This window comes from Lycium barbarum, chromosome 2 (genome assembly GCF_019175385.1).
Source record: "Lycium barbarum isolate Lr01 chromosome 2, ASM1917538v2, whole genome shotgun sequence".
NCBI classification, from domain to species: Eukaryota; Viridiplantae; Streptophyta; class Magnoliopsida; order Solanales; family Solanaceae; genus Lycium; species Lycium barbarum.
The window spans coordinates 4,494,930-4,567,018 of NC_083338.1; the positions used below are offsets into that span (position 1 = coordinate 4,494,930).

The 72,089-nt window shown below is 37.1% G+C and overlaps 9 protein-coding genes across 32 annotated transcripts in view; 2 read left to right on the forward strand and 7 right to left on the reverse strand.

The window, feature by feature from the left end:
- LOC132625927 (calcineurin B-like protein 1) overlaps positions 1–2,111 on the reverse strand; it is a 3,532-nt gene extending 1,421 nt beyond the window's left edge. For 2 of the 24 annotated variants that reach the window (XR_009577032.1, XR_009577033.1), the window contains exons 1-2: positions 1,863–2,109; positions 1–1,700 (exon numbers count right to left, since the gene is read on the reverse strand). The exon at positions 1–1,700 is cut by the window's left edge. Coding sequence is in view for 1 of the 24 variants with exons in the window: in XM_060340580.1 (XP_060196563.1) it covers positions 1,653–1,700; positions 1,863–1,922 (108 nt within the window). In the remaining 23 variants the exon portion in view is untranslated. Of the gene's footprint in view, positions 1,701–1,862 lie in introns of all 24 variants that reach the window. The other 22 variants (XR_009577041.1, XR_009577040.1, XR_009577044.1 and 19 more) reach the window with 22 other exon arrangements.
- A 12,456-nt stretch (positions 2,112–14,567) lies between these two features.
- On the forward strand, positions 14,568–15,149 carry LOC132624669 (uncharacterized). The gene has a single exon (XM_060339415.1). It carries the CDS (start codon positions 14,568–14,570, stop codon positions 15,147–15,149), a length of 582 nt encoding a protein of 193 aa, XP_060195398.1.
- Positions 15,150–20,700: 5,551 nt separating this feature from the next.
- Positions 20,701–22,355, reverse strand: LOC132629236 (E3 ubiquitin-protein ligase PUB23-like). The gene has a single exon (XM_060344947.1). The coding sequence runs from the start codon at positions 22,200–22,202 to the stop codon at positions 20,982–20,984; it is 1,221 nt and encodes a 406-aa protein (XP_060200930.1). The 5' UTR covers positions 22,203–22,355; the 3' UTR covers positions 20,701–20,981.
- Positions 22,356–27,327: 4,972 nt separating this feature from the next.
- LOC132624680 (uncharacterized) lies at positions 27,328–30,076 on the reverse strand. The gene is made up of 3 exons (XM_060339425.1): positions 29,283–30,076; positions 28,283–29,113; positions 27,328–27,919 (listed from the first exon to the last, which is right to left on the reverse strand). The coding sequence occupies exons 1-3, from the start codon at positions 30,074–30,076 to the stop codon at positions 27,328–27,330; spliced, it is 2,217 nt and encodes a 738-aa protein (XP_060195408.1).
- A 3,427-nt stretch (positions 30,077–33,503) lies between these two features.
- LOC132624689 (dof zinc finger protein DOF3.5-like) lies at positions 33,504–34,100 on the reverse strand. The gene has a single exon (XM_060339432.1). The coding sequence runs from the start codon at positions 34,098–34,100 to the stop codon at positions 33,504–33,506; it is 597 nt and encodes a 198-aa protein (XP_060195415.1).
- A 199-nt stretch (positions 34,101–34,299) lies between these two features.
- LOC132624699 (E3 ubiquitin-protein ligase PUB22-like) lies at positions 34,300–35,380 on the forward strand (the record flags this gene model as incomplete). The annotated part of the gene is made up of 1 exon (XM_060339442.1): positions 34,300–35,380. A coding segment is annotated over one exon (1,053 nt), but the record flags the coding sequence as incomplete, so codon positions are not given.
- A 7,883-nt stretch (positions 35,381–43,263) lies between these two features.
- LOC132624707 (uncharacterized) lies at positions 43,264–44,046 on the reverse strand. Its single transcript, XM_060339446.1, has one exon. It carries the CDS (start codon positions 44,044–44,046, stop codon positions 43,264–43,266), a length of 783 nt encoding a protein of 260 aa, XP_060195429.1.
- Positions 44,047–44,880: 834 nt separating this feature from the next.
- LOC132625929 (E3 ubiquitin-protein ligase PUB22-like) lies at positions 44,881–46,424 on the reverse strand. The gene has a single exon (XM_060340582.1). The coding sequence runs from the start codon at positions 46,248–46,250 to the stop codon at positions 45,030–45,032; it is 1,221 nt and encodes a 406-aa protein (XP_060196565.1). The 5' UTR covers positions 46,251–46,424; the 3' UTR covers positions 44,881–45,029.
- Positions 46,425–61,468: 15,044 nt separating this feature from the next.
- On the reverse strand, positions 61,469–62,029 carry LOC132624722 (uncharacterized). The gene has a single exon (XM_060339457.1). The coding sequence runs from the start codon at positions 62,027–62,029 to the stop codon at positions 61,469–61,471; it is 561 nt and encodes a 186-aa protein (XP_060195440.1).
- Positions 62,030–72,089: the final 10,060 nt, after the last annotated feature.

A 72,089-nucleotide genomic window follows, 5' to 3' on the forward strand; every position in this document is an offset into this window, starting at 1 on the left:
TCTTCGACAAATTGTGAAACACTTGACACCACATATTTTGGTAGTTTTAATAGGCCTGCAAAATATGGTCTGTAGAAGCTCCATATAGAAAAAAGGATAGAAATAGGAAAAGGAAGAGTAGATAAGGTGAACATCAATAGATTTATGTAGCTAACTATAGTTTATCCTACAAATTTGAATATGATAACTCAAATTGTATAAGAAACAATTAACAAGATACAAATGATTTTTTTAGCCAATGCATCTTCTGTTGTTCATTCTTTTCATTAGATAATTTGAACCCTCTGAAACTATTATTAAAGTGCCTTATATAGGTATGATAACCCTCTGAAACTATTGCTATATTTTCTTATACAGTAAGAAAGTCTCACCCCATACCCGTGCCAGCTTCTTCCATGTTAATATATACTTATATATGTCCATAGGAAACTAAAGCTTGTGAGTTTCAACTAATAAACACTTAATAGCTATCCCAACCATCTTATGTCTATTCTTAGAGAATACTTTTCAATAGCTGGTGTGACCTTTCCAGTAAAATGCTCCATAGTGGGAAAAAAGAAGAAGATGTTTTGCCATTTCTTTGGTAATCAGTCAATTGTTAGTGCAGCCACCCCCCTCCCCCCACCCCTCCCCCTTTTCCTTTTTACTAATTAAAAGAATAACTCATAGAATTCATGAATGAAATCATATGAAGATGATCTGATAATTTTCATGTATTTCAAACATACCACAGAAAGCACACAAACTTTATGGTAAAAAACTTGTTAATAAAACATATTTACATGTACAAAAATGTAAAGAGTTGTTGTAAGGACTCAAATAACGTGGCTTTTCAAAGAAGGTGAGAAAATACCATGGCAATTCCTCGTGTCAGCAACTTGCAGTATTTTCATTATTTATCCACTCGAAAATAAAAATATAAACTCGATTAAGTTTTCTTTCTAAAGAAGATATGCTAATAACATGGTAAATTCACAGTTTCACATGTCCACTCCAAAATCTTCATCCATCTTCCCCCCATAACCTTCACTTTCTACTATTATTCTCCACACAAAAGAAGAAAAAATGAAAATTAGTAAAGAGGCCAACCATCTAATCTTGAGCAGGTACAACAAGATACAAAAGAAAATTTAAATCTAAGGAATAAAAGCATGTAAACCCCCTATACATTGCAAGCAACAAAGTCAAAGTTACGATTTGTCTTTGAGTTAGCACGCCAAGGACAACATTCACTGTCTTTGACCAATAAATTTGGAAGTGAAAGGTAAAACAAATCAAGTACGGTCCATATCTAACACAGATACCTTTTCCATAATTAGCTAAAACCAAGCTGGTGATAGATGGAATCAATAATCTCTTTCATTTAATTAAAAAAAAAAATACTGTCCATACAGTCTATACTATGAAGAACACCCTATCCATACAGTTGGAAAACAAAATTCCTAATTACATCTCCATTCTAGTTTAGAGCCCTGATAAACTCATCCCAATTATATAACCCATTTTAAACAGCATTCTGAAACATCAATAGCATAACAAACTCTCAAGAATCCAAGTAAAACAAGAAAGAAAAAAATGATAAAAAAGATTGATGAAACATATAACCTTTTTCTTAAAAAATTCTCAGAAAGAAAAGGAAACAATTAAAATACCCCAACATTATTGTGCTCCCAGAGCTTATGAACCACATAATCCACTGCCTGCAATTAATAAAAACGAAATCCATCTCATAATAATTTACATCACATCGATTCAGATCCAGTTTTAAACATACCCAAATAATGATCCCAAACATAAACACACATAGGAATAATAATAAAGATAATTTTCTGATCTACAAAATTAATGGATAGAAGACAGACCCGTTCACCAAGTAAAGCGCCAGCGATAACGAAGGTGACATAGACCGAGTTGCGGCGCATAAGCACTTTGTAAATCCCTTCAAATAGACGAAAACAGTGGCTGCTGGTCGGGAAAGGAGGTGGCTGCGAGTTAAGCGTCGACGGGTGGTGGGGCAGTCGGGTGGGGGAGGCTTAGAGAGAGGAGAGGGAGAGAGGAAAGAGAGAGAAAGAGAAGGAGCAAAAATAAAACGAAAAGAGACCCAATGTGGACTAAAAAAAATCTGTTCAAATTTTCGATCACATGCGGTCGAAATTAGTTTTTTATTTTTATTTTTTAATTAATTGTTTTATATTTATATAATTTAATTATGTATAAAATATTTTTTTTTCCATTTATTATTTGTACAAAAATTAATTTCGATCACACGTGGTCGAAATTTACTTTTCCAGTTAAAAAATCGATCCAGTGTGGTCGAAATCCTATAAAAAGTTTAATAAAAATTAAATTCTGCAAATTTCGACCACTTGTGGTCATTTTTTTCCGACCAAAATTGTGGTCGAAATCTTTTGGTCGAAAATGGCCCTTTTTTTAGTAGTGAGCAGCCTCATTCCTTGCATCACATGCTTTGGTAGTCGAAGAGCTTAAATTTATCTCCGTATTGAAAACTACTCCCAAAATTGCCAAAATGGTCTAAGTTGAAATGAACACCGAGTATATGTCCAAGTCAAATTATCGAATAATGATGGCTTCAATAGATTAGATATGTCAACTAAGTTCACACAAATATAAATTATTTTTCGAAAGTAGTCTGGAGAATTCAGGATTATCAAATTAGTGACTTAGATTGACCAATTAATTACATTCAAAACCACTTGATTTTCAGTGGACTTGTTGTACTCATATCTGTCCACAAATCTTAAGACCAGGTTGTAATTGTTTTTTCATGTTGCACTTGGAAGTTAAGACCAGGTTGTAATTGAAATGTTCTTTGGACTACTCAGAATTTAATTTGAATGAATTTTTCAAACGGTTATTTTTCCTTTTTCATATTGTAACTGGCAGTTAAGGACAGCTTTTAAATTGTAATTGAAGTATTCTACATGATGTATTAGCTTAGGGGTTAATAAGATCATCTTACTTAATTAGCTGGACGAATTTACCGTCAACACCATGTGTGCATTTTCACTTTTTAAAACTGAACGACTTGAAGTGTTCTTCTTTTTTATTTCATTTAAAAAAAATATAATTATCTTACCAATTCTCTTGCTTGGTTTCTTTGGTCTTCTTTTGAGATAATTTCAGATCTTCTCTCAAGTTTAACTTCGTTATATAACTTTTTTAGGTTTATGATATTATATATAGCTATCTTCTCTTTTTTAAAAAAAATAATTATTTGTAATCTTAATAATAATTCTTTTAACCTATATATTTTTTAATGTAAAAATTTTTGATAGATCCAGATGTCTGAATCTTAATACATATATATTTAAATATTTAAATATGTAAGCAGATTCAGACGTCTTAATCTTAATAAAAACAAACAGGACGTAAGTTTATCCTTTAACAAACTCTTGAGGATAAAATAAGCATGAGAGGTGGCAGATATCTCATGAAATTAGTCGAGGTGAACGCAAGCTGGTACGAACACCATGGTCATTTTTTTTTTTTAAAGTTATGATAATAATAAGCATGGTGGTGTTCGACAGAAAGCCATCTTTTCTTTTGTTTTAATCCAATTTCTGACCTTCTCTTATTTATGTTGTGAAATTGTTGTTGTGTACAATAGACCCTTGTGGTTTGGCCCTTCCTCGAACCCCGCACATAGCCGGAGCTTAGTATTATAAACCTGTATCCGAAAATATACTTAAACCAGAAATTGAAATTTTAGAAGAACAGTATCTGAAAATGTATAAGAATTAAATTGAGCCCACTGAATACACAGTGTGTATTCCCCTCAATGTACCCGAGGTTGTGGAATATATCCTTCCCAGGATAGAATGATTTACTCACCATTATAGCGGTACTGCAAACTCCGGCGACAGCGAACTCACTCGAAGGCTGTAGATCACACGAAAATTTAATGTGCAAGAAAAAGAAGAGAGGAGAAGATTAGAAAATTCGCTAAGGAATATTCTGACATTAGGATATATATAGCCATGAAAGCGTTGGTTCAGAAAGGCCCAACTCAAAGGTTGCACTCTTTCAGATGAGAAACGGATCCGGAAAGCCGAGCCATAATTCGGATTTTTAATTAATAATTAAAAAATTAAAATTAATTAAATTTGGTCCAAAAAGACTATCAATCAATCAGATCATTTGACCAAATCCAAATCCGAAGCCGAGCGACGACGACGGCGCGAGGGGAGGTCCTCTTCTCAACTATTTTTGAGCTAGAAGATGTACTTCTACATATAAGCATAAGAACTTTCCTTTCCACAACCAATGTGGGAGAAATGCTTCATCTAAAAGCAACAAAGGAACAATTCAAAATTTTCAATTTTCCCTCCATTTTTAATTCATCTAACACTTAAAACTCAACAACCCCCCACATGAATGGGAAATGGCTACAAGATAAAGGAATGCACGGACAAGTGTGTGATTTACATGTAAAGATTAATTGCATATGGATAAGTAGGTTTCCCTTTAAACTTTCCGTAGTGAGCTTATATCGGATGTACTCGGTCAATCGGTAGATATGATATCTTGAATCGTCGACCTCTGTTAAGGGTGTCAAGTGGGCCGGGCTAGCCCGGACCCGGCCTGGTAAACCCGGCCCACCACCGGCCCGGCCCAAGCCCACTAAGAGGTGTAAGGGGCTGGGCTAGGTGGGTTTTATTAGGGGGCTGGGTCGGACAAGGTGGACAGCCCACCATCCCGGCCCACCAGCAGCCCGGGTGATGGCCCACCGGGGCACTGGCCCGGCCCGGCCCGACCCACTTCAAATTAAAAAAAAAAGATAAGTACTACATTTATTACTAATAATAAGTATTTTAAAAACATTGTATCCCAATAAAATAGCTGTAGCTATAATTGTGGGATTCTTAAAATTTTGGAAGCAAATATATGAAATATTTATTAATTATTCAAACCATAGTTAGAATCTTACTTTAGTTAATTAAAACTTAACCATTAATTTTAACTCATGTAATGTGTCTCTTATTCAAGTAAGAACTTGGGGAAAATGGAGACAATGAAAATGGAGAGGAGTCGGATCCATTAATATTTAATTGCTACTAAATGAAAACTAATTAGCTCTCCTTTTTAAAAAAAAAAAATTAGTGGTCACTGGTCAGCTGAGCCCCACAAAATTAATAAAGTGGGCAGTGACCTTTTCCAACGTTTGAAAACTAGTTAGCTCTTCCTTTGTTTTTTTTTTCAATTAATAATGGGCAGGTGGGCCCCAAAGAATTAACAAAGTGGCCAAGTGACCGTTGTCAACGGAAAGATTGGCAATTCAACCGTTGGCCCAAAAAAGGACCCCTCAACACCTTAAAACTATTTTTGACCTTTAAGTTTAAAAAATTACAGTTTAACCCATTTTTCACCTATAAATACCTCATACATTTCATCATTTTTTACTACAATCCTCTCATTTTATCTCACTTTCCCTCTTAATTTTCAGCAATTTCTATAATTTTAGTAGTCTACTTTAATTGTTTTTGCAAACTTGCAATTAACAAGATCAAGTGGAAGGCTTCAAGTATTCAATTCATCAATTTACGATCACGTTGTTATTTCGTTATCTCCGAGAATTTGGTACCTTCGTTCCATCTCTTACTTTTATTCAGTACTTTAATTCTTGCATTTTAATTTTAATTTACGTTATTTTAATTTGCATAATGGAACCACTAAAAAGAATCGGTAAAGCTTTATGTCCCGGTGGTAGTAGTAGCGGTAAGAAAAAATCCGGTAGTGGTAGTGGTAGGGGTAGTACTAGCGCTAGAAATTATACTCGTGTTCCGCAAGCACCACCTACTGAAATAGGCGACATAGGTGTGGGTGCACATGATATGAATTATATAGAATTACAAGAAACGTACGGTATAGAAGATGAGAATGAAGTTGAGATACAAGTAGACGATGATGATAATGATAATAATACACCCACTAGTCCCGCTAATGATATTGCTCAGTCTCGAACTGAGGCTCAGGGTCGTCCTCCACTGCCTGAAGGAGCCCGAAAAAAAAACTAGAGCCTGGAAAAAAACTAGCTTAGTGTGGAATTATTTTGCCCGATTAGAAAATAATCCGGATTATGTTGCATGTAAAATTTGTGAGATACCTTATAAGCATAGCACCGGGGGTAGTAAAGGGGGACGGGTCAATTGACTAGACATTTGGATAACAATCACCCAAATTAGAAAGAAGAGATAGCAGAAGCTCAGGGTGCCACCGGGGGATTAACCCAAACAAGACTGAACCTAAAGACCCGTAAATTAAGTGGATCATATAATAAAATGAAGGATCGTGAAGAATTAGCAAAAATGATAGTTGTGGGTTGTTTGCCTTTCACCTTTGCTTCTTCTGATGCTTTTATTCATTATATACAAAAAATTTATAATCCTATGTTTAGCGGTATTCCTAGAACTACTTGTAGATCTGATATTTTTAGACTTCATGGACAATATCTGTTTTATCTACATTATTTATTGACATATCTCCCTTGTAGAGTTTCTCTCACCTCGGATCTTGGTCGTGCTGTTAATAGAAATGATTATTTAACAGTTACTTGTCATTGGATAGATGATAATTTTAATATGCAAAAACGTATTTTAGCGTTTCAATATGACGAAGACCGTAGACATATTGCACAATTCATATCTGATACTGTCACTGTCATTGCAAAATATTATGGTCTTACAAGCAAAGTTATGTATGACCTTTGATAATGCTTCTAACAACACATCTGCTATCGACAGTTTAAAATCTGAGTTGTCTCCACCTTTACCTGAAATATTTCATGTCCGGTGTGCTTGTCATATTTACAATTTAATTGTTTAAGATGGTCTTTCTTTTTTTGAGCTTGTGATTGAGAAAATTAGACACGCAGTTGGTTTTATTCAAGGAAATAATAATAGGAAGCGACTTGCTGAATTTAAAAATAAATGCAGGCAACATAATCTTAGACCAAGTTTTATGCCTGAAGAAATAGACACTAGGTGGAATTCTACTTATGATTTCTTAAAAACTTGTGTTGAATATAAATTTCCTATAATTGCAACTTTTAACCAATTTGCTACTGGATATCCCGAGTTAATGTTAAGTGATTTTGATTGGATCAAAATTAAGGATGTTGTAGATTTTTTAGAAATTTTTTATTTCGCTACTCTGGAATTTTCTGGTGCTTATTATCTTACTGTTTGTAACATTTTAGCTTATCTAGCTGATATCTCTTATTTGCTTAAAGAATATAAGTTTAAAGAAGGTTACACAGATGTTGTTACTGCAATGATAATTAAATTCAAAAAGTATTTCTTTCCTATTCCTCCTATTTACTTAGTTGGTGCTATATTAAATCCGTGTATTAAATATATTAATATGTCAGAATTGACTCGTATTATATATACTTCTTTAGATATTAAAACTACTGAGAAACCATCCCTTCTTAAGGCTATGTGTGATGCAAATGATTACGCACAACAGTTATATAACCATTATTCTACATTACTTGATAATGCTACACCGACTTCTATTCCATGTGGTCCTTCTAACGAAACTTCATCTTCTAAAAGACAGGCACAAAGTGTGCCTATCATGGGTGTTCCTAGATTATCTATTTGGTCTCAAATAGCACCGCAACAAAGTAATACAAACTTTGATGAGCTTCAATTTTTTTTGAGACAGCCATTGGAGCCTTTCGAAGATGGAGTTAATGCACTGGATTGGTGGAGGAACAATAGAAGACAATTTCCCGTTCTTTCAACAATGGCTAGAGATGTGCTAAATGTTCCAATGTCAATTGTTGCATCAGAAAGTGCATTTAGCCAAGGAAGGCAGCAGCTCGGAGACAACCGACACTCATTGAGCAGCAACGCAATGAATGTTCTAGTATGTTTCAGAGATTGGATTAGATCAGAGCGAAGAAATCAAGGAAGAGAACAAGATTCAAGAGAAGACCAGCAACTTCAAGATATAATGTCACTTGGAGATCCATCGGTACAAACATCTCCAATGTATGGAGATGTCGATTATGAAAATTTTGAGCCAATTCCTCCTAATGTTAATATGGAAGAATTGAATAAAATGGTGGAAAATATGTAGATTTAAATTTGAAGAGTTGTCAAATTGAATTTTCTTTTTCTAGTTTAAGTTTACGAAATCAAAGAAAAGTAAATGTAAGTTTGTAAGCTTTAAAGTTTAAATTCGACTTTGCAATTATCGATTAATAAAACTAAAGGCTCACTGAGCCTTTGAATTTCTTTTCAACTTTGTGTTATAATTTTATTTATAATTTTATTTACAAGAATAATAATTTGTACGCAGTCAAAATAGAAATATAAATGTAATTGTGTAAAACTAATCCTACACAAGCAGCAACTCCAAGATAAATTTCTGCAAGGAGGGATAAACATTGATCAGTGCCCAAAAGCAACAAGACATTATAAGAGGCTAACAAAATCAGTGAAATGACAAGCCTCTGAAATTGCTGATGCGTGAAATAAATCAAATACCCCTTTTAAGTTACTATCTTGCTGTTGGCTTACACAAGTTCAAAAATATTTCAATAGGTTATACAGTATATAATAATATAAAATATTAGTTATATATATATATATATATATATATTAATAAAATCTTATTAGTTTCAAATATTTTATATATAATAATAATTAAATATTTTTTAGCGTATTGAAATGTCTCTGCCGATGATGGAGGTGTGACAATCTGCACATGACATTAGGACTTAGGATCAGATGAGATAATTAAATTAAGAACTTTAGTTTAGTATCAAAACTCATGTGCATTGTTCCCATTTAGTTCCCATTTAGATGAGTAGGAAATTAAGAGAAAGAGGAGAGTAGGGAATTGTGAGATAATATGGAGAGGAATGAATGGTATTTATAGATTGAAAATACGGCCAAAGTATAATTTAATGAACTTGATGGTTAAAATAAAGTTGACAACAACTAGATTTTAAAGTATCAAACTTAATAAATTTTAGTATTAGAATTTTTTTTAAAATAATTAAAATCCGGCTCGGCCCACTAACTAAAACCCGGCCCAACCCACTAACTAAAACTCGGCCCGGCCCACTAACGGGCCCGGTTAGCCCGAGGTGTAGCCCCTATCCGAGGTGGGCTAGGTCGGACACCCTTTCCCTCTCCAAGCCTGGCCCCCAACCCGGCCCCTTAACTTACGGCCCGGACCGGCCCCTTGTGGCCCACGTTAAAATGGCCTGGCCCGGCCCACTTGACACACATACCTCTGTTCTATATCTAAAAAACATAAGTCACACAATTAAACCTTAACCGTCTATGATTCTCACGGTTGTGTTCGTTTCAGCTATGAACACCGCCTGGTTTCATGATTGCATTGAGAATGGGCCTTCACTATCATTCTCCTTGACATGGCTTACACTTCACACTCACATAGGTGATTTCTAAACATGTATAGATACACTATTTGGTCATATCTTGCCAAACTTAGAAACCATTAAAAAAACTTTAATGCTTTATTAACTCATTAAAAAGCCTTAGCATTTTATCCTTGTTTCTGAACATTGTTTTCATCATGAGAATGGGTTGAGTTATTTGACAATGTTGAACTTTATTTGATCTCTTTGAACCTAGCTCTTGCGATCTCCAGCCTACTAGGTAGAGTTACCGCCATGATGACGTGTCCTAGGCCTTTACCCCATTCTCCTCGATGATCTTTCAACTGCCTTTGTAGTTAGGCCTTTTATAAGCGTATCTGACACGTTATCTCTCGATTTTACGTAGTGAATAGTGATAACACTACTAGAGAGTAATTGCCTAACAGTATTATGTCTCCGCCGTATGTGACGAGATTTTCCGTTATACATAACGCTCCCTGCCCTACCTAGTGCCGCTTGGCGATTGCAATGTATGCATATAGGTGCCAAAGGTTTGGGCTAAAATGAAATATCTTCCAAAATTCGGAGCCATTCTGCTTCTCACTAGCCTTGTCTAAAGCTACAAATCCAGATTCCATTGTAGAGCGAGCGATGCATGTTTGTTTGGATGATTTCCAAGACACTGCTCCTCCACTAATGGTAAAAACATATCCACTTGTTGAATTAACTTCAGACCGGTGATCCAATGTGCATCACTATGTCTCTCAATTACTGCGAGATATTCATTATAGTGCAAAGCATAGTTTTGGGTGTGTTTTAAATACCTCAAATCGTTTCATTGCCATCCAATGGATTTGACTGGGATTACTTGTGAACCAACTCAGCTTACTGATAGCACATGCTATATCTGGTCGCGTACAATTCATGATATATAATAAACTTCTCAATACTCGTGCACATTCCAATTGTGAATCACTTTCACCTTCATTATTTTGAAGTGCAAGACTTACATCAATTGGAGTCTTTGCAACATTAAAATTCAAATACTTGAACTTATCAAGTATCCTTTCAATATAATGAGATTGTGATAATGCTAGACCTTGTGGAGTTTTATGGATCCTAATTCCTAAGATCAAATCAGCAACTCCTAAGTCTTTTATGCTAAATTTGCTAACAAGCATACGCTTAATAGCATTTATGTCGGTAATATCTCTACTTATTATCAACATGTCATCACATATAAACAAACAATGACTTCATGAACCAAACAAAAAGGACATCTTTAATAGCCAAAAAAGACTCTCTTGACCTGCTCGTGCTCTCGGCGTACGCTTAGCGTGACCTGCTAATCTACGCCACTAGCCGGAGATGGGACGAGGACGGCCACGAAAAGACAAAACGAAGGTGGATACAACTAGCATTGAACTGGCGATTGGAAACCCATCACCAATAGGACCAAATCAAGGGAGCAGGGACAAGCAACCATCACCAAATTTTGGGGCTGCTAGGGCTGATGGAATTGGGGGAACAGATGGGCCAACTCCTGTGGTATAGCAGATAGTCCCTGAACCAAAGGTACAAAGCCCTCTTATACAAAGCCCTACTGGTATCCGAACGCCAATTATGCAGGGGACACGTAATGGAGCAGTTCTGGAAGCTCAGGTGGGAAGTTCTCATCAACCGGTGGCGGCTATTCCGGCTCAAAAAAGGCAAAAAAACTGGAGAAATCTCTTCAATGGAAATCGCCTTGCTGCTAAAGGGATGACCCTAGAATTAGTAGCTCTTGTATTAAAGAACGGGGTAAAAGTTGTACAGCTATGCAAGGAGGATATTCAGGAAGAGAATGCTAAGTGGGAGAGGGCTATTATTATGTATGTGATTGGGCATTCCCCCACCATTGGTGCTGTTGAGAGGTTCATAGCCTCCAACTGGAATTTTTCCTCTAAGCCCAAAGTATTTTATCATAATGATGGATACTTTGTTGTGCTTTTTGATAGTATTGATGACAAGAATGAAGTAATGTACTCTGGATAGCATACTATGATGAGTAAGCCCATTATCCTGAAACCTTGGTCTGCAAAATTTAATTTCCACGATGAAGTGTTAAGAACTATACCTTTGTGGGTTAACTTCTTATCTTGCCATTGAACTGTTGGAGCAAGAGTGCACTTGGTAAAATTGCTAGTAGCTTAGGGTGTCCCATTTATGCAGATGAATGTACGACGCAAGTGGACAGAATCTCTTATGGTCGGGTTCTAATTGAAATGGATATTACACAACCCTTACCTAGAAGTATCATAGTTCAAGATACAGATGGCGAAAGTTTCGAGCAAGTAGTGGCTTACGACTGGATCCCTGAATATTGTGCGGAATGCTTATAGGTTGGGCACAAATGTGCGAGCAAAGGGAAGAAGCCTGCTCAAGAAGCAAAAAAATAAGAGTTTCCGAAAAAAGGGCAGAAAATGGTTAAGTCATAGGAACAGAGGCCACCTGGGATCCAAATACAATCCGTCAAAGAAGTGACCACCACTAGCACTGATGCACCCGATACAACGCAGGTGAACCATACCCAAGACTGGACGAAGGTGCGAGGTAAAACTGCAGCTAAGAACCCAACAGCAAAGCCTCCCGAGGTTGTAATTACCACAACTAATGGATGTGGTGTATTGGTTGAAAGGCAACACGGGATGACTGGTGATGTGCCTGTTAATGACGAAGGGAAAAGTAGTGTGGGAAATAGTGGGGAAACTGTCCTACCCAACCCAACACCTCCATGAAGTTGGTGACATGGAATGTTAGGGGACTCAATAAGGTGTATAAACACAAGGAACTTAAAGTGTTTATTACCAAGAATAATGTTGGACTAATAGCTATAGTAGAACATAAAGTTGAAGATAAGAAAATTGGGAAAATAGTAAAGAAAGTAACAAACAACTGGTCGTGGTGTGCAAACTTTGTGGTAGGGGAGAGATGACGGATTTGGATTATGTGGAACCCAAACATTATTCATTTTAGGTCTCTAAAGCTACATAACCAACTCCTACATGGTACTGTTGAAAATTTGCATACTAGTACTATATTCCACTTCACTTCTATATATGGAATGCACACTGTGAAAGATAGAGCATGTCTATGGCTTAAGTTGATGAGTCTTGCAAACAACATACAGAGCGCGTGGGTGTGATGGGGGACTACAATGCTGTTTTGGACCTGGATGATAGACCTATTGGATCTCCTATTCAGGCTGTGGAGACCAGAGACTTCAGATGTTTCTTAGAGGACACTAATATGACAGAGTTGAAATCTGTGGGAAGGAACTTCACTTGGTCTAATGGACATGTCCTTAGTAAAATTGACAGAGCAATTGTCAATGCGGAGTGGATGTGTGCTTTCCCTCACTTAGAGGCTAGTATCATGGACCCTGGATTCTCTGATCATTCACCCATTGCAATCAACTTTAAAGTTGCCTCAGATAATAGAAGCAGGCCATTTCGGTTCCTTAATTGTTTAGCTGACCATGCCAAGTTTCAACAAACTGTGAAGTCCTCTTGGGAGTCATATGCACCGGGACATGGCATGTACAAAGTCTGGAAGAAACTAAAAACTATGAAAGGAGCAATAAAGGAACTTAATAGAAAATAATTTTCTGGTGTTGAATGCAGAGATCAGAACCTGAGGGATAAGCTCGCAGAGCTGCAGGACACCATGAGAGCTCCACTACATGCTCAAAATTGTTTGAGGAGGAAAGGACAGTCAAGATGGAGTTGGAAAAGTGGAGTTTGATTGAGGAAAGCATCCTTAAGCAAAAGTCTAGGATGCACTGGCTCCAAATTGGGGATTCTAACTCAAAGTATTTCTATGCAAGCATGAAAAACAGGCAGAACCAAAACCAAATCAGATCCCTACTAGCTTCAGATGGTAGACTACTGCACAATGATTCTGATATTGAGCATGAAGTGATTCAATTTTATAAAGAGCTTCTTGGAACCTCAGCACCACTCCTCCCTGCTGTTGACCCTAGAGTATTGCATCTAGGGAACTGTCTTAGTCGGGCTGCTTTTGTACCCGGGAGGCTTATTAATGATAACATCATACTTAGCCACGAGCTAGTAAAAGGATATGGAAGGACTGGTATCTCTCCTAGGTGCATGCTTAAGGTGGATATGCAAAAAGCTTACGATTCTGTAGAGTGGCCATTTCTGGAGCAAGTATTGGCTAGTCTGAATTTTCCAAGTGCATTTGTGCAATGGATCATGTCTTGTCTCAGAACTGTTTCTTACTCTGTTGTGATCAATGGGAAACCTTCTCCTCCATTTGCAGCAAAGAAGGGATTAAGGCAAGGGAATCCACTGTCTCCGTATCTATTTGTTTTGGTTATGGAATACCTTAGCAGTTTACTGAAGACACTAGATCGTGATACAAGCTTCCACTATCACCCTAGGTGTGCCAAGTTGAAGATCATTCAACTTGGATTCGCTGATGATTTTCTTCTATTTTGCAGGGGTGATTTAAAGTCTGTAACTAAACTCTTCAAATGTTTTAAGGTGTTCTTCGAGGCTTCTGGGATGAATGCAAATATGTCTAAAAGTTCGATATATTTTGGTGGTGTCAAGGATAATGTGCAACAAAGAATTCTGGACATGTTGGGGTTCTCTAAAGGTATCCTTCCTTTCAAGTATCTTAGAGTGCCTTTGAGTACTAAGAGGTTGTCGATTATGCAATGCCAACCTCTTATACAGAAGATGATGGCTAGAATCTCCACCTGGACAACCAAGTTACTCTCTTATGCAGGGAGAACACAACTTATCAAGAGTGTGCTATTTTCAGTCCAAACCTATTGGTCTCAGTTGTTCTTACTCCCAAGAAGGTTGTTAAGGTGATTGAGGCAATATGTAGGAACTTCTTGTGGTCTAGGAGTGCTGATATATTTAAAAAAGCACTAGTTGCGTGGGATAAGCTATGCAGCCCAAGAACTACTGGTGGTTTGAACATTCTTAAGATCACAACATGGAATTGGGCAGCTATCGTCAAACTATTATGAAATCTTGCTCAAAAGAAGGATAAATTCTGGGTGAGGTGGGTGCATAATTATTACATAAAAGATAAAGTGATTTGGGAAGTAGAGGCTAAACAAGCCTCCTGGATCATCCGGAAAGTACTCAGAGCGAAGAAGTTTATTGGTGACACAGGAATGGATCTTGAACAATTCCAAGCGATGAATGGATGCTCTATAAAGGCAATTTACTTAAATTTGCTTGGCACATTCCAAAAAGTTCCCTGGAGGAAGTTGTTTTGTAATAACTATGGGGCTGAAAAATGGATATTCATAGTAAGGCTAGCTGCTCTTGAAAGGTTGTATACTAAAAATAGGCTAGTTGGCTGGGGTATGGGTATTAGTTTGGGTTGTGTTTTATGCATTAGTGGTTGTGAATCTCTCCCACACTTGTTCTTTGAGTGTCCCTTCTCGGCTGAATTGTGGCATAGCTTGTTAAGGTGGCTAGGGATAACCAGAAAAGTCCTACCATGGAGAGAGGAGTTGGCATGGATCAATAGCAACGTTAAAGGCAAAGGAGCAGCTGTGATTATATTCCGAATGGCTACGGCATGTTGTATCTATCATTTATGGCAAGAAAAGAATTGGTGGATATTTCAACACAAGAGTAAGAGTGTCCAGGCCATATGCAGAATCATTGTCCAAGAGATATTCTTTAGAGGTCAAAAATTGTCCAAAGTAGCATCTAAGTTGCAGGCCCTCAATTTTTATCCAATGTAATACTGATTAGGCAGGGCCAGTTGTAGTAGTTGCTATTCTTTGATTGGTTTTCTTGTGAAGTGGAGGTTGCTGTTTTGTGGCTTCCTCGAGCTGTAAACGAGCACTTTGGTTAAATAAAATCCTTATTTACCAAAAAAAAAAATGACTTCATGATTTAGAGTATTTTTAATGTAAACACATTTGTCACACTCATTAATCTTAAATCCCTTTGCCAACATTGTTTGGTCAAATTTTGCATGCCATTTTTTAGGTGCTTGTTTTAGTCCATAAAGCGACTTAACAAGTTTGCACACTTTCCTTTCTTTTCCAGGAACCACGAAACCCTCAGGTTGTTCCATGTTAATTTCTTCCTCCAACTCTCCATTTAAGAAAGTTGTCTTAACATCTATTTGATGGATTTCAATACCATACATGGCTGCCAGTGATACTAACACTCGAATAGATGTTATCCTTGTTACTGGCGAGTATGTGTTAAAATAATCAAGGTTTTTTTTTCTATAGCCTTTAACAACAAGTCTTGCCCTATATTTTGTTAATAGTGCCATCAGCTTTCATTTTCCTTTTAAAGATCCATTTCGAACCTAAGGGTTTATTTCCGGGAGGAAGATCAACCAATTTCCATCACTACTGGAAAACAAGGAATTAGCAACGGACAAAGTTTCTTAGCTAACAACAAAAATCTCATGCTAAGAAAATCTAATTAGCGAGGAGTTATTTAGCAACGGATAGCTAGGGATTACCGACAAATCTCATAGCTAATTCCATGTTCTCTTGTAGTGCATGTATGATTGTTCAAGATTAATTCAATTTCACTATTGACTGCCACTTTCCAAAATGGTGAATCTGAAGAGGACATGGCTTCTTTAAATGTTTGAGGCTCATTTTCAAGCAAAAATGTCACAAAATCTGGTCCAAAGGAAGTAGATTTTCTTTGACGTTTGCTACGCCTTGGATCCTCTTTACCTGGTGTATTTTCCTTTGGTTCTTCCCGTGGTCATTGAGATCTTTCGCTAGACGTATTACATTCATTTTTATACGGATAAATATTTTCAAGGAATTCAACATTATCTTATTCAATTACCGTATTAACATGGATGTCGGAATGCTAAGATTTGTGAACCAAAAACTGACATCCTTTACTGTTGGTAGCATATCTAATGAAAACACAATCCGCAATTTTTGGTCCTATTTTTACCCTTTTGGGTATAGGAACTTGTACTTTAGCTAAACACCCCTACACTTCGAAATATTTCAAGTTGATTTTTGTTCCTTTACATTTTTCATATGGAATAAATTGTATTTTATTATGAATAAATTGTGTTTTATTGTGGGGGCACTCTGTTGAGTATTCGGTTAACTGTAGGATAGCTTCCCCCCACAAGCTCTTGGACAGATCAAAACTTATTAATAAAGCATTCGTCATTTCCTTTAATGTTTGATTTTCCTTTCCGCAATTTCATTGGATTGTGGTGTGTAAGGGGTTGTAGTTTGATGAATAATTCCATATTCTAAACATATCTCTACAAAAGGAGATTTATACTCTCCACCCCTATCACTTCTTATCATTTTTATCTTTTTATTCAATTGATTTTCAACTTCATTTTTGTGTTGCTTAAATGCTTCAATTGCTTCATCTTTAATATTAGGCAAACAAACATAGCAATATCGACTGCAATCGTCACTAAAAGTTATGAAATACTTTTTCCCACCACGAGATGGTATTGACTTCATATCACAAATCTATGTATGAATTAAGTCTAAAGGATTGGAATTCCACCCAATAGACTTATTAAGGATGTTTAACAAACTTAGATTCAACACATATTTGACCTTTTAATTTATTACACTCGAATTTAGGCAATACTTTTAAGTTAATCAATTTTCGCAAGGTTTTGTACTTGACGTGTCCTAAATGAACATGCCATAAATCATGTGACTCCAATAAATAAGATAAAGCTAGAATTTTATTAATACTGTCAACAACCATTATATTAAATTTGAAAAGGCCTCTGTGAGGTAACCATTTCCAACAGACATATCATTTTTGCTAACAACAACCTTATCAGAAACAAAAACACATTTGAATCCATTCTTGACTAGTAGTGAAGTTGAGACTAAGTTCTTCCTCATTGTAGGAACATGAAGAACGTTGTTTAGCGTCAACACCTTGCCGAAAGTCATCTTCAGGACCATATACTTCAACCTTGGTTGTTGTAGTATTTCTCAAGGAATGCTCTTCTTCGGGTCCTGCGAAAGCATACGTAGCAAATGTTTCTTTGACAGCACAAACATGTCGAGTGGCTCCAGAGTCAATCCACCACTCCTTTGGATTTTCAACTAAATTGCATTCCGTGACCCTAGAACATAGATCATCAATTTCATCATTCTTTCCCACCATGTTTTCTTGAACTTTTTTCTTATTTTTTTTTGGGCCCGACAATCTAGAGCCTTATGTCCAACTTTCCCACAATTATAACAATTGTCTTTGAATTTTTTCTTGTTCTGCTCCTCCCTTTTCCCAGAGGGCTTCTTCATTTTTTTTTTTTAATTATTTGGAGCAGCTTCCTCAATGATGTTTGCTCCCATAATCATTGAGTTTCCATGTGATTTCTTTTCTGTGGCTTTGTTATCCTCCTCGATCTTCAGACGAATCACAAGATCTTCCTGTGTCATTTCTTTGCGTTTGTGTTTTAGGTAGTTCTTGAAATATCTCCATGAAGGAAGCAACTTTTCAATCACCACAACCACTTGAAACGCCACATTAACTAGCATACCTTCAACAATTAGGTCATGGATAACGATTTGGAGCTCTTAACTTGGGTTCCAACAGTTTTACTATCCATCATTTTACAGTCTAGAAACTTGGCAAGCAAAAATTTTTTCAAGTATGCGTCTTCAGTTTTATACTTCTTTTCAAGTGCAGTCCACAATTCTTTTGAAGTCTTCAGAGTACTGTAGATGTTGTATGGGTCATCCTCTAAAGCACTAAGGATGTAACCCTTGCACAAGAAATCCGAATGCTTCTAAGCCTCAATAACCATGAAGCGCTGATTTTCTGGCATTCCTTCTTCAGGAACAGGAGGATCTTCGTTTGCGAACTTTTGCATACCAAGAGTGGTCAACCAAAAGAGCATTCTTTGCTGCCATCCTTTGAAGTTAATTCCAGAAAATTTCGCTGGTTTCTTTACCGGTGCCATTGCATGTGCAACAGTTGAATGGCTTGATGATGCAACTGTCGTCACCACAAAAGTCTCCGTTTCAGTAGAAATATTGACATCCTTTTCTATTGCTATTTTTTCACATTGTCAATAGTTAACAAATAATTTTATCAATGGCAAACAAAAACAGAACAGTAAACAGTGAAGGTTTATATGTTCAAACTGTTTCACAAGTTAACGATGAAGTTTTTATATTCTTCAAATCGTTTCACAATTATGAACTTTAATAATCCGACGAAGTTTTTATGTTCTTCAAATTGAATAGAAATATTCAAACGGAGTAGAAAACCATAAAGGTTTTAATCTCCAGAAACATAATACAGATTATAAAAAAAAAATTATAAAAGTAATTTCCTTAAGATTATTATAAACCTGTATCCGAAAATATACTTAAACCAGAAACTTAAATTTTTAGAAGAACAGTATTTGAAAATGCTAAGAATTAAATCGAGCCCACTGAATACACAGTGTGTCCTTAAGGAAATTATTCCCCTCAATGTACCCGAGATTGTGGAATATATCCTCTCAGGATAGAACAATTTACTCACCGTTGTAGCCGTACTGCAAACTCTGGCGACAATGAACTCACTCGAAGACTCTAAATCACACAAAAATTTAATGTGCAAGAAAAAGAAGAGAGGAGAAGATTAAAAAATTCGTAAGGAATATTCTGAAGATCATCAGGATATATATAGCCATGGAAACGTTAGTTCAGAAAGGTGCAACTCAAACGTTGCACCCTTTTAGATGAGAAACGGATCCGAATTCTCAATTCTTTATGAGCTAGAAGATGTGCTTTTATATATAAGCACAAGAACTTTCCTTTCCACAATCAATGTGGGAGAAATGCTTCATCCAAAAAGCAACAAAGGAACAATTCATAAATTTCATTTTTCCCTCCATTTCCCATTCATCTAACTCTTAAACCCAACACTTAGTGCACTCGACTCCCTTTTTTCACTTTAGAGTTATCGACTAAAAGGAGCAAAAACAAAAGATAAGTATAATAGTCCTCTTTCTTCCCCTAATTTTTTCCCTTTTGGTTTAAAGGCTTAGATTTATCTCTGTATTGAGATTAGTCCAAATTTTGCCAGAATGGTCCAAGTAAAAATGAGCACATTGTATATATGATATATCCAAGTCAAATTATACCATAATGATGGCTTCAATTAATTAGAAAAGTCAAGTAAGTTCACACAAATATAGATTATTTTCGAAAGTCGTCCTAGAGAATTAATTCAGGATCATCAAATGAGTGGCCTAGATTTAAAGTCAACTTAATTACATTCAAAACCACTTGATGTACTCATATCTATCTCAAAGAAAAGTTCAAGCAATAAAGGCTGATTCACTTTAAGTACATTGGATTAATTTTCTTGTTTGGGAAAGTTCATGTAGTTCTCATCACGAATTTTCTGCCTAATTATCATGCTTTCAAATTCAGTGCTCTGTGCCCAGAGTTCTAGTTATACAATATTGACTATGTATATCCCGTCCTAAAATGGAAATCGAATGTTCGAAATAATTAGCAAGACTAATCCAAATTTATGTTGTGTATATCCCGTCTTAAAATGGAAATTGATTGCTCGAAATAATTAGCAAGACTAATCCAAATTTATGTTTCACTATCTATTTACGGGAAAACTGAATTTCTTCATTCCCGATGCTTTACTATTGCATTTTTATACTAATGTGCCTTTGAACATTTTAACAAATTTAATACAAGGTTCATGAAATGTGCTCAATGTACGTTCCTCGATAAAAACGTGACGGGGAACATTATGAGTTAGACTTCACTACCAACCTTATAAAACAAAGTCATAATTAACTTTTTCTAAAGAACTTTGATTGACGAACAATTTGGAACATTGAAAAAACTAGACGTCATGAGGTGCAATTTTCATGATTAAACCGTATTAATCAAATTCCTTCTATATCACAAAAAAAAAAAAAAAAAAAAAAGAGTGAACAAAAATAGAAAATTGTATAGAATATTATAACCGTAGAGCACGAGAAATAGTGTCTAATAAGGGATGCTAGGGACGTCAGAAGACTGTCTACTAAATAATGGAAGATCACTTTCCGTGTGAAAATATGTATATGTAGGTGGTTAGTTAGGAATTTTAATACGTGAATAAATGTATTCATGCAAATTACCTACTTTACCAAAAAATAAAAGGGTGGGGTGGGGTGGGGTGGGGAAACTCTATAGAACATAAAATAAAATAAAATACTAGTAGGTTATTATTTTCTTTTTATGTTTTTGAGTATTTTTTATTTCTTATATCTCCCTATTTTGCCTTTCCATAATAGTGCTATGAAGAAAAATAATCAACAGGTAAGGATAAAAAGATCCTTTAAAAAAAATATACAAAAAACACGTTCTACTGTCTTCCTACATCTTCTCGTACTCTTTCCCTTTCAAGATGAATATGAATGAATCACAATATTGAAGATGGATATGGACGATATAATTAAATTTCGTGGACTAATATGTCCCTTTTTCTTTTTCTATTTTCTGAAAAGAATAAATTATGTACACAAAAATAATCCACTGTTATTGTTCTTTAAAAACAACTATTTCTACCTAAGCAATTTGCTCTCTTCCTAATTCCTAAAACGGATACGAAGATTTTAAATTCATAGGTACACAAGGAGAACTCCTCCACGCCTTAGCATGCAATTTGAGAATTTCTCTAGCTCTATCCTTAGCCTTACTTCCACAATCAACTTGAAGCACCAAACAAAGCTTTGCCACCACACCCAAACTCAACATCTCTTGAACAACACTTGGTGTTGCTGAAAACTTTGAGATTGAATGCAAAATCTTGATAGCCCTTTCACTCCCCGCTTTAGAAACCCTAAGTATTTTCTTGGAAACAATGGCTAATCCTCCGGCATGCTTCAATAGCTCAGCTCTCCCTTCTGCACTCTGACAAATTTGATCCAACAAAATTAGCATCAATTCACAAGCCCTCTTCTCCGATGAATCGAGCAAAAGATCCACTAAAACCCTAATTGCTCCTGCCTCTGCTGCTTTCACTCTGTTCCTCCCCCATGGACATGCCTGCACGAGCACTTGCAACGATGCTTTTGTCGCCTTTTGAGAGATCTCATCCCTTAAGACTTGAACCACTTGGGTGAAGAATTCTTGCTTCAAACCCAAAATTGGAGTTGGTGTGGATGCTTCGAACATGTCTTTCATTAACATCATCGCGTAAGCCCTAGACTCGTAGCTTCCGCATTGCATGACACGTGTCAATGACTCGATGAATTCCTTGTTTCCACTCGCGATGAGTGACCTCAATCCATGTTCAGATAATTTGAGTTGGTAGAGGAGGCTTAGCGCTTCTTCTTTAGTACTTGTGAAACCCTCTTCGTCTGAAACTTCATTCGAAATATTTATAATAGAAGCTAAGAACCCTGGTGCCCCCGCGGATTCCATGCAGCGTTTGTTAGCGTCGCTCTCAGAAGCGATGGATCTTAGGGTTTTGAGAGATTTCATTTGCATTTCAGGCGATTTTGCTTCTTTGAGGAGCTTTATGATCTGGGGTTTGTTGACTAGAGGCTTCGGGGTAGGGAACCTTTCGATGCCATAGGACGCGTTGAGAGTACACCACGATTGTATTAATCGCCGAAGAGTGATGTTTGGTGTCAATTCTATGCTTGTAAGGAACAGCTTTGTAACCGGACAAGTGTTATTCTTGGAGGAGAATATCCATTTCTCGATGTTTTCTCGATCATATGTTATACCGGTTGAGATTGTGACGGGGTCTTTCATCATCTCTAGAGAAATCGGGCAAATGAAATAAGGAGGTACTTCAATTTCATCCATTTGTATTTTTGGAATTCAAAATTCACCGATGAGAATCTAAGAAAGTTTCAATATGAGCAAAAACAGGACGACTCTTTTGAGTAGATGAAGAAATTGAAGCTTTATTGAGAATTGAGAGAAAAGATGAGTAGTGAATTTGGTTTGAAAAATGAGAGGGTTTGGTTCTAGTTATATACAGAGTGGGAGGATAGGAAGAAATTTTCAAAGTCAAAACACGGAAATAGGAATATTTTAAATAAAAAAAAAAGGATTAAATAACTTTGCCCAGTCTAATATGTGTATTTTCGGTGGCCCAGGTGTGTGTACGTAGGAAAAAAAACAGCACACTTTTGACTTTCTCTCTTGTCAATTTCCATCTCTTTCTAACTCGTGTTTTAATTACAAAAATATATATTTCCAATAATAGGACAACCACTACGTAGAGGGGGATTGATTTTTTTAGGATTTCTCTCTTTTGGCTGTTCAACTTGCTCTTGACTAAGCTAATTCTTTTACCTGGCCTTGTAAAGTACTGAGAACTTAGAATGATCGATTTGAAGTTATATACATTAATAGTCTAATGGACTTTTTATATATTATCAAGCCATTTAAATAATATTTTCTTATATATAAGGTTCCTTAAAATGAGCATGTGTAATGTTAAAATTAAATAATTTATCTATTACTATAGGTAAAGATGAAAAATGCTACCTAATCTTTAATCCAATTTTATGTCAATACAGGTAATGAGCTAGATTGGATATCCTATGCTTAGACACATGCAGGGAACAGAACAGGGGTAGCGGACACATTGGAGACATAGTTCACCTGGAAGTTCCTCGTCTTTGTTTGCTTTTGATGTTTTTACAGCAAACAAATTAGGAACTACTTTTATCAGAAATAATTAGGTTTGTAATAGTAAGGATCTACTTGACTCTAGAATCTTGACTCATTTGGTCCAATGTGACCCTCAATTGCTTTTATGACGCATAATATATAATATATGATAAGTAAGTCTTTTATCGCCGCCGGGAAAAAAAAGGAAAAAAAGACCCAGACGACACTGTAATTTTAGCTAAATGATGTTTAGCTTAGGGCGTTAGATTATCTACCTTAGCTAGATGAGTTCAAACTGTTCAATTGGTGCTCCTACGTGCACAAAGAAGTTTTAATTAGGTAATTACTATCTTATTATATTATGGGGATGAGTTTGACCCGCCATCCTCTTAAATGCACATTATTTTAAACTCAAAACAATTAGAAGGATCTATATACATCAATTAATCCATAATCATTGTCTATTGTTAACCTTACGTTCTAGTCAAACCTATTTCTAATGAAACCCAAATTTAAAACTGTTTGCATGTGGGAATATAGTTGAACCATTAATATTATGATCTCAATAGCATTGACCTTTCACATCCTCACAACACCACCAAGGCTGCCAGTGCATCACCGTCATGAACAGTGGGTTGGTATGCCAAATCGGACTTGTGCCAAATTAAGTTGAACTAAATTTAAAATTCAAATTAAGTCAATTCGAGCTTGCTCGATCTGTTCAACTAAGACCTTATAATGCAATCGCAGTATCTAGTCCAATTGCTAGCTGTTTTTTCTTTGTATATTTCATTATCCGCAAGTCGTCCTAGCAGTAAGAGTCCTTCCGATGATGAATGGTCTGTTCAACTCGTTTTGTTCTTGTGTAGAAAAGAAGTAACCCATGGGAATCTGTTGTTGATTAACAAACTGGGAATCAAAACTCGCTCTTCCTTTGCTTTGGATTTTTGGAAACTGGAGCATCCACTCTAATGGGGCTCCGAATAGTTTGAATTTGCATAAGGTCTGTCAGACGGGAAAACACACACCAAGATTTTTTCCATACTCTGAGCTCAAACCAAAAACTTCTGATCAAGGTGGAGTGATTTTATTCATCACACCACAATCCTTACTAGTCATTATTGTAGCATTAAGTTGAGTAAATAATCATTTTAATTTCCTTTTTTTTTAAAAAAATTATTCTCCTTTCAAGTATAGTTTTATAAGAATTTGTCATATAATTAATTTTGAGCAAAACTCGAAAAATCCATCCGTCATTTGACCAATCTATTTCCTTTTTTCCTCTTTTTCATTTTGTCTTTCAAGTGATTTAGGAATTAGCCATGCATGATACAATTAATTTAGTTAAAGTTTAAAGGAGATCAATTTTGTGAGTTGACAAGTCTGTGTCCTAGGTTTATTTCCTCAAGAAATTTATTACTAGAATTTGTGACGTGATTAATTTTGATGAAATTGTACTTGCAAAAAACTCCATTGTCCTAGCGATTTGGCAAGAATATGATTGCTGTCAGGAGAGTTTTCTTGGATCATGGAGTCTTTCTTGGATCATGTGTTGTCACTGGCATCGATGTTAGCCTTTCAATCCTCACATTTAAATATATCTGCATTAATTACTTTGAATATGAATTTAATCAAGTAAATTTTTTAAACTTTAAGTTAGTTGTTAAAACCTTGGCTTAGTAATTTCCTACTCCCTCATCCGTTCACTTTTAATTGTTTATTATTCAAAAATAGATTTTCACTTATACTTGTCCACTTTCGAATATCAAGAGAAAAATAATTTATTTTTCCTGTTTTACCTTTAGCATTAATTACTCATTCGAAATGTTTTTTCAAATCCTCTAAGACTATAAACCAATTAATATGGGTATCATGATAAAATATATACTTCATTTATGATTTCTTAAGGGGCGTGCAAAATTCATAGTGGACAAGTAAAAGTGAACGGAGGGAGTACTCCTCATATGTGGGCTAAGTGTATACTCTCTTTGTATTCCTACTATGTCTAGATTGATTTGCATGGCTATATTAAGTTGTAAAACTTTTTGAGTTTCGAAGCAAATCTAATGGTGGAAGAGCATGAAGAAGGATGATGCAGATTTTGGATCGAAGCGCTTGAGTTGTAAGAAAGTCAAACTCAAAGGGGGGCATTAGAACCCGTACAGTTTTTTCACCAATCAATAGAGACAGAATGGAAATGACACATAATAATATGGACTTTCTCATAGGATTACCACATACATTGAAGAAGCATGATTCAGGATGATAGTTGACCATCAAACTATGTTATATACCATACTTCATTCCAATCAAGACCGCTTATATTATAGGATAGTATATTCATTTTTCACTTGGATGACAATGCAAGATTCATGGAGTTTTGGTGTCTTATCAATATTTATTATGTGGCCCACAATTCACCTGTCATTTCTGGATAATGTTCCAAGAGGATTTGGCCCTCGAGTGGACCTGATTAGTACAACCTTCCATCTACAGACTTGATGGATCAATGGGCATACCAAACAATTTCTTGACATACCGACATACTAAGAGCATGTGTTTTAAATTTTGGAGGCAGTTGGGTTACTTGCAACTTGTTGAGTTTGCCTAAAATAATAAATATCGGTCTAGTTTCAGATAGTACCCTATGAGGCAATATAATGAAGGCGTTATAAATCTACCGTTGGTTGGCTTAGAGAGTGTTTGGATTGCTTTATTTTAAGTTTTATTGACTTTTAAGCTCTTTTCTAGTTTTTGTAGTGTTTGATAAAGATAAAAAGTGCTTATCTTTAGGTAAGAAAGTACAAAAATAAATCAAAAGCCAAAACTTGATATTCCCAACTTATTACTTGTTGCTTTTAGCTTATAAGTTACTTTTAAAAAGTCAATCCAAACACCGTCTTAATCCATGGGAACGGAAACTTTTGGGTTTGAATTTAGTATGGGATACCTTAGAGAAGGTTAAGATCATTAGAAAAAGACTCAAAATGGCTCAAAGAGGGCATAAGTCCTATGAAAATTAAAAAGAATCAAGAGTTAAAGTTCATGCTTGAAGACCGGACGTTCTTAAAAGCGGTGGCGGATCCAGAAAATTTTATATCATGAGTAGTCAATTATTTCTAGTTTGGAAATTGCCACTTAGAGTGGGTGCTCTGGAAATTGCCACTTAGAGTGGGTGCTCAGTTAATATTTTTTGTCACAAAAAGCACGCACAGCAAAACTAAGTGAAAGGGAAGTTGAATAGTACAACGAATTAGTAGCAAAACAATAAAATTAATATAGAGAACGTAGACATCGCACGTGTGAAAATCACCAAAATGCAACTTTTAACTCATGCCAGCAGTCGAGAGAAGAGAATATACTCTCGTTTATTTTTTTTATTTAAAAAAACAAAAAAAAAACTATGAGAAAGGGAAGTAAAACAGTACAAAAAATTACTAGCAAACGAAAAAAAAGAAAAAAAAGATAGAGAATGGAAGTGTTTACTTTCACCGTAGTACAACAAACTAATGCATCATATAACCCTTATTGTTTTTCGTACATATATATATGGAAGTGTTTACTTTCACCAATATTACAAATTCAGTAAGTATATATTATTCTTTAGAAAAATGTTTTCACCTTTTCTATACATGAACTGGTGTATATATATATATATATATATATATATATATATATATATATATATATCAAATGTGAAGACTGTAGCAAAACAAAGTAAAATATAAACATCAATTTGATCTCAAGGCCTGAAAATATTTCCAAAATTGGACAAGCTGAAAAGGCTCCCATCATTTGCGTTATTAGCGCTATGATGACTCGGATCTTGTACGCTAATTCTGGTTCTGGCTCTAGCTCTGGTTCTAGCTCTTGTCCTCCGGCAGATGAATTATGACTTGAATTTAGAATATCACTAGGAAATACCATGTGATTTTCATGAGAATTAGACCACATCATCTCTTCACCAGGCAACGGAGGTAATTTTATTTTATTTTTTTAATAAATTTTTCCACCATATATATTATTCATACGGATTACATAGAGGGGGCATAAGCCAATACTTCTAGTGAATTATGAATACATGATAGAAGCATAGAGGGGGTTTCCCTTCTCCTTTCCAGCCCACAAAAGAGGTCTATGACCAAATAAGGATTCTACAACTAAAATCCTTAGAAGCTCAAGACCTTAGCCAATTCCTTTCTTATCTGCCCTAATCCTAAAGTTGACCATTTCAGCTTTCTCCATAAAGTAGTGTCCCCTAGCAGAGGAGGGGAGTTGGGAAGGATGTGTAAAAATCAGTGATGAGTCTTCAGTGGCACCAAACTTTGCCAAAGAATCTGAGGTAGAGTTGGATCACCCTGTAGCAATGAGTCACTATAGCTTTGAGAGCCTTAACTTTTTCCTGTATCTCCGTGATCCAATACTGAATTTTCCAAGTAGGTTTACAAGTGCCATTAATCATATCTACCACTAATTTAGAGTCTATCTCCAAAATCAGATTGCTAACATTATTCTGTTGACACCATTTAAGTCCAAAGTTAGACGTTTGAGTTTCAGCCATATTATTAGAGCAGAATATCATGGAGACAGTGAAGGCCATCACCATACTCCCCTGATGATCTCTAAGAATGCCTCCCGCTCCTGCTTTGTTATCTTTGCTCATCGAAATACCATCAGTATTTAGTTTGAAAGCCATCGAAAGGGGCTTCAACCAACATACATGGATGAATTTCAGCTTTGGTTTATAGCCATCAATCAGAATACAGAGGTCCCTCCAGTTTGCCTCTAGTGGAACAAAGTTAAAAACCTTTCTTAGAGCAACTTTGAGATTAAAGACAATCTCATAAATCACTTTTGAGAAAGAAGTTTTAATCTTGCTAAATCTGGCTGAGCACCTCTTCCTTCATAACTCCCAACAAACCAAGGGAGGAATCAATTTGTATATTAAGACGAACATGTGGTTGTTGGTTTGAATACTCCACCAGCTCCACATCAGTTCCTTCAGGTGCCTGTAATTATGGTGAGGGATCCCAAATGAGTTTTTAAAGAAATTCCATACCTTTTTTGCTGAGTAGTTTTCCACAAACAGGTGGTCCGTTGTTTCATGGCATGGGGAAGGGCAGCATGTACAGTTGGGCTCCTGTTAATTCAGTTGAGATCCTATTGTAGGGTTGTCTTGTTGAAATTTCATCGTGACATTATCTAAAGGCAATCTTTTATGGAAGATTCTCCAGCTAAGGAAAGATATCTTGAAAGGCAGGTACTTGTGCCAAATGGTATTAAGGGTATCATTTTTAGCCTTCTTAGGACTTATAGCATCCCTAGCCGTAGCACAACTGAAAACACCATCTTGAGCGAGTATCCAGTAGCATTTGTCAGGAATGTTTCTATCAAAGATATGAATTTGATTGATATACTGTTGTAAGTTGGGAGGCACCACATCCTGTAACCTCTCATTGTTCCACCTGTTATCTATAATAAATTCGTTGACTCGAGAGTTTCCCATTGCCCTGTTTCTATTGACATAAAGGGATAAAGGACCAATTCTGGTCCAGTTATCCCACCAGAATAAACTTTCTCCCCTGTTGATCTTCCATAACATGTGAGGTTCAACAACTATCGTGATCCTCATAAGTTCCTTCCAGCTTTGAGACTGCCCTGAAGTCCACTTTCTTGCCACAAGGTTGACTCTTTTGCAATATTTGGCATTCATGAACTTAGTCCAGAGGTTATCCTGAGTTCTAATTCTCCACCATCTCTTTATTTCAAATGAGGTCTGAATATCAAATAGGCTTTTGAAACCGACACCACCTTCATCTTTTGGATAGCAAAGGAAGTCCCATGCTGCCCAGTGATGCTTCTTCTTGCCTTCTCTCTGTCCCCAATAGAAATCTTGTAGGTATTTCTCAATTTGATTCAGGACATCTATGGGGGGGGGGGGGATATAGCAGCGAGTAGGTGCATTGTTTGGGATTGCAGTATTTGTTGGATTATGACTGCTTTCCCTCCATATGAGAGGAGATTCCCTTGCCATGCTCCAGCTTTCTGCATAATCTTTGTGGTCATATATGTAAAATAGCAGATCTTTTTCCTCCCTTTAAAAATAGGACACCCTAAGTAAGTAAAGGAAAAGTTTTATGAGAGAAACCAGTAATTTTCTTTATTTTTTTCCTAATCCCCTTATCAGTATGTATTGCTGTGATAAAACAACTTTTGTTGACATTGATTTTTTGTCCTGAGACTTGTTCATATTTCCTTAATTGCCTCATGACCCTTCTCAAAGATTTCTTCTTCCATGAGGTGAAAATGACCACATCATCTGCGTAAGCAAGATGATTTATCTGTGGTCCTTCCTTTGCCATGGTGAATCCTGTATATTTTCTGTTATCAAAAAGGTTATTAAGCATCTTGGATAATATTTTAGCAGAAATTACAAAGAGAAAGGGTGATAGGGGATCCCCCTGTTTGAGTCCCCTAGATGAGTGAAAAAAACCTTTCCTATCCCCATTAATCAAAACAGAATACCAAGCATCCTCTACCAGTCTTTTGATGATATCAATGAAGTTCCCGTTAAAGCCTATCTTCTTTAAGACCGCATACAAGAAAACCCATGAAACTCTATCATAAGCCTTTTCCATATCTAACTTAATGATCATATTCTCCTTTTTTTTGTTTTTACTAATGTTGTGCACAATTTCCTGAGCAAGGATAACATTCTCAGTAATTAGCCGACCATTAATAAAACCATTTTGGTTATCCGAGATAAGTCTAGGGAGGTAAGGATTAAGCCTGGAAGCAACAATCTTAGAAAGAATCTTGTTTGAGAAATTACTAAGACTGATAGGTCTCATTTGCGAGAAACTAGTAGGTGCCTCTACTTTTGGGATAAGCATGAGGCAAGAGTGAGAGTAAAATCTAGTCAACTGTTTCCCTGCAAAGAAAGATTGAACAAAATTAGTAACACCTCTTTTAATAATTTTCCAACATTTCTGATAGAAATAGCCATTATAACAATCAAGCCCGGGGGCACTTTCAGAGCTCAAGTCCTTAATAGCCATCAGAATCTCAACTTCCTCGGGGATATTGGTCAAAATAACGTTGTCCTCTGGGTTGATGATACTTTGCAGCTAGTTAAGAACCCCAAAATCTACATCATTTTGTTAACTCTCTTTGCTGAATAATTTGCTGTAAAACTGGATAGCAGCCTTTCCTATCTCAGTAGGATCATCAACCCAATTGCCATCCTCATCCTGGATTCTGTGAATGTAGTTCCTTCTCCTCTTATGTTTAACAACACTAAAAAAATATTTGGAGCAGGAGTCCCCTTCTTCTTTCTATTGGAGATTGGATTTTTGTTGTAGGATGCTACTTTGAAGTCCTAAGTATCTAGTATATTCTGCAGCTACTCTGTTCAAATCTTGTTTGTTGTGATCTGAAGGGTCAGAGTCCATGTTAGGCTCCTTTTCCTTCACCAGTTTTTCATAAAATTTGACGTTCTCATAGATGTCTCCTATGGAGCATTTAGACCAGTGACTAAGTTCCTTAGATAAAGCTTTGAGATTTTCCTGAAGTATTCTCATGGAATTGCCACTATATGATCTATTACATACTTGTTCGACAAGTTCCTCTAATCCAGGCTGACCAGTCCAGAAATTTAGAAATTTGAAATATGAAATATGATTTTCATCTAAGAAGCTACTCTTAATGAGGAGTGCTTTGTGATCTGATCCTTTCCTTGCTAAATGTATTACAGAGGTTTGTTCCAGTACATCGACTCAATCATCATTAACAAGAAGTCTTTCCAATCTTTTATGCACTCTTCTATTAGCTTCCCATCCATTAGTCCAGGTGTGACTATCCCCACTAAAACCTGCATCAAAGATTTTGCAGTCATCCATGCATTCGATAAATTCAATACTATGTTTTACCCTGTGGGGAGTTCCTCCTTTTTTTTCCTCAGGTGCAATGATGCTGTTAAAATCACCAGTGATTGCCCAGGGGCAGTTCACTTTATGATTGATATCTCTGAGGCTATTCCATAGTTGTTTCCTCCTTCTAGCCTTTGTTTTTGCATAAACAGCTGTAAAACAAAAAACAGTGTTAGTAGGATTGAATTTCATGTCAAAGGTAATTTGTTGTTTATGGTTGGATAGAATAGTGGCATCTATTGTATCCTTCCAAAAACACCAAATTTCCCATTTTTATTCGCAACAGCATTTTTGAAACCAAGTTTTCTTCTGTAAAAATCTAGCCTATCAACTTTAACAAAAGGCTCCTGGATAGTCACCAGGTGAACTTTGTTTAAGTTGAAAAGTTTAGTGAGTCTTTCAAAAGATTTTTTAGATTTAACACCCTTAATGTTCCAATTTATAATGTTAAACATAAAAGGATTATAGGGGGGTGAGATCAATTTTTAACATCCTTCACTCTGCTTGCAGAGTGACCAATGTTAGTATGTTGTTTCTTTTTCCTTGCTTTGGATCTTCCTCTTGGTGAAAGTCCCTCTTTCTCTGTGATATTATCAACCTCCGTGCTAACAGCATCGTTTGATTCTGTTTGGCGTGATGTGAAGGTTTCAATGAGCTTGGAAGCTATTTCATCCTTCTTTGTTTCCAACTCGGAGCTTGAGGCACTTTGGTTCTTTTTTCCTTTGTTTCCTGCTCCATTTTCCTCATTGTTGTCAATGTTTAAATTGATAGTAATGGTTCCTCCCTTTTGTTGATGCTGTCCCATTTTGTTTTTGTCCTTTGCTCCTACATTTTCTTCATCCTGGTGTTGTTCTACCTCTTGGATTGGCTCTTGACTTTGCTCACGACTGTTGTGCTCTGGATATGTACTGTTATGATTATGCTGCTTGCTACTAGAAACAGCAGTCTTGTTGATTTCAAGGTCTTTTGATTCCTCCACTTTGCTTTCCTCATCCGGTTGAGCTTGGGGATATAAATCTTCATCTATCTCAACATGAGGGTTGTTTTCTTCTTGCTGACTACTGTCCTGGTGCTTTTTTGTTTTTTCTCCTTGATCTTGCTTACATTTTCCATCGGCTCTTTGAAGCTAGTAATATTCTGCACTTTCAGGTTTCTCGCTTCTTTTCTCTTCTTATTCTTTTTTTTCTTTGCATGTTCCCTTATGTTTGCCATAGTAAGAACTTTATTTTTACTCTTTACTTCGTCCATCATTCCTATAGGTTTAAGAACCTCCTCTTGTTCCTTGCTGTTTACTGGGACAGCCTTTGTAGCAGCATTTCTAGAGCTATTTGCTGGTGTAGTTGGGTTTTTTTCTTCTTGGAAATCCACGTTGGTACTGTCACTTCCAGATTCCTTTTTATTTGGTTTCTCCTCAGCTTTGGCCTCAGTTTCTTCCTGCAAATTTTCTTTGGCCACCTTCTTTTTTTCTTTCAGCTTTTCCCACACTCTACATTGAGCAATGTTATGTCCCAATATCATACAATGTTTGAAAAACTTAGGGACTCCTTCATAATCGAGTTTCTGATAGAAACCTTTGAGAGGGGTGTTCAGGTTTTCTAGACCAATCCAGATTTGGTTTAATAAAGGTTTAGTTAAGTCAACCTCGACTCTAACCTTAGCCAAGCTTGGTCTAGCCCGGGTCTCTGTAGCTTTATCGAATGATAGAGGTATCCCTACTGGGCTCAAATTTTGTTTGACATAGTGCCATAAGTGGCAATGGAATGGTAAATTATGTAAAAGAACCCAGACCGGCACCACTGGTGAGTCCTCATTAGGAGAGAAATCTGGTGACCATTTTTGGAATCACATGACCATTCCATCCACCTCAATGGATCGTTTAAACCAAACAGTTTGGTGGTCCTCCTCATTCTTAACATCTATAAAAACAGTTCGATAATCAAAAGCACCTACCGTCACTTCTCAGTTAACCTTGATTTTTTCATCAAATACCGAACGTATTCTTTCAATTTGAGGTTGAGTTCTAAGGAACTTACCTATAATAGTGTACTTACACTTTTCATCCATAACTCCATAGAAATCAGAGGATTGGAAAACGACCGCCGGAACTTCATTACGCGCGGTGACTTTGGTTCGCACCGTCGGGTCGCCCAGTCTCCTTCCGATGGGTTTGGGTTTTGCAGGAACAATTAGGGCAGAGGCATAATCAGGTTTTAGGGAAATTTCTTCCCCTGTTGGGTTCGCAGAGCTAATAGGAGCAGTTATCTCCCTAGGACGCGCCGGTTGAGGGCCTGTCGGCGTCCCCATCGGCTGGTGCGTGAGCACCACTCGCCCAAAAGAGGGGAAAGTTTATCGTTAGATGTTACCGTTTGGTGGAAAGTACGGAGAGCGTTTTAACTTTTACAGCTTGGTTTTTGCAAGGTTGTTTGCTCATATAATTGTTGCTTAATTGATCATGGTTGATAATATTATTGGCATTCACATTCATGGTTGCATAGTGATGATCATGAAGATCACTATGATTCATGATATTTTGCTTCTCCTCATGAATCCCACTAAATTAAACACCATCACCATCGCAAATTAATCGCGATTCTTGGCCTAAATTGCTAGTCATGAACTTCATGTTTATCATGCTTGAAAACTCGAATGGTGGAGTGACAAGCACTGCTTCTTGATGATGACGATCATTAGGCAATATTAAATCATCATTAGAAGGCAGTTCAAGATTCTGGTGGCCCTCCGGTTGTGATGCCTTGGAATTATTACTATTCAAGAAATTTACATAGACTAAAGCAAGATCAATGCTTGAACCGTGATGATCATGATCCAATGAATTACTAGTGGATCGATGATGATAAATATTAGAGGGATTTAAAACAACTTCATGTCCCAAATTTCTTGAAATAAGGCCATGTTGTTGATGATGAATTGTACTAGAAGAAGACTTACCTCTCCTGCTTTTTCTGCAGCCACCACCAACAGGAACATTACTTAAAGAACCACCTTTAGTCCAATACCTTCTACAACCTTTGCAAAAATATCTAGGTTGTGTCAAACTATAGTTGTTATAGTAACAAAATTTTGTATTTGTGGAACCACAACGAGGGCATGTTGGGGCTAACTCAGCATTGGGTTTCCATATCCCTCTTTCCATCTAATATTAAGACAAGATTAATATTCTTGCATAGTAGGAACAAGCTTCTTCTTCTACTTCTTCCAAATCTTCCTCCTTTGAATATCATTGCTCTTTGAGCTGCCAGCAAATGAAGTGAAAAATGTTGACCATAGGACTATATTTTCTTGAAATATATATGCTCTCCTTCATCTGTACCAATTTTTGTGGTATAGTTTGACTCACAAGCATAGAATTAACACCAAACGTCACTCTCCGGCGGTTAATCCAATCATGGTGCACTCTCAATGCTTCCCATGGCATCGAAAGGTTCCCTACACCGAGGCCTCCGGTCTGCAAACCCCAGATCATAAAGCTCCTCAAAGAAGCGAAATTGCCTAAAATGCAAATGAAATCTCTCAAGACCCTTAGATCCATCACTTCTGAGAACGACGCTAACAAACGCTGCATGGAATCTGCAAGGGCAGCAGAGTTCTTATCCTCTCTTATAAATGATCCGAATGAATTATCGGATGAAGTGGGTTTCACAAGTACTAAACACGAAGCGCTAAGCATCCTTTACCAACTCAAATTGTCTGAACATGGATTGAGGTCACTCATCATGAGTGTAAATGGCGAGTTCATCGAGTCGTTGACACGTGTCATGCAACGGGGGAGCTACGAGTCTAGGACTTACGCGGTGATGCTAATGAAAGACATGTTCGAAGCATCCGCACCAACTCTAATTTTGAGCTTGAAGCAAGAATTCTTCACTCAAGTGATTCAAGTCTTGAAGGATGAGATCTCTCCAAAGGCAACTAAAGCATCATTGCAAGTGCTAGTGCAAGCGTGTCCGTTTGGGACGAACAGAGGGAAAGCAGCAGAAGCAGTTAGGGTTTTGGTGGATCTTCTGCTCGATTCATCGGAGAAAAGGGCTTGTGAATTGATGCTAATTTTGTTGGATCAAATTTGTCAGACTGCAGAAGGTCGAGCTGAACTATTGAACCATGCCGGAGAATTATCCATTGTTTCCAAGAAAATCCTTAGGGTTTCTAAAATAGGGAGTGAAAGAGCTATCAAGATTTTATATTCAATCTCGAAGTTTTCAGCAACACCAAGTGTTGTTCAAGAGATGTTGAGTTTGGGTGTGGTGGCAAAGCTTTGTTTGATACTTCAAGTTGATTGTGGCAGTAAGGCTAAGGATAGAGCTAGAGAAATTCTCAAATTTCATGCTAAGGCATGGAGGAATTCTCCTTGTATACCTATGAATCTATTATCTTCATATCCATTTTAGGAATTAGAATGAAAAGAGCAAAAATTGCTTAGGCAGAAATAGTAATTGATTTTTGTGTACATAATTTATTCTTTTCAGAAATTAGAAAAACAATTTGGACAAAATAGTCCATGAAATTTAATTGTTCATATCCATCTTCAACATTGTGATTAATTCGTTAGAAAGTAGAATTAAAGTTTTTGTCAGTTTATGCTCTACCATCTCCTAATTATTTTCGTATCTGAACTTTTTTTTTTTTTGGTAATGGACCTCTTAGGATATGTGTTTCCTATATGAAATTCCCGCCACGTACCCGTTATTAGGTACCGTTCCTTAATTTCATTTATGTGACATAGTTTAAATCGATCGGTATAAAATTTAAACATAAAAAAGACTTTTGAATTTATCGTACTAAAGATGCCATAATATTTGTATGGCTATATAAAAGCTTCTCCTTAAGGGTAAAATAAAAGATGTAAAATTAATTATTTCTAGATATAAAAATGTGTCACTCTATAAAAGTACGAAAAAAGAAGATTAAGAAATAAAACTATTCTAATATTAAAATTATAATTCCTAACCGACCACCCATACGCATGTACATGAAGGGTAGTCTTCCATATATTTTTTTATAATATATAGTCTGACATTTCCCAAGCAGCCATATCTGACTACATAAAATTAAAAGAAATTACAGTACTATTTATTCTAGTTAAAACCTTTTTTGTGATATAAATTTTTACTTTTTTTTTTTTTGTCTCCAACTGTCTAGTATTAATTAAATAAAGAAATTTATTGACTGTAATTGTTTTTAAATTATTGGCTGTTATGTTCACAGATAGGACATAGCTGGATGTTCCAATCAGGAATGCTGTGAGAACATTCAGTATATTAAAGAGACTGGACCTTGGTTGCTGTCTCAACACATTCAATCAATTAATGGGAGCCGCATTTGTGGAATAGAATTCAGAAGTCTCCTCTGGAAATGAAAAAGAAAACAACTTATTATTCTATAGCCATATTTATCGAGTTTATATTCTTGCTAAGAAGATTCATGAAAATTAATTAAAACTTACGTGCTTTTGTTTCGTCTGCCATGACGTTTTTACTTCCGTCAATTCTTATCCGACCTTCTTTGTTATACTTCTTTTGAGCCGAGAGTCTATCGGACACTCTACCCTCCCGACGCTCCACTTGTGGGATTACACTGGATATGTTGTTGTTGTGTTCTCCTTTCGTTTGATCCTTGGTTTGGACTGGCTGGTTGATGGTGTGTCGAGCTTATTGGGTTTCTAAACTCATTCATTGTTAAGCCAATCTAATCTCATGTATCGGCCAATTTTAATATCCCATACTAATTACTAAGTCATGGAGCATCTATAAAAGTACTGAACGGCTCACCTTACCTATAAAAAGCTGGAATACAAAGCTCAAGTCTCTACCATATTGCAACCATATAAAATTGGCAAGAAGCAGTAAGTAATGAGTCACGAGGACCTAGCAAGCATTATCGATCCACCATCCCTAGCAGCTTGGGGACAAGTCTTTATAAAATAATAAATGAAGTGAAAGCAATGTATATATATTTACGGCATTTGGCATTAAATATCGCTGTTTTTACAACATTTGTTCATAAAATCAAGAAATTCTTTATTTTCTGACATCTATTTCAACTGTCACTAAATAAATGTCGTCATATTATTTCTACTTTTTGATAGTGTATACATGCTACATAGTATGAAACCTATATGCTTTCGTATCGTGGTCAAACACGGTCAATTACTTGCCACATGGCATGAACGATAGTTTAATACCATTTTGAACAATTACAAAAGGCCAGGTTATAGGACCCCCACAAACTTTAAGTGTCTTTTTAAAAATCAAGAACTAATTTAAGGTAGAAAAAGAAAAGAACTAATTAATGTTGGGTGGTATTTATGTATTATTTCCCCAATCAAAGAACCAATTTCATCTTTAACGCATTTTCGTAAGGTATTGGAAAGCTACTGTTGGGCTAAAACGGCCCAAAGATACTCTTAACATGATGTGATATTGTCCGCTTTGGGCCAAGCCCGCACGATTTTCTCCAAAAGGCCTCACATCATTAAGAGTATCCAACTCCTTATAAGTAGCTCCTTTTTCTTTTCAGCTACCAATGTGGTACTTTGTTCGCACACCCAACAATCTCCCCCTCGAACTAAATTCCACACGACTCATTACGGGTCAGAGATTCAACGTGTCAATGTGTCACCCACATCGTCAGAGTATTTACGGTCACCGAAGCCCAAAGGTTGTGTATGCGTCTTCAAATTAGCTATGGGTAAAGGTTGTAAACCGGCCCATAGACGGGCAAAAGGCACTAAGTCGGGCCCCACACCACACTCCGCCATCTTCATACTCGGCCCGCCAAACCATTGGCTCTGATACCAGTTTTTGGGCTAAAACGGTCCAAAGATACTCTTAACATGATGTGATATTGTCCGCTTTGGGCCAAGCTCGCACGGTTTTCTCCAAAAGGCCTCACATCATTAAGAATATCCAACTCCTTATAAATAGCTCCTTTTTCTTTTCAGCTACCAATGTGGTACTTTGTTCGCACACCCAACAACTACTTCAAAGAAGAGATCAGAGGGATTTTACCTGATTTTACTATATTTCAGAGTGGAATGACCGAAAAGAAATGACAGGAAAAAATGATAAGAAAATTTCAATAATCTAAAACTGATAAAAATATTTATTAAATTATGGTTATAATTAAGTAATTAGAAAACTTGAAATGTAATAAAGGGAATATACCTATTTAGTCAATGAAAGATTATATTTGATAATTAAGAGATGCAGATGCATTTCAGAGTTTGTTTACATCACGTACGTTAACTTACGCCAGATTTTGTTAACTTATCCACGTCCTCTCGATTTAATTCGAAAAAAGAAGAAGAGAGATTTAGATATGAATTTATAACGAAAATATTGTAAAAAACAAAAACATAAGTATAATAGTCCTCTTTCTTCTCATAACTTTTTCTTCTTTTAGTTAAAAAGCTTAGATTTATCTCTGTATTGAAAATTACTCACAAAATTGCTAAAATGGTCCAAGTTGAAATCACGAGCACTTTAAGCGAAAGAAAAAAGAAAAAAGAAAAAAAAAAGAATCATGAGCACTTGGTAGTTGGTAAATATCCAAGAGGCAAATTATCCAATAATGATGGCTTCAATTAATTAGAAAAGTCAAGTAAGTTCACGCAAATATACATTATACTTCGAAACTCGTCTGGAGAATTCAGGATCATCAAATTAGCGGCTAAGATTTAAAGTCCAAATGTCCAATATAATGACATTCAAAGCTCAACCACTTGAATCTTGATGCTTACTTTCTTTCAGTAGACTTGTTGTACTTATATCTGTCCACAAATATTAAAGTGTCTAAAAGAAGTTTCAAATAATAAAGGCTCATTTACTTTAGATACATTGCATTAATTATCTTGTTTGGGAAAAGTTCACGTCGTCCTCTCCGCGAGTTATCTGCCTAATTATTATGCTTTCAAATTAATGCTCTGTGGTGAGAGTTCTAGTTTTATGATTTTGACTATGTATATCCCTGTCTTAAAACGGAAATGGATTGAGAATTATATCTTCGGTTAATTATTTGATATACGGAATAATTAGTTCGACTAATCTAAATTTGCGTCACACTACTAATTTAGGAAGAAACTGCTCTCTATTTGAAATTTCTTTGTTCCGGGGACTTCAATATTGCGTTTTTGTATCCGCCTAACGAATTTCATACATGGTTTTTGAGATGTGCTTAATATTGTTCGTGGATAAAACCGCGACGGGGAACATTATGGGTTAGACTTCACTGCCACCCTTTATAGGCGGAGTCAAGAGTTACGGTTTATGAGCTTTGAATTCTAATTTTATAAAGTTACTGAATTCTGAATTAATAATGTGTGCATATTTAATGGGGTTTTAAGACAAATATAAAATTTGGAGGGACTAGTTGATACTCAAGCTCCGCTTCTGCAACCTTTTGATTAAGAAAATCATAACTTTTTGTAGAGAGCTTTGATTAACAAACAATTTGAAACATTGAAACTACACCTCATGAATTACAATTTTCATAATTAAACCGTACATATTCATTGTCTACAAGGTAAACAACTTAGTTTTATAGCACAACTCATACGCCACCACACTGGGGCTTACTAGTGCATTGTCTTACTGTAAGAAATCCGAGAGCGATATATCTTGTGACACGCTCCGCGTGGCATTTTCTTGGAAATTCTCCTATGTCGTCACAACAAAAATAATAGAATATTTTCCTCCCTGTTTTCCATTCAAGACCTAGAATGTATATAGTATGTATCGCCTATAATTAGGCTTCATCTAGGGCTACTAAATAGGTAACTAAATATATACAATACTAAAAACAATAACAGAATATATATTTACATATATAGCTTAACACACCCCCGCAGTCGAAGCGGGAAGTTGACGGACATTGAGACTGTCCCGAAAATCTTCAAACAGAACACGCGGAAGACCCTTACTAAAAATATCCGCAATTTGATATCGTGATGGAACATGAAGAACTCGAACCTATCCACGGGCAACCTTTTCCCGTACAAAGTGAATATCCATCTCAATATGCTTGGTACGTTGATGTTGCACTGGATTACCCGATAAATAAATTGCACTAACATTGTCAAAATAAACAATTGTAGCCTTTCGAATCGGACAATGTAGCTCCAATAGCAAATTTCGTAACCAACAGGATTCGGCTACTGCATTTGCTACACCGCGATACTCAGCCTCAGCACTCGACTGAGAGAGAGTAGGTTGTCTTTTGGAGGACCAAGAAATCAAATTATCACCCAAAAATACACAATAACCAGAGGTAGAACGTCTTGTATCCGGGCAACCACCCCAATCAGCATCAGTATAAGATACAAGAGATGATATCGAAGATGAATAGAGATGGAGGCCATGATCAAGCGTACCTTAAAGGTACCGGATAATGCGCTTTAGAGCTTGCATATGGTCAACTCTCGGATCATGCATATGTAAGCACACTTGTTGAACAGCATAAGAAATATCCGGTTGGGTGAATGTAAGATACTGTAGAGCTCCGGCAAGACTCCTATAAAGAGTGGGATCCTCATAGGTAGCACTAGAAGTAGCACTAACCTTTTCCTTTGTGTCAACAGGAGTAGGAGATAACTTGCATGAGGCCATTCTGGCCCGCTCAGTTATTTGTTCGGCATACTTGCGCTGTGAAAGAAAGAAACATACCTCCCTTATGTCGGGACACGGCAATGCCAAGAAAATAATTCAACGGACCAAGATCTTTCATAGCAAATTCCGAGCTAAGAAGACCCATTATAAACACACGGAGAGCATTAGAAGAAGCAGTCAGGATTATATCATCAACATACAACAAGATATAAGCCACGTCAGTCCCCTTGCGATAAATAAACAATGAGTTATCACATTTGCTATTTGAGAAACCAAGAGAAATGACATAGTCAGCAAACTGCTTATACCATGCACGGGGTGCCTGCTTAAGACCATATAATGACTTTCGCAAAAGACATACATAATTCGGATGGTTACGATCCCGATAACCCAATGGTTGGTGCATATACACTGTTTCTTGTAGCTCACCATGAAGAAAAGCATTTTTCACATCCAACTGATGAATTGGCCATGCTTTTGAAAGAGAGAAAGAAACGTACGAATCGTAGCCGGTTTCACCACCGGGCTAATCGTTTCGCCACAATCAATGCCAACCTGCGGATTTTTCCCATCACCTACAAGACGGGCTTTATGCCTCTCAAAAACACCATTAGATTTTTCTTTATGAGCAAAAATCCACATAGAACGAATAACATTCACATCAGGTGGACGGGGTACCAACTCCCACGTCTTATTTTTAATGAGAGCATCATATTCATCATCCATGGCCATTTTCCAATTCGGGTCACGAAGGGCCTCGACCGGGTTATGGGGCAAGGGAGAACGAGTAACCGAAGCCTGCAGAGCATATTTTTTATTTGGCTTAAAAATGCCCATTTGACTTCGGGTTACCATGGACGGCCGAATTGTGTGGGATGAAGTAGATGTTGGCTGTTGGGGCACGGATGCATGTAGAGGAGTAGGATTTGGGCTTAGAGAGATAGGGGAGCTGGTTTGGCTTGTTGAGGAAGGAGAAACGGTGGAATCTGGGCTCAAAAGAGGAGGTGAGGTGGTGGGATCTTGGCCACCAAGTTGAGTTTGGGCCATTTGTTCAGGCCGTTGGGCAGACTGGTGACCGTCCAAGGCATTCGATTGATTTTGTATGTGATGAAGAGTATAAGGAGAAATGTTATCACACAAAAAATCATAAGCATTAGAAGAAGGGGTATGCAACTTTGCAAATGGGAAAACATGTTCATCAAATACCACATGACGACAAATAATAATTTTATTGGAAGATAAATCATAACATTTGTAGCCACGATGATTCGAAGGATAACCCAAAAATACACATGGAGTAGACCGGGGTTGCAATTTATTGATAGTAGTGGACGGAATTAAGGGATAGCATAAGCAACCAAATACCCGAATGTGAGAATATGAGGGAACCCTTTGGTATAGAATTTGTAGAGGAGATAGATTTCCCAAAAGCTTGCTCGGAAAAATATTAAGAAGATATGTAGTCATTTGTAAAGCATGATGCCAATAAGAGGGAGGAAGGGATGCATGAGCCAGAAGAGTACGAGTGATATTATTTATAGTACGAGTTTTCTGTTCGGTTTTACCATTTTGAGACGAAGTATGAGGGCAAGAAAGACGGAAGTACATGCCATTAGTTTTACAAAAATCCCAAAACAGACCATTGTCAAACTCCCTCCCATTGTCACATTGCACATTTTTGATATTACGTTCAAATTGGGTGAGTATGTGGGCTTCAAAAATTAAGAATTTATCAAACACATCCGATTTTCTAACCAACGGAAAAGTCCACAAATAATTAGAATAATCATCCAATAATAAAACATAATATCGGTGTCCCATAGAACTCAAAATAGGTGATGTCCAAATATCACTATGAATAATATCAAAAGGCATAGAAGTGCTTGAAGTTGAAGAACCAAATGGCAACTTAATATGTTTTCCGAAAAAACAAGATTGACAAATACTAGAACTAGAACCCCGATTACAATCAATGTTTTTATTGAGCCTAAGAGCATCTAAGATAGGAGCACTCGGATGACCCAATCGATCATGCCAAAGTTTAGGAGAGATGGCTGCAAAGGTTGAGCGGAGAGCTTGATTGTTAATAGAAGTGGTAAGAGGATAAAGGTCACCCCGGCTATCACACCTCATTATTGGCATCCCCGTCCGAAAATCCTTCACAGAAAACCCAAAAGGATCAAACTCAACAGTCACATTATTATCAGTAGTGAATTTTCTAACTGAAATGAGATTTTTGATAATTTTGGGAGCATGAAGAACATTATTTAGGGATAAGGGAGGACTAGGGGAAGGCAAACAAGTATGACCATAACCACGAATTGGAATAGAATGATCATTACCGACAATAATACCACTATTATGATTGCTCACATCAAAATAAGACGAGAAATTACCATTAGAGGATGTCATATGAGAAGTAGCTCTGGTGTCCATGTACCACGACAGATCGGGTGGATTGAGAGACATAGTATGCATTGTCGCTTCGATGTTTGTAGGAGAGTAGAAAGCGGACTGACCATTCGGGTTTGCCACAAATGCCCGCTGAGGACGCGGCCCAAGGATCCCGGGCTGCTGCTGCTGTTTTTGGGCTGCTGTACCACGAGCCCACCCTTGTGTTGGATACGGGCAAGGAGGGACTGCCCACGATGACATCCAAGCCTAAGGTGGGAAATTTCCCCATGTACTCTGATTCGGTCACTGCTGCTGCTGCTGCGGCTGCTGTCCCGACAACTGCTGTTTCTGGCCACCACCACGGCCATGCTTGGAACCGCCGGAACCACGACCAGCACTGCTAGACTTCCGACCACCATTTTTCCGGTTGCTGGATTGTTTTCCTCGGCCCTGTGATTGATCCGAATAAGAGAATCCATCATCAACATCTGAATGCGAGGCAGCCACCATTGCAGATTCGGAGCCCGTGGCAGCCTCCTTCGCCAATCCGTCCTCCTCGAGTGTAAGCATCGAACGAGCCTGATAAAATAGAAGTAAAGGATCACTTTGTCGTATCAATGTCCCCACACCCCTATAGGCTCGAGTAAGGCCGGAAACAAGTTGAATGACGAGCCTATTTTCCGATACCGGTGCTCCAACATTTTCCAACTGATTAGCGATTGTCTTGAGATGCTGACAATAGGCCGATGCATTTGGAAAATTCTCCATTTTAGTATTGGAGAATTCGGCCTCTAAGGTTACCACACGGGAATTTTTGTTGTCTTGGAAAATATCACGTAACCGGTTCCAAGCATCCATGGTCGTAGCATCAGGTTCAATGATTGTATGCAAAAGATCATTGGAGATGGTAGCATAAATCCAAGAGAGAACCGTAGCGTCAAGAGTCGACCACAATTCCTTTTCATCCTCAATAGAAAGGACCTTCGCCTTGCCATTAGCAGGAGGAATAATATGGTGAAGGACCTTGTGAGAACGTGCGGTAATTTTGAAAAGCTCCGCCCATGTCGAGTATTGAACATTCTCCATTTCAAGAGTTATGGAGATATGGTTGCGGATATTAGACACCGCGAGAGCCGGATGGAACGAGCCCTTTGAATCAGACATGGCGGTGAGAAGAAGGATAAAAATGAAGAAGAAGAAGAAGAAGAAGAAGAAGAAGAAGAAGAAGAAGAAGAAGAAGAAGAAGAAGAAGAAAGGGACGGCTAGGGAAGAGGAGAGGGGGCTACGGAAGAGAGAAAAAAATATGCCCTAGAAATCTGATACCATAATAGAATATTTTCCTCCCTGTTTTCCATTCAAGACCTAGAATATATACAGTATGTATCGCCTATAATTAGGCTTCATCTAGGGCTACTAAATAGGTAACTAAATATATACAATACTAAAAACAATAACAGAATATATATTTACATATATAGCTTAACAAAAAAGACAACATAAAATAGAAAAATGGTATAATTCATTCTAATAGTACGTAGAACACGAGAAAGAGCGTTAGATAAGTAGTGCTAAGGAACTCAGAGACTTTATTAAATAATGGAAGATCACTTTCCGTGTGAAAATATGAATATTGGTGGTTGGTTAAGAATATAAGTACGTGAATAAGTGTATTAATGTATACTACCTATCTTTGGAAAATAAATAATAAATGAAGAAAACCCTAAATCACATAAAATTAAATAGTGGTAGTATATATCTTTTTTGGCTTTGTTTTATTTCTTATTTTCCCTATTTTTTTTTTCCTTTTTCATTAGAGTGATATCAAGAAATAAAATCAATGGGCAGGGATACCAAAAATCATTAAAGAAAACAAAGTGTCTTGATGAATATATAGCAACGAACAAAAGTTGAAGATGGATATGAACATTAAATTCATGGACTATTTTGTCCCTTTTTTTCTATTTTTCTGAAAAGAATAAATTATGTACACAAAAATCAATCCACTGTATTTTTTGTTCTTGTGTTTACTATTTCTATCTAACAATTGTTTGCTCTTTTGAGCCTAATTCTTAAAATGGATACGAAGATAATAAATTCATAGGTATACAAGGAGAACTCCTCCATGCCTTTGCATGAAATTTGAGAATTTCTCTAGCTCTATCCTTAGCCTTACTTCCACAATCAACTTGAAGCACCAAACAAAGCTTTGCCACCACACCCAAACTCAACATCTCTTGAACAACACTTGGTGTTGCTGAAAACTTTGAGATTGAATATAGAATCTTGATAGCCCTTTCACTCCCTACTTTAGAAACCCTAAGGATTTTCTTGGAAACAATGGCTAATCCTCCGGCATGCTTCAATAGTTCAGCTCTCCCTTCGGCACTCTGACAAATTTGATCCAGCAAAATTAGCATCAATTCACAAGCCCTTTTCTCCGATGAATCGAGTAGAAGATCCACCAAAACCCTAACAGCTCCTGCCTCTGCTGCTTTCACTCTGTTCCTCCCAAACGGACACGTGTGCACTAGCATTTGCAATGATGCTTTAGTCGCCTTTTGAGAGATCTCATCCCTCAAGACTTGAACCACTTGGATGAAGAATTCTTGCTTCAAGCTAAAAATTAGAGTTGGTGTGGATGCTTCGAACATGTCTTTCATTAGCATCACCGCGTAAGCCCTAGACTCGTAGCTCCCTCGTTGCATGACACGTGTCATCGACTCGATGAACTCGCTGCTTCCACTCGTGATGAGTGACCTCAATCCATGTTCGGATAATTTGAGTTGGTAAAGGATGCTTAGCGCTTCGTCTTTAGTACTCGTAAAGCCCTCTTCGTCTAACACTTCATTCGTATTATTTATAATAGAAGCCAAAAACTCTGCTGCTCCCGCGGATTCCATGCAGCGTTTGTTAGCGTCGTTCTCAGAGGCGATGGATTTTAGGGTCTTGAGGGATTGCATTTGCATTTTAGATGATTTCGCTTCTTTGAGGAGCTTTATGATTTGGGGTTTGTTGACTGGAGGCCTCGGAGTAGGGAACCGTTCGATACCATGGGAAGCGTTGAGAGTGCACCACGATTGGATTAATCGTCGGAGAGTGACGTTTGGGGTCAACTCTATGCCTGTGAGGGACTGTTTGGTGGCTGGGCAAGTGTTATTCTTGTTGGAAAATATCCATTTTTCGATGTTTTCTCGATCATATGTTATTCCGGTTGAGATCGTAACGGGGTCTTTCATCATCTCTAGAGAAATTGGACAAATAAAATAAGGAGGTACTTGAATTTCTTCCATTTGTTTATTTTGGGAAACTTCAAGATTCAAAGAAGGAGAATCCGAGAATCCAAGAAAGATGCAAATATATATGAGAATCAAGTGGTCTCTTTTAAGTAGATGAAGAATAATTAGTTGAAGCTTTGTTGAGACTTAGAGAGAAGATAAGTAGTGAATTGGTTTGAAGAATGAGAGGGTTTGGTTCTGGTTTTATATACGAGTCGGAAAATAGAAAGAGATTTTTAAAGTGAAAACACGTTAAATTAAACAGGACAAAGACTTTTCCAAGGGTGTGTTTTATAATTTAATATACTTTTAAGAGCTCGAGGAAATAATCCATAATGTATATTGGCCGACTGGACAAGTGCATGTACGTAAAAAAAGAGAACACATTTTGACTTTCTCTATCTAGAAAAAATCAAAATACATATTTAGTTTTCTTCTCTGTATAATAACTCGTGTTTTTTTAGTGTAAGAGAGCGACACTTGCCGACAAAAACAACTACTCTCACCTGTGTAGCGTAATTTAATTGAGCATGAAATTAAAAAAGGAATTATGTTGATAGATTTCATACATTTAATTTACGTGATTATAAATATAGGTCATTTAAGCTATAAAAAAAATTCAAGAAAAACTATTTCAAATGTAAAAAAATAATAACAACATACTTAGTATAATTTCACAATTGGTGTCTAAGAAGGGTAATATGTAGGCAGACCTTACCTCTACTTTGGGAAAATAGAGAGGTTATTTCCGGGAGACTCTCGACTCATCAAAAGACGGAAAATAGTCAGTAGCAACAAACAGAAACAATAGCAAAATAATAAGATAATCGTGACTAAAAAAACAACAAATAATAATAAAAATCAAAATAAAAAGTATATCTTAATAAAAAATAGTATCACATAAAATAAAACGGTTCCATCTCGGATTTTCTTTTTAGGCTGCCGTCTGAGTGGGTTTTACTTGGCCTTTTTGGCTGTTAGCTTCAATTCTTCACCATTTTGACCTTACCAATTCTCTTGCTTCGTTTCTTATACTTCCTTTATTTTATTTTTTTGCAATTTTTTATTTTTCAGTAGTGAGAATTCTCATGAATTTGCACTTGGCAGTTAAGACCCGGTTGTAATTGAAGTTTTCTTTTGAGTACTCAGAATTTTGTTGAGTTTTTCAAAAGGATATTTTTATTTCATGTTGCACTTGGCAGTTAGGAACATGTTATATTGAATTATTCTACGTATATGATCTTTAAGCTTAGGGGTAAAAAGATCATCTTACTTAGCTAGATCAATGCATTTTTCTCTCGGTTTTAAGGACTTCCAAAAATTGAAGAGCTTGTGTACTGAAATTTTATTCTCCTTCTTCTTCCTTTTGTTTCACTATGTGAGCATGTAAACAACAATTTAATTTTCCTTTATTTTATAAAATCAAAATGTGGGCGGTAAAAACTCTTAACTGGTGGAGTTTTCTTATATTTTAATGGGAAACTTACAGAGTGATACCCAAAACCGAAAATTTGGCTTCTGCGCATTTGAATATTTGAACAATTCCCATATAGTTAAATTACTTTAATGTAACAAAAAATAGTATTGTGACTCACAGTTATAGTAGGACAACCAAATATATTCAGATTTTTTTTTTTTAATTAAAACCATTTACTCATACTTTCATCTCCCGTAGCAATAGAGGGTTAAGTTGTCACCCCAACATTATATAATACAAATATCCTAAAAAGAGAATATATATATAGGAGGGTGACATGAAATCTTACCTACCTTAGCACTAACATGAGTATTTGGCTTGCCCATACATTAAATAATTGCAATCTGTCCAAAAATTATAGCCTCCTATCTAGCATTATTTACTTGATCAGCCAAAGTCAAAATAGATGTACAAAGTACTTCTTCGTATCGAATTATTTATCGTCTTTTCGTTTTACACGCTCCTAACGATAAATTAATTAGGAGGGGTATTTGGCCTAATTTATCTTTATTTATTTCTAAGTTACAATTTCTCTCCTTAAATGTTTACTCTATGTATGTGTTATCTTCATTAATGATAAAATTCTATTAAAGGAAAAATAAAGAAAAAGTAATTAATTATACCTTAAACTTCTAAAACGACAAATAATTTGAGGAACTAAATTTAGTAATCACGACAAATAATTTGAGACAGTGGGGAGTAGTAAATAAGAAAGGTTTCTGATGGTAGCAAACCACATAGAGTACCGATAACTAAGGGTGGCAAAATCAAGCCATAAAATTATGATTAGTCCAACCCGATGAGGTTTGAGCGGGTTAATTTTTGTTAACCCATCCCATTTTGATCCGTTTAATTCAGTTATTTAAAAACTAGGCAGATATGCAACCCAAATTGGTACATGCGAAATTGTCTAAATACTTTTAAAAATTATATTTTCTTATTTGATATATGTTATATATAACCATAAGATAAGGAAAAAAGTTATATTAAGTACTTAAACAATTATAAGAAAACAAACAAAGAACTTAAAACTTAGTAAGAGTTGGGTATGCTGAGTTATGACCTTGTTTTTAGCCCATTTCAGTCCAAATAACATTTGGGCGTGTCATTGATCTGCCTAATTATTAACTCAACTCATTTTTAACCCTCCCAATTTTAGTCCAATCCGCCTATTTGACATCCCTACTCATAAGTATATATGAGAATACAAAGTACTCTTCACTGAAACGACAGCTTCTAAAATGTTGGCCATCCATGAGAAAGCTTGTAAGGATCAGCATATGATTCGTCTAATAACATGAATTCTAGCCTTCTGTTTCCCAATTTTAAAACTTGGCGGCATGATCCATATGCATCCTCATCTAAGTTGTTGTTTCTTTAGAATTATTCACTAAAAGGAGCAAAAACAAAATATAAGTATAATAGTCCTCTTTCCTATCATATTTTTGACCTTTTTGGTTGAAAGGCTTAGATTTTTTTTTTTTTTAATTTCTCATCCGATGTCCGGTATTTGCATTGGAGCTCGATTATATCTGGATTCGCGCCTTATAGGGACCCATTCGGGGGAAAGCGCTCCCTACCAAGAATTTCTCTATACTCAGGGCTGGAACCCCAAACCTCTGATTAAGTGAGGAGCAGCCTCATCCGTTGCATCGCATGCTTTGGTGGTCGGAGTGCTTAGATTTATCTCTATATTGAAAACTACTCCCAAAATTGCCAAAATGGTCTAAGTTGACACGAACACATAGTATATGTCCAAGTCAAATTATCGAATAATGATGGCTTCAATAGATTAGATATGTCAACTAAGTTCACACAAATATAAATTATTTTTCGAAAGCCGTCTGGAGAATTCAGGATTATCAAATTTGTGGCTTAGATTGACCAATTAATTACATTCAAAGCCACTTGATTTTCAGTGGTCTTGTAGTACTCATATCTGTCCACAAATCTTAAGACCAGGTTGTAATTGTTTTTTCATGTTGCACTTGGAAGTTAAGACCAAGTTGTAATTGAAATGTTCTTTTGACTACTCAGAATTTAATTTGAATGAATTTTTCAAACGGTTATTTTTCTTTTTCATATTGTAATTGGCAGTTAAGGTCAGGTTTTAAATTGTAATTGAAGTATTCTACATGATGTATTAGCTTAGGGGTTAATAAGATCATATTACTTAATTAGCTAGACGAACTTACCGTCGATACCATGTGTGCATTTTCCTCTCTGTTCTCAGAACTTTTTAAAACTGAACGACTTGAAGTGTTCTTCTTTTTTATTTCATTTGAAAAAAATATGATTATCTTACCAATTCTCTTGCTTGGTTTCTTTGGTCCTCTTTTGAGATAATTTGGGATCTTCTCTCAAGTTTAACTTCGTTATATAACTTTTTTGGGGTTTATGGTATTACACTAGATGAGGTTTAGCACGGGCCCAACAATTTTGACACTTTTTTTTATCTGGATTTTCTCACTTGATGTTCGAGGCTTTGAGACCCGTTTAATCCTTATTCATAAATTTCACTTTAAAAGTTAAAGGAGTCTTTGCTTAATGTGATTTCATATCCAGAGTTCAAACCTAAGACCTCTGTTTAAGATTAAAGAAGTACTTACCACTCCACCATAAATTTTGATGATTTTTTGGCAGTCAATTGTTACTCTTTCTTGTCCTTATCTTTTAATGTTTGTTTAGCATCAATGAATTTAAAGTAAATATAGTTCATTAATACACTACAAGCAGGTTCCTCATCGTGAAGTAATTAGAAATTATTTGATTTGCAAAGAAGTTCTACATAAATTTAGATTTTTCATCATGAAGTAATTAGAAATTATTAGATTTGCAGACAAGTTCTACATAAGTTAAATTATAAAAGTAAGAATATGTTGATTAATAATCTTTACGTTATTGAATTTATTATCAAATCTTTGTTTGGTCTATATAAAAAGTTTTATTAATTACAGTATTAGCTATATAATCATATGTGATCAACATAATTAGCATTAAATAATTAAAAGTCAAATTATAATTACTAATTTCACTTATCTCGAATTAAAGTAATTTTTAATAGATAAATTTTTAACATAAGCTATATTAACCGTGAACTTGTCTACTACGTCAACCTTAGCGACATGAAATAATATATTGGTTTGGAAGTCCGGCAATAGCTTTAATAGACCATTTTTCGATTTGTTTGTGACATCCTCCTATAGAACCGATGTTAACATTTTTCTATCATTTTAATTTTAGTGGATATCACCAATTGGACGTCTTCATCAAAATTATCAATTGCTAAATTTAACCAAAGCTTCACTTATTCATGTTCTTATAGCTTATTTCATTGTGTTCGTACAAGTTTTAATTGCATGTTTATTGAAATCAAAGAACGATTGTAAATAGTTATGTTTAAGCGATACTTTCCTTTTCAATAACAAGGAAAGTCATAGACTTGTAATTTTTCTAGGTTCTTTAGTTAGTCAGCTTGAATTTTCATTGTTGTTAAAAATAAACCTTATACGGTCAACTAATCATGAGATTTCCAAATTGGAGTAAGGCACCTAAGAACATAAATTAATCCTCTGTACGGAACAAATAAAAATGAATATGTATCAGACTTTTGCCCAAAAAAAAAAATAGAATATGTATAAGACTTCCATATCATTTTAAAATACAAAAATCATATAATTTCCTAAATATGTGCAGAGAATATACTTGTTTGTTTACCTTATGATATTTTGTTAAAATACTCCTTACTTAAATCATACAGTGTATTAATATCGAAGAATTTTATGATACTTCATGTGCTAATTTTCTTTGGATTATTTTTTTTACAAAATTTTTAATCAACTTTATTAAAATATAAATGAACGTTTTGAAAGATAACTTGGTTCGGCTCGAACTTGGTAGTAGGATTTACGTTTGCATTTATTTCCTTCGGTTCATATTATGTAGTATTTTTAGCTTTTTCATTTAGTCAAAATAAATGATCTTTTACATAATAAGAAATGTAATAATTGTTCTGTTCTAAATTTACCCTTATTTAAATAAATGTATTTTTACATAACCAAGAAATCATATTAAATAGGTACATACTATTTAATTAAGGATAATTTAGTGAAAACACCTCTTACTTCTAAGGGTGAGTGAGTTTCTTAAGGAGTGCGCCCAAGTTAAAAAATATCATATAATATAGAACAGAGGGAGTATTTTTATATTTGAAGTCAAAAAATCATTATTCTAGTTATTAGTTGAAATCATATTAAGTCAATTTTATTCCAAATTTGCATATACAGTACAAATTGTTTGGTATATATGTTGAATTTAATTCTCTTATCAAATTACATTATTTGTCATGTCATATATTTATACAATTAATTTGAGCAAATAGAGAAATTACAGATTTTTAAAAGTTTTGAGGTGAATATTTGAAAATTGCATACTAATACATTGTTATTTGGGATATATTTGAGAGGGTCTAAAAAATAAATGTAGCTACAAATTGATGGAGAGTGAATATTAAAATTTCGATTGACGTGTCATATGTTAGTGCCGCTACAATAACTAATTAAGAAAAACGAAATAAATATTAAAGTAGCCACGTGGCTATCAGAAAAAGGATGCAAAGGATGAAAAGTTATGGGACCCACAACTGAAGGAAATGCGTTGAGAGTGAGGATTGGTTGGGAAATGGGGTCCAAAAGAAGAGATTCATTGGTTGATGCATTTGATAGCTTTGAAATTACTATTACACCCTTGGTCCTCTTGCTCTTCACGCTTCTATATAGCATTAGATGGCTTATGCCCGTGCTGCGCACGAGCTCAACACTTCGGATTATAGTATATCTATATATACGTAGTTGTGTTTAGATAGTGATAATATATAGATATATATATATATATATATATTTGTGTGTGTGTGTACTATGTTCAAAATACGATTAATATAACATTGTAGTTTGTACTCCGTATTTAAAATTTTATTTTATTCGTGTTTGCTATAAAAATTTATTAATATTTTTTTAAAAGAGAGGACTTGTTTAAAATAAAACTATTTTCCTCTCTTTGAGATAAAACAATAGCAATATTTAAGAGTCAGTTGATACTTTCAATTTTAATTCGATTAATTTAATGGTGTAAAATACTTATTATTTTTAATCAAATTTTGATTTGGATAATTCTAATTCAAATTATTAAATTAATTTTACATGTTTAAAACGAAACAAAGTAGAAATTGATTTTCTATTTAAGCGAAGAAATACTATTTTTTAATTTTTGGTAAATATTCTCGGTTTATCTCATTTTACTTGTCATGTTGTCTTTTTCATGATTTTTCAAGAAAACGTCGATTAGAATTATAATTTGATTAATTTACCTTATTCATTATTTGATCTCCATTCGATATTTTTTTTTTACGACATCAATCTCTTTTCACATTTATTAGAGTAAGAATAAAAAATAAAAAAGTAATTAAATTCTATCTTATTTTAAAATATAAATATTTTAAGTATATTTATTTTAGTGAACATGACAAATAAATGACATGATGGAATAGCAAATACAACAGTTTAATATCTAGATTAGATCTCAAGCTAATATTAAAAAAAAAAAAAACTGTATGGTTTGACTACTTAACTTTTTGAAGAAAAGCAATTTCGTTTGCTCCCACTAGTGGATTGATACGCATGTGGCAATGAATCCATCATTATTGACTTAATGAGATACTTTGAAAATTACATGAATATTGTTTGATTTTTTTATATGAAGCGCACTTTATTTTTTGGACATTGTTAATTTGCACTATTTTTATGCGCGCACACACACACACACACACACACACACACACATATATATATATATATATATATATATATACACACACTATATTCAAAACACGATTAATATAACATTGCAGTTTGTACTCCGTATCTAAAACTTTAGTATAATAGTGTTTATTATGAATACAAAGTCTGCACTTTTTTTTTTTAATATGGGGTTCACTTTTTTTTTTCTAATATTGCTTGATTTTGTTAATATGGGGTCCACTTTTTTTTACAGTGAGTTTGGAGATGGTGGGTTCCTTTTCTTTTTTATATATTGTTTGATGTTGTTTAGTATGAGGTCCACCCTTTATGGGGTGCACTTTTTTGTTTTGGACATTATTAGTTTGTATTATTTTTATGCATATAATATATATACATATACTATGTTCAAAACACGATTAATATAACATTGTAGTTTGTGCTCCGTATCTAAAACTTTATTATATTAGTGTTTGTTACGAATACAAAGCCAACACTTTTTTTTAACATTAATTTTTTTTAGTATGGGGCCCACCCCCCTTTTTTTTAAGTGACAACGGACGACGAAGCATAGGTCTAAACCCATGCTTTGTACAGTTCCTTTTTTTTTTTTTTTTTTTTTTATATTACTTGGTGTTGTTTAGTATGGGGCCCATCCTTTTGGACATTATTAGTTTGCACTATATATATATATATATATATATATACACACACACACACTATGTTCAAAACACGATTGATATAACATTATAATTTGTGCTCCGTATCTAAAACTTTATTATATTAGTGTTCGCTACGAATACAAAGTCTGCACTTTTTTTTTTGACATGTTTATGTTTTTAATATGGGATTCACTTTTTTTTTTTTTTAAGATATTGCTTGATTTTGTCAATATGGAATATTATGTTCAAAACACGATTAATATAATATTTTCGTTTGTGCTCCGTATTTAAAGCTTTATTAATCAGTGTTTGCTACGAATACGTATGTGGCAATGAATCTATCATTATTGACTTAATGAGATACTTTGGAAATTACATGAATATTGTTTGATTTTTTAATACGGCGTGCACTTTTTTTTTTTACATTATTAATTTGCACTATTTTTTTAATTTTAGTTGTTGTTTAATATATATGGGGCCCACAATTGTTTTTAATTAAATTGGAACGGATATATATATTAGAATTATGGGGCTCATATTTTTTTTAATATTAGTTGTTGTTTAATATATATGGGGCCCACAATTTTTTTACAATTTTTTTATGGGCCTATTTAATACGAGGCCCAAAAAACATTTCATGAGGCCCAAACGGATGATGAAAAAGGAGGCCAATCAACTCTTCTATATAGTTAGAAAATATAAATATAGCTATCTTTTCTTTTTTAATTTATTTGTAATCTTAATAGTAATTCTTTTAACCTATTTATTTTTAATATAAAAAGTTATTATTGATCCAGACATCTGAATCTTAATACATATGTATTAAAATTCAGATGTCTTAATCTTAATAAAAACAAACGAGACGTAAGTTTATCCTTTAACAAACTCTTTAGAAGAAAATAAGCATGAGAGGTGGTAGGTATCTCGTGAAATTAGTCGAGACAAATACAAGTTGGTACGAACACCACGGTCATACTAATATATAGAAAGAAGACTTGGGGTGGATGAATACAGCGGACAAACACGAGGTATTTTGGTAATTTCGGGTTCATTTAGGGGCAAAGTAGTAATTTTTCATTATTCTTTTCCTGGAAAACACGTGGTCTACACTTTACAAATTTTTACTGCCTTCAACTTTTATCCATTTTGCACAAATTTGGCCAGTTGTACTTGTTCAATCTTCGGCTTTCCTCTGCCTCTGGGGCCCTTCTGCTTTTCCCAGCATTTGTGTGGATATTCTTTGAACACTTGTGGACCCATCTATTTACTTTGCTGGCAATTTTATTTCTCTTTACTATTGTGTGCCTAATTACTTGTCCTTTTTTGCGGCAAAAAAATTATTCACTGTGTATTAGAGTGAACAATTAAAATATTCCAGTTATGCATTTATCTTCTTTTTAATTTCACTTCAGCTATAAAATATCTATAGGATTAATTTTTGTATATCATACACTAAAATTATTTTATATTATAACTGATTTATTTTATTTGAATTTTAGTGCACATGTTAGGTTATACCAACCAAAAAATTATTATGTTTAACTTTGTAATTCAATTCTAAAAACTCCTCATATAATTGAAGAAGTTGCATTGATGAAGACCATACACAGAGTACTCCATTACTCAAATTGTATGATTTCATCTTTAGTCTGTCAATTCGTCCTTTATGAAATTTCTGTGACTTTGGTTGTTCTATTAACCAATTATGCACATGCATTTGATATGATAGAATGTACGTCTCCACTTTGAAAAAATGATTTTCTCTTTCTTTTATCCATGTTATGCATTTGTTTTACTTGCTCCTGCTTCTGGCCTTGGATTTTTGGATTCATTTCTACATTTTGGTTGTCATTTTTCTGAGCATTTTCTAATTTCTCTAAGTTTTGTCTGTTATTTCTTGATTGGCAAGTAAACATGTGATTCTATTTTTTTCGAGAGAATACTGATTTACAATCTTCATTCTGCCTCATTCTCCTTGCTTTTTTTTTTTCCTTTCTTTTTTCTTTTTTGTATATGTGTGTAATTTTTATTGTTTGATATATACAATATATGGTCTTTACTTTGTGTTATTACATACTTGTGGCTGATTTGTTTAAACTCTTTTATGAAAGTACACTAAATTTACCATCAGGAAGAAAAAAATAGTAATAATGAAAAAGGAAGAACTTTGATGCAACAAAGATGTTTGATGATGTGCCTCAAGTACTGAATAACTTTCATTCTTTTTTATTTTTATTTTCCTGTAGGTGTTCTAACGTAGATATTTATCATCCGGCAACCCCAAAGGTACGTTACTTTTGGGACAGAAAACAATATAATGTGCATATATTTGTTACGTGAATATTTGTTTGAAATGCATTTAGTTTGCTTATATGTCTATTGAAGTATTGCTACTGTTTAGCTAAACAAACAAAGAAAGATAAAATCCAAACTGGTGCAGACTTCTTCGTTGGTGGTTGTCATTTTACTTCTTGGTATGGATCCATGATTGAATTAGCTTAACAATAATTACATTTTTTATCATGTTTAAAAACCTCTTAAAGAGTTGCATGATAGCAATGATGCCTTATTGTTGTGATTTTTCTGTTACAGCAATTAATTTTATCGCGTAATCTTCTTGGTTGGGCATGTGATTAGGAGGAGGAAATGTGCTGAGGTTTCAGGAATGGACATTTCAAGAATGCCCCAAAATTTGTCAAGGCAAATTTTGTTGATGGTAATGCACAATGTGGTTCTTTTTCAAAAGTTATGAGTTTATAAGGATTTCCTTTAAGCATTTTCTGTTTGGTTGAATACTAATTTTCATTAGATGTTGAGTTATTGTCTGATGACTTAATGTTGCTAGTACGGATGCGGGAACTTGACACATTAAGTAGAATTGGTTTTCCATCCTGGACCTTTCTCTATAATTAAAGTACCTCTTCTCTATGTTCATATTTAAGTTTTTTCATCCATATGTTCTCACTATTTTCATAAGTGTTAAGATAAATGATTTTATTTTTGTCTTCTTCTCTAATGAATTCACTGAGCGTATCACTACTTCAACACTTTAATAAGTCAATTGAAAAGACATTGCAGTTCCAAGTGAGCGTCATTGTTTAATTAAACTTGAGAATTCAATAAAAGGATGAGGAATTCCCAATTGATTAAAACAAATTTAAAATGTTGTGAAGGAAGTACAAACATAATATGGAGGGAGTATATTTCCTTTGTAGATTAGAATTCTGGTTAGTCTTAGATGAGTAGCATTGACAATTTGGACTCTTTTTCCAGGTGAATCTTAAATATACAAGAAGCTTAAATAGAGTAATTATCTGAGCTCAGTGGAAAAAGTTTCACAACTGAACCTGATTAAAACAATCCCACAATTCAAACAAGGAATATTACTACTTAAAGATGACACTGACAAAAGCTCATCGAGAAATAAAACAGTCCAAATAAGTTTCCTTCTTTTTCGATGTTGGTTCTTGAAGTGTTTTGTAGGATAGAAAATTTGATGCAGAAGTACTATATAGTGTCTTAAGATGATTCAGCATGTTAGATGTCTCATAATTTCGTCTATTGTGTACAATTTACATTTGAACAGGACTTAGGAAACCTTTTTTTGTATGCATTTTGTGGAATGGAAGAAACTAATGCACTTTGTGGAATGGAAGAAACTAAGGATATTTTAGTGGGAGTTCTATGGCTTTATGTTTTTTGATGTTAAAGTTATCATGTTCTGCTTTAAGTTACATTTTGTACATAAGCACACATTAGTGTAGGAAATATTTTCCTGTTTCCTTTCATTCCTTGAATTGGTTAATATACAAAATATTCTGACCTAAAATAGGAGATTACAAAATATACAAAATATTCTAACCTAAAATAGCAGATTACAAAATATTCTAACTAATATTTACATAATCTATCACACCCCGCAGTCGAAACGGGAGGTTTACGAACGCTGAGACTGTCCCGAAAATCTTCAAATAAGACTTGTGGTAGTCCCTTGGTGAAAATATCGGCAATCTGATAACGGGATGGAACATGAAGGACACGAACCTGTCCTCGCGCAACCTTCTCACGAACAAAGTGAATGTCCATTTCAATGTTCTTGGTGCGCTGATGTTGCACTGGATTGCCTGAAAGATAAATGGCACTCACATTGTCACAATACACCATAGTAGCCTTATGAATAGGACAATGTAATTCCAACAGAAGATTGCGAAGCCAGCATGACTCGGAGACAACATTAGCAACCCCCCTATATTCCGCCTCAGCACTCGAACGAGAGAGGGTAGGTTGGCGTTTCGAAGACCACGATATCAAGTTATCTCCAAGGAAGACACAATAACCAAACGTTAACCGACGTGTGTCAGGGCAGCCCCCCCCCCCCCCCCCTCCCTCCCCCAATCCGCATCAGTGTAGGAAAGGAGGTCAGTAACTGAGGATGGATAAAGATGCAAACCATAATCAAGTGTACCCTGAATGTAACAGATGATATGCTTAAGAGCATGCATATGAACCTCTCGCGGTGCATGCATGTGTAAACATACCTGTTGAACAGCATAAGAGATATCCGGCCTCGTGAAAGTAAGACACTGAAGTGCACCTGCGAGACTGTGATAGTGAGTCGGGTCATCATATGGAGCACCCGACGTGCTGCTCATCTTCGATTTAGTATCAACCGGAGTAGAAGTAGCCTTACAAGAAGACATCCCAGCTCGATCAATGATTTCTTCGGCATACTTGCGTTGCGAGAGAAACAGGCCATCCTTATGGGGAGTGACATGAATGCCAAGGAAATAATTCAAAGGACCCAGATCCTTCATAGCAAATTCCGAGGCAAGGAGAGCCATAATGGAGCATTGGAGAGAATCTGAGGAAGCAGTAAGAATAATATCATCAACATAAAGTAAAATGTATGCCATCTCGAACCCCTTTTTGTAGATGAACAAAGAATTGTCAGATCTGATGTTCGAAAAACCAAGAGAAGAGACATAATCTGCAAAACGCTTGTGCCATGCCCTCGGGGCCTGCTTAAGTCCATATAAGGACTTACGGAGTAAACATACATAATCCGGATGAGTGGGATCTCTGAAACGCAGAGGTTGATGCATATACACTGTTTCCTTGAGCTCACCGTGTAAGAAAGCATTCTTGACATCTAGCTGATGAATAGGCCACTTCTTTGATAATGAAAGACTGAGAACGGTACGGATCGTAGCCGGCTTGACCACCGGACTGAAGGTCTCACCACAATCAATGCCAACCTATTGAGTCTTGCCATCACCTACAAGACAGGCTTTATGCCTCTCAAAATCACCATTAGACTTTTCTTTATGAGTGAAAATCCACATAGAACGAATAACATTCACATTAGGTGGACGGGGCACCAACCCCTACGTCTTATTTTTAATAAGAGCATCAAATTCATCATTCATATCCATCTTCCAATTCGGGTCACGAAAGGCGGTCACAGGGTTACGAGGGAGAGGGGATTTCGTAACAATGGTATTTAAGTTAAACATACGTTTTGGCTTAAAAATACCATTTTGACTCCTGGTCACCATTCGGGGCGGATTGGTAGATTGGGGCGGCTGGGGTGATGTTTGTGTGGGTGTGGAAGATGGAGCCGAGGGTTGTTGGCCCAAGGCAGAGGGGAGAGGGGTAGGTACGGCAGGGGAGGCGGCTGGCAGAGGCGCTTCCGACGGAGGAGAGGTGGCAGTACGAGCCACGGTGGGAGGGGGGGTAGTCGGCTCGGTCACGGGTGCAACGTGGGGTGGGTTGGACCGACTATCCAGAGCAGAAGCCATATGATGCAACCAAAATGGGGAAATCCCATCATTCAAAAAATCATAAGTAGTTGAAGCGGGAGAATGTAAATTGGAAAATGGGAAAACATTCTCATCAAAAATCACGTGACGAGAAATAATGATTTTGTGGGACGATAAATCATAACACTTATACCCTCTATGATTCGTAGGATACCCCAAAAATACACACGGTGTAGACCGGGCTTGCAATTTGTGGATAGTCGTAGAAGGAAATAGGGGATAGCACAAACACCCAAAAACCGGAAGATGAGAGTAAGATGGCTTTCTATGGTATAACACTTGAAGAGGAGAAACATGACCTAATAATTTACTTGGTAAAATATTAAGAAGATATGTTGCCATTTGTAATGCGTGATGCCAAAACGAAGGGGGAAGAGAAGCATGAGCAAGGAGAGTCCGAGTGATATTATTGATAGAACGGATTTTTCTTTCGGCTTTCCCATTTTGTGATGACGTATGTGGACAAGAAAGACGAAATGACATCCCATTAAACTCACAAAATTTCCCGAATTGACCATTATCATATTCCCTCCCATTATCACATTGGACATTTTTAATATGACGTTCAAATTGGGTATGAATGTGGGTTTTTAAAGCTAAGAATTTCGCATAGACGTCGGATTTCTTTGCCAAAGGAAAAGTCCATAAAAACTTCGAAAAATCATCCAAAAAAAGAACATAATACCGATGACCCAATGAACTTAACACGGGAGAGGTCCACAAATCACTATGAATAATATCAAATGGCATCAAAGTTTCGAAAATAGAAGAATCAAACGACAACTTAATGTGTTTACCAAGAACGCAAGAACGATAAATACTAGAATGACTAGATTTATTACATTCAATGCTTTTATTAAGCCTAAGACAATCTAAAATAGAATTTCCTGGATGACCCAAACGAGCATGCCAAAAAGGAGAGGACAACGCCGCAAAGGTTGACGGAGTGGTGGTTGAATATTTGATGGTGGCGATTGGATAAAGATCGCCCCGACTATTACACCGCATTAGTGCCATCCCCATCTGAAAATCTTTCACAGAAAACCCATATGGATCAAATTCAACAACCACAGAATTATCAGTAGAAAACTTCCGTACTGAAATTAAATTTTTAATGAGTTTAGGAGCATGTAAGACATTCCGCAAGGATAAAGGGGGGTTTGGGGGAGGCAAACTAGTATGACCACAACCACGAATTGGAATCGAATGACCATTTCCCATAACAATACCATTATTTTGATTGCTCAAATTAAATAAGACGAGAGATTATCGTCCGAGGATGTCATATGAGAAGTCGCCCCGCTATCCATGTACCAATTTTGATCGGGCGGGTTCAAGGTCATGGTGTGCATTGCGGACTCGATGTCGGTTGGAACATACGACCCATGAGGGGCCACTGCTGCCGTGTAAAGCTGCTGGGCTGGAGGAGGGCCCAATATACCCTGCTGTCGTGGCGGGCCAGGCGGGGGACGAGCCCAAGAAGTCATCGGGTACGGGCAGGGGGGAGAGCAGCAGCCCAGCGAGGCTGCGGTACCCACTTCCAGTGGCCAAACTGTCCGGCTGGCCACTGCTGCGAAGAGTAGCCCGCTGGCTGCGGACCGCCGCTGCTACGGCCTGGACCACCACGTCCGCCGCTGCTGCCAGTGTTTTTACCGCCGCCTGAGCCGCGACCAGAACCATTTTTCCGGCCAGTCCCAGAATTTTGGCGGTGGGAATTTTTGGTTTTCCCTCGGCGTGAGCTTATGTTTTCAGAGGGCAGTGTCGCGTCGTCGACCGCGGCTACCATAGCCGAACCAGACCCGTGAGACATCATTGCCGCAAGTTCACGTTCTTCCAAAACAAGAGAAGACCGAGCCTCTGTGAATGGAGGGAGAGGCTTAGCATGGCGAATTTGTGTCCCAATCCCTTTGTACGCTTCAGTGAGACCTGAAACTAGTTGAAGGACAAGGCGGCTATTCGTCACAGGAGCCCCGACGTTTTTCAGTTGATCCGCAAGGCTCTTTAGACGTTGACAATAGGCGGAGGCATTGGGAAAATCCTCCATACGAGTCGTCGTGAATTCTTATTCAAGAGTCACCGCACGAGAGTTTTGATGATCTTGGAATATATCACGCAAACGAACCCAAGCGTCCATGGAAGTAGCGTCAGGTTCAATGATGGTGTTTAACAAATCATTAGAAATTGTCGAATATATCCATTGAAGCACGATGGCGTCAATGGTCATCTATAATTCGACTTCCTCATCAGTTTTGGGAGCCGGCTTCTCCTTACTTGTGGGTGGGTGATGTGTCATAAAATTACGGCACATTTGACGCCAACTACTTAGTCTTTTGTAAATCCCCAAGTACTTTTGATGTCGTTTCTCGTGTTTTTGTGTCAATTTGTAGAATAACATGTGCCGGAAGCAACTTGAGGCAAAATGAAGAAAAATCCAGCTGAACTGAACTATGGCATCACCTGCGAGTCGCAGGTACTGCATGCGAGTTGCAGGTGGTGTAGCACCTGTTGACAGAGATGGCCAAAAGAAGACAGGACATGCGGCACCACATACGACACCACATGCGAGTCGCAGGTGGCACATGCGAATCGCATCCTATGTCGCAGATGCTGCTCCACAAATGATTGAAGGTGCGACACCTGCGATGCTTTGGTGCAACCTGCGATTCGCAGGTTGCACATGTGACACCAAGTGCGATTCGCACCAGATGCGCAGGGGCATTTTTGTCTGGAAATTATTCCCGTTTTAGACATTCTATAAATAGATTTTCTAGGGTTTTGGACTCATTATTCTACAACTTTTTAGCCTAGATTTTTGTGGAGCTCATTTATTATTGGTTGGTGAAGCTTTTAAGATTACTTTGGCTTGTGTCATCTTCTCCATTCAATACTTTTGTAAGCTTTATGAATACACTTTATTTTATTGCTTTACCTTTAAAGAATATTAGTAGCTAATCTTTTTAGCTAAGGTTGTGGGACCAAATGTGTTAGTTATGTGATTGAGTTTCATAATCATACTACATTAATATGCTAATGGTGTTTTCTATTAACTCTTCAAGCATTAATGTCTTGTGATGGTGTACAACATTACTTGTGCCTTAATACCATTACTTTGCTTGGAAAAGAAAGTAGAGGTTAGGAAAAGAGTTAATAGCAACGATTTGGGTCATTAAATCCATCTAATAGCTTGAGCTAGGAATAGGAAAGCTAGTTGAGGCTACATAGGCGTTCTCTTATAAAACACTCTAGGGCTTGGAAAAGCTTAGGATGAAATTTGCTAATTTGGTTGGAAAACTTTTGGCAAGATTCGTGTGGCCCTTGGTTTAATGCACTTATGCATATAAATAAGTTGAATTGATACCCAATCGCATTACTTTCCATTGGAACTATACCCTTAGTCCCATTTACCAATAGTTTACATCTTATAACCATTCTTAGTCTTTAATGAACAAACAACAATCAAACCATTATTATACTCCACTTTCCCTTGAAGTATAGACTAATAGTCGGGTGTTACACTTATTAAGTATATTTCTGCATTGTATTATCTGTGGGATTCGACCCCAACCTCATTGAGTTCTATATTTGACAACGACCGTTTACTCCTGACATCAAAGGTGTAATTTGGGCATATCAAATTTTGGCGCCGTTGCCGGGGAATACGGTCTAGAAATTTACTAACTAGTGTAAAACTTTACTTTTAGTCTTTATTTCTTTTCTTATTTCCTTTTGTTGTTGTGTGTTGTGCAGGCAATATGGAAGAGAATGGTATCCCTGTCCAAAATCCACCAGTAGCGGTTGGTGAAGAAGCTGCGGGGGCAGGCTATGCAGCCGCAATTCAGCCCGCGCCTTTGATTGGAAACTCGAGTTTCCATATAAACAACACAATGCTGCACCTGCTCAACACTAAGGGCCTGTTCGGTGGTCTACCTAAAGATGACCCGAATAGGCACCTTAGGAACTTTCTTGGGGTCTGTTCCACCAATGTGCACCCGGGCGTCTCAACTGAACCAGTCAATCTACGGCTCTTCCCGTACTCCCTAACGGGGGAAGCCACGGCTTGGTTAGATGACCTTCCATCCGGGTCCATCACTACTTGGGAGGAATTGATCGAAGCATTCCTCAAGAAGTTCTTCCCTCCATCGCGGATGTTATAACTCCGTGATAAAATCAACAACTTTCGTCAACTTCCTGATGAGGCTCTCCATGAAACTTGGACTCGTTTTAAAAAGAAAGTCAAAAGCTGTCCCAAGCATGGGTTGCCCGATGGTGTGCTTCTACAAACATTTTATAGGTCTCTAGATTCGGTCAACAAATCAGTGACGAACAATATTGCAGAAGGGGTCTATTATGGATAATTCTTATGCCACCGTTTGTGAATTGTTGGATAAATTGACCGAGACTAATGAGGCATGGCACACTAGGGATTCGGAAATGGGTGGAGGAAGTTCCTCCAAATATGTGCTCACTCATGAGATGATTAAGAAGGAGGAAGAGAGAGATGAGTCCATGGCCAAACTTGTTACCCAAATGGACCTTCTGACAAAACATGTCATGGGTGGCGGAAGCAAAAAGGTGAACGTGGTAGAATCCTGTGAAGGGGGTCCTCCGGATGAGCAATGTTTCCAAATGTATGATGAGGAGGCGAGTTATATCAACAATCTAAGGGAGGGTTCCCGTCCGAACTACCAAGGTCCGAGTCAAGGATCTTGGCAGCAAGGTCAAGGGAATCAATGTTGGAACAAAGAATAAGGTCACTCTAATTGGAGAGATAATCGTGACAACAATCAAGGGGGTTACAATAGCAATTACAACAATCATTGGAGCACAAATCTGTATGTCCCTCCAAAGGGAAATCAACCAAGCTCTAGTCAACCGCCCACTAGCGATCCCGCTAGTTCAAAAATTGAAGATATGTTGTCAAGAGTGTTGAGGAAAGTGGAATCCACCGACACCTTTTGCAAGAAGACTAGAGATGAGGTCTAATCCATGGGTCAAGTGGTGAGTTCACACTCCACCTCCATTAAACAATTGGAGTCTCAACTTGGCCAAATCTCGGCAATCCTAAACCAAAGGCAGAAAGGCTCACTCCCTAGTGACACAGTTGCAAATCCAAGGAATGATGGTGATCATAAATGCAATGCAATTACTACTAGGAGTGGCAAAACAATTGGGGAAAAGGCGTTGGTGAAAGAAAATGTGTTGGGTGATGAAAAGAAAATGGTTGAAGAACCTATTGTTATTGAAGAAGAAGTGAACCCAAAGAATATGCGGGCTAGTATTGAAAAGCCCATTGTTGATGAGAACCTTCCGGAAATCAACGATGCTTCGACAAGCAAGGAAGCGGCGGAGAAGGTACCAAGGGCTTCACCGCCCGTTATGAGGCCTCCCCTTCCTTTTCCCCAACGATTGGCAAAGAAAGCGAAAGATGGAAAATTCCTCAAGTTCATCGAACGATTAAAGGGGCTCTCAATAAATATTCCATTGGTTGAGGCACTTGAGCAAATGCCCGGTTATGAGAAGTTCATGAAAGATCTCGTGACCAAAAGAAGGAGTCCTGGCAATGAAACATTGGGGGACACACATCATTGTAGTGCAATCGTCACCAAAGCTTTGGTGCACAAAAAAGAAGACCCCGGAGCGTTCACAATTCCATGCACCATCGGTAAATACAAGTTTGCAAAAGCTTTATGTGATCTTGGAGCAAGCATCAATTTGATGCCGCTTTCTATATTCAACAAGTTGGGATTGGACACCCCCCGTCCCACCACGACGAGATTACTTAAGGCGGATAGAACCGTAAAGAGGCCCATTGGTATTCTTTATGATGTGCTTGTGAGAGTGGATCAATTTATTTTTCCGGCCGACTTTGTGATCTTGGATTGTGAAGTTGACTTTGAAGTTCCCATAATCTTGGGAAGACCATTCTTAGCTACGGGGCGTGCCCTCGTGGATGTGGAAAGAGGTGATCTAAAATTTAGAATGAATGATGAAGAGATCACTTTCCATATTTGCAAGTCAATGAAACAACCGGTGGATATGAGTGTTGTGTCGGTTATTTACACAATTGATGAAGCAATGGAGACAACCATATAACATGTGCATATAGGTGATATGTTGGCTGCTGTGATAATGAACTATGAAGGGGACAATGAAAAAAAATTTAAGGAGACGGTCAATGCATTGATTGGAATGGGGTCTTACCACCTCAATCCAAAGAGACTTGATCTTGACTTGGAAAACCGAGCAACTCCTCCGGCAAAACCTTCAATTATTAAGCCTCCTACTTTGGAACTCAAACCTCTTCCTTCACATTTGAGGTATGAGTTTCTTGGACCCAACAACACATTGCCCGTGATTATATCTGCTCGGTTGACGGATGAGCAAAGAGAGAGGTTGATGGTGATCTTGAGACGATACAAAAAAGCTATTGGGTGGAGTATTGCGGATATCCAAGGGATTCCGCCCGGTATTTGCACTCATAAAATCCAACTTGATGAAGAATGCGAGCCAAGCGTTGAACATCAAAGGAGGTTGAATCCTCCTATGCAAGAGGTTGTGAAGAATGAGATCATCAAATGGTTAGACGCCAGTGTAGTGTACCCGATATCGGACAGCTCTTGGGTGAGTCCGGTTCAATGTGTGCCAAAAAGGGGAGGAATCACCGTTGTCACAAATGCTAAAAATGTGTTGATCCCCACCCGCAAGGTCACCGGATGGCGAGTCTACATAGATTATCGAAAGTTGAATAAGTGGACCAAAAAGGACCACTTCCCAATGCCATTTATGGATCAAATGCTTGATAGGCTTGCGGGAAGGGATTATTATTGTTTCCTTGATAGGTATTCCGGGTACAACCAAATCACCATTACCCCCGAGGATCAAGAGAAAACCACCTTCACTTGTCCTTATGGGACCTTTGCTTTTAAGAGAATGCCTTTTGGGTTATGTAATGCACCCGCAATATTTCAACGTTGCATGATGTCTATTTTCTCCGATATGGTTGAGGAGTCCATTGAAATCTTCATGGATGACTTTTCCGTGGTTGGGGATTCCTTTGATGAATGATTGGAGAATCTTGCCCAAGTATTGAAACGATGTGAAGAGACAAATTTGGTTCTAAACTGGGAGAAGTGTCTCTTCATGGTTAGAGAAGGCATTGTCTTAGGACACAAGATTTCGGAAAAGGGACTTGAGGTCGATCAAGCTAAAATTGAGGTTATTATTAAGCTTCCCCCTCCAATTTCCGTTAAAGGTGTTCGTAGCTTCCTCGGACATGCCGGGTTTTATAGAACATTTGTCAAGGATTTCTCGAAAATAGCCAACCCTCTTTGCAAATTGTTGGACAAGGAGTCGAAGTTTGTATTTGATGATGCTTGTTTGAAGGCATTTGAGGTTTTGAAAGAGAGACTCACATCGGCTCCTATTATCATTGCTCTGGATTGGTCTCAACCCTTTGAGTTGATGTGCGATGCAAGTGGATTTGCCATGGGGGCTGTTCTTGGGCAAAACCGTGATAAGATTTTCCACCCAATTTACTAAGCAAGCAAGACTCTAAACGATGCCCAAATGAATTACACTGTCACAGAACAAGAGTTGCTTGCTATTGTGTTTGCTTTCGAGAAGTTCCGGGCTTACTTGTTGGGAACCCATGTGATTTTTCACACCGATCATGCAGCCCTACGTTACCTCATGACAAAGAAAGATGCAAAACCGAGGTTGATACGTTGGGACCTTCTCTTGCAAGAGTTTGACTTTGAAGTGAAAGATAGAAAGGGGTGTGAAAATCAAGTGGCGGACCACTTGTCTCGTCTTGAAGAGGGTGGGCATCCATTGGATGGCCTAGAAATCAATGAGTCATTTCTGGATGAGCAGGTAATGGCGGGGTCGCATGACATGATCCCTTGGTATGCTGATTTTGCTAACTTCCATGCAAGTGACATTATGCCGGATGATTTGAACTTCCATCAAAAGAAGAAATTTTTGAGTGATGTCCGGAAATATTATTGGGATGAGCCATATCTGTTTTGGGTTTGCGCCGACAACATCATAAGGCGGTGCATTCCCGAAGTAGAGATGATGTCAATCATTGAGGCTTGTCATGCATCACCCGTGGGGGGCATCATAGTAGCTCAAGAACAGCAGCCAAAGTTTTTCAAAGTGGATTTTATTGGACTACAATCTATCAAGATGTTCATGACTTTGTAAAAGCTTGTGATCAATGTCAAAGGCATGGCGGCATATCAAGAAGGCATGAGCTACCAATGACACCGATTCTCGAAGTTGAATTGTTCGATGTATGGGGCATTGATTTTATGGGTCCATTTGTAAGATCCTACAACAACAAGTACATTTTTGTGGCAGTAGACTACGTGTCTAAATGGGTGGAAGCCGTCGCGCTCCCCAATAATGAAGGAAGAAGTGTCACTGCATTTTCGAAAAGATATATTTTCTCAAGGTTCGGAACTCCAAGGGCAATCATTAGTGACGGGGGTTCTCATTTCTGCAATCGATTATTCAAGACTCTTCTTGAGAAGTATGGAGTCAAGCATAAAGTTGCCACCCCGTATCATCCCCAAACAAGTGGCCAAGTTGAAGTTTCAAATAGAGAGATCAAGAGCAGAGAGATCAAGAGCATACTTTCCAAAATAGTGAATGATAACCGGACTGATTGGTCAAGGAAATTGGATGATGCTCTATGGGCATACCGAACAGCCAACAAGACCCCAATTGGCATGTCTCCATATCAATTGGTGTTTGGAAAATCTTGTCATCTTCCGGTGGAACTCGAACATAAGACATTGTGGGCCTTGAAAAAGTTGAATCTAGAATGGGGTGATGCCTCAAACTTGAGGTTGGAGCATATTAACGAGCTCGATGAATTTCGACTTAAAGCATATGCGAGTTCCTCACTCTACAAGGCCCGCATGAAACACTTCCATGACAAGAAGATCTTGCAAAGAGATTTCAGCATCGGGGATCGCGTATTGTTGTTCCAACTCTAGGCTCCGGTTGTTTCCCAAAAAGTTGAAATCCAAATGGTCCGGGCCGTTTGAAATCACACAAGTGTTCCCATACGGAGAAATTGAACTTGTTTGCCCAAGTGGAAATAAAATCAAAGTGAATGGGCAAAGGGTGAAATATTACTTGGGATCTCAGAATGAAGCAAAGGTTATCGAGGTCTTCCTCCTCAATGAGCCATGAATGGGCTGAACAGGTACCAACGTCGTGCTGCGACGTAAAATCAAGCGCTTCTTTGGAGGCAACCCAAGTTTCATTTTCATGTGTTTGTTGTTTTTACTTTTGTAATGTTTTTGATGTGTGTCCAAGTGTGTAGGAATAAAGTATGTGCACAAAGCAGAAGAATTGGAAAAATGCCAACAGGCATGACATGTTGTACAACATGCCACTCACATGTCGTGCCTGCGATTGCACCTGCGTCTCGCAGGTGATGCCAAAATTCAGTCCATGGAAGCCAAACTCTCTGTCAGCATCTGCGATGGAATTTTACAACATGCGACTCGCATGTTACACATGCGACATCATCTGCGAGTCGCATGTTGTGCAGGGAAGTGAAAATCGCGGGTCGACCCGAACCGGCGCGAATCAGTTTTTTTTTTTAAATAAAAGAATCGTAACTGATGTTTTCATCAGTTACGATCTTCCCTCTCCTTCTCCCCCTTCTCCTTCTTTCTTCCTATATCATTCCATAACCCCATTCATTCCAATCATCCTTAATCACATCTCCAAACCCTAACTAGTGTTTATTTCCTTTTCCCCTAAAAAAAAAAAAAGATTTCAAGGTTTCCTACTTTCATCAACTCGTAAGGTATGTCAATTTTTCCCTTCTTTACATTAGGTGGTATCTACTAATTGCTCAATTCCATGTTATTATCATGTCGCACCACTTGTTGTATTTAGTTAGTTGGGTAGTTTTATCTTTTGCGTTATATGGGTTGTTGGAGATTGATGAACAATGGGGAATTCTTGAGTACCCATGCTTGTGTAGTCCTTCTAGGAAGTGGTTGTTGAGGCTGAATTACATCGCGACTGGGGAATTCTTGAGTACCCATTTGTTGTAAGAACTGATAGTTAATGCACGCTCACAGCGTGTTTGATCAAATGCCTAAACGACCCTGTGAGTGTTTGGATGTTGTGGAAATATGATCATTCGCCAAAACTGGGGAATTCTTGAGTACCCATGGCACATTACCTGTAAAATAGGACCCGTGATGCCTTCTGAGTTGCAAAGTGTTCTTGTCTTTTGAGAGGCAACCATCGAACATAAACGTGCGTAATTAAATAGCTTTTCCCAATGATAGACGGGGTAACAACCCTCTTAAGGGAAAACTTTACATGAGAATGTTCTTGTGTGTGTGTGCATCTGTGTTCTGTGTAAACAAAAAAAAAATCTTCAGTGACTCACCTGCGAGCAGCATCTGCGATTCGCATGTTTGACATGCGAATCGCACTTGCTGCAGCAGGTGTTGACAGTGGAGAACTGATAAGCAGGTATCACCTGCGACACTACCTGCGAGTCGCAGGTCACACATGCGACTCGCATGTGGTGTTTCGCAGGTGGTGCCACCCTTCCATGCCTTGTTTTTTTTTTCATACCTCTTTATTGTTGCTAAAGGACCACCATAAATCATGGGTATATTTTTGTATGTTGTGCAGGATGGTTCGATCAAATCAATCTCAAGGTGGAGGAAAACGAGTAACTCGACAATCTTTCACCTCCAGAAGGAAAGAAAAAGCACCTGCTGATCCCGTCCCCCAGTCTGAAAAGGGGACACATGAGGCTCCCTCCCCTGAGCCCGAGGATGCCGTCACCAGAAGTGAACGAAGGGAAGTAATGGAGCAACGGTTCACCGTGCCTGGATCCAGGGAACTGTATAAGGCTTGGAATGTTATTAAGCCCGATGGGAATCCAGTCCGGGGCCTCATTGTAGAAAAGAGGGTCACTCTACATGGTCTGCCCAACCAATGTCCGGGCATCATTCGCAAGCTTGAGGCTTTGAGATAGAGCTATTTCATGCAGCCCGCTGAATACTACCGGCCCTGGTAACGGACTTCTATGCATCTTATGCGGCCAAATTGAATGCGAAGAGGTCACGCCGCCAACCAAAGAAAAACATGGAACACTTCTGTTGGGTTCCGGTTCGGGGGAAGGAGATTGATTGTGCTGCCGATACCATAACATCTATCCTATATGAGCAACGCCGCGAAACAGAACCTGTTGAAGGTTGGCCTCCGGAGAGTTCTGAATATGACTTAAAAATGGAGAACCCGGAGGAGCAGCGAGAGTGGGTTGCTTCAGTGATTGCCTCAGGGACCCCACCATGGCAAGATCCAGCTGTCTCGATTGAGAAGAACACTTTCAACAGCAAAGCCAAGTTTTGGCTATCCCTAGTATCATCGCGGGTGATTCCTTCCAAGAATAACACCGACATACCCATTACAAAGTGTATTCTCATTGCTTCACTCATGTCCAGGTACCTCGTTAATGTAGGGGTGATTATCCGAGACGAGATCAAGAATAAGTCCACTCAAAAGGGCACATCGCTCCCTTTTTCTTGTTTGATCACTGAATTATACCGCCGGAAAAAGGTTCGTGATATTCCTCGGGTGGACAGGATGTTAAAGGCTGACCAAACGATCGATTACACCAAGTTAGAACCGGGGACGAGAAAGCGAAAACGGGTGAGCTCAGAACCAAGAGTTTCGGGGACAACACTTGATGCTCATATTCTTGAGCCCGAAGACTTGGCCACAAATGATGAGGAGACATCTCCTAGCACTGCCCCTCGAGCTCCGGGGGCTGACCCTCCGAGTTCTTCCACTACAGTTCCCGCTGCCCCCGTTCCACCATCCACCACAGCAGCCCGTGAAGTGTCCACCGAGGGTATGCGAGTGCTTCGGGCAGCGGATGCTAAAGTTAATTGGTTGGTTGAGAAGCTTCCAAGTTTTGTGAAAGAGGCTATTGAGGCAGCAATGGCACCCTACACTCAGGCGGTCACAAATATTAGGAAAGAGCAGGACAAAATTAAGGAGCATGTTCACCAAATCGATCGTCGGTTGGAGCGTATTGCGGGGGGGCAGTGAAG

Coding starts and splice junctions, on each gene's coding strand:
- LOC132624669 (XM_060339415.1), top strand. CDS start 14,568: ATGGATCTTGAACAATTCCAAGCGATGAATGGATGCTCTATAAAGGCA.
- LOC132625929 (XM_060340582.1), bottom strand. CDS start 46,250: ATGGAAGAAATTCAAGTACCTCCTTATTTTATTTGTCCAATTTCTCTA.
- LOC132624689 (XM_060339432.1), bottom strand. CDS start 34,100: ATGGAAAGAGGGATATGGAAACCCAATGCTGAGTTAGCCCCAACATGC.
- LOC132624680 (XM_060339425.1), bottom strand. CDS start 30,076: ATGGCTATTAAGGACTTGAGCTCTGAAAGTGCCCCCGGGCTTGATTGT. Junction 29,114..29,282: donor TCTTTGAGAAGGGTCATGAG/GCAATTAAGGAA, acceptor CTATTTTTAAAG/GGAGGAAAAAGATCTGCTAT. Junction 27,920..28,282: donor CTTAATACCATTTGGCACAA/GTACCTGCCTTT, acceptor GGAGTTATGAAG/GAAGAGGTGCTCAGCCAGAT.
- LOC132624707 (XM_060339446.1), bottom strand. CDS start 44,046: ATGGAGAATGTTCAATACTCGACATGGGCGGAGCTTTTCAAAATTACC.
- LOC132629236 (XM_060344947.1), bottom strand. CDS start 22,202: ATGGATGAAATTGAAGTACCTCCTTATTTCATTTGCCCGATTTCTCTA.
- LOC132624722 (XM_060339457.1), bottom strand. CDS start 62,029: ATGGAGGATTTTCCCAATGCCTCCGCCTATTGTCAACGTCTAAAGAGC.